The 64961-nt window shown below is 45.8% G+C and overlaps 1 protein-coding gene, 1 long non-coding RNA gene and 1 other non-coding gene across 5 annotated transcripts; all 3 read right to left on the reverse strand.

Annotated features, from left to right (window-relative positions):
• Nucleotides 1-2325: 2325 nt before the first annotated feature.
• SEC14L1 (SEC14 like lipid binding 1) lies at nucleotides 2326-36017 on the reverse strand. 2 transcript variants are annotated; one of them, XM_085522771.1, is made up of 17 exons: nucleotides 35952-36017; nucleotides 35183-35273; nucleotides 28461-28538; nucleotides 18036-18185; nucleotides 17814-17945; nucleotides 16271-16399; nucleotides 15807-16041; nucleotides 15074-15183; nucleotides 14122-14311; nucleotides 11456-11544; nucleotides 10764-10834; nucleotides 9937-10108; nucleotides 9508-9642; nucleotides 7294-7428; nucleotides 6605-6856; nucleotides 5425-5603; nucleotides 2326-4880 (listed from the first exon to the last, which is right to left on the reverse strand). In XM_085522771.1, exons 4-17 carry the CDS (start codon nucleotides 18144-18146, stop codon nucleotides 4775-4777), a joined length of 2046 nt encoding a protein of 681 aa, XP_085378897.1. In that variant the 5' UTR covers nucleotides 18147-18185; nucleotides 28461-28538; nucleotides 35183-35273; nucleotides 35952-36017; the 3' UTR covers nucleotides 2326-4774. The 2 variants fall into 2 exon arrangements, with proteins under 2 accessions (XP_085378897.1, XP_015735482.1); XM_015879996.3 differs by lacking the exon at nucleotides 28461-28538.
• A 4438-nt stretch (nucleotides 36018-40455) lies between these two features.
• LOC107322212 (uncharacterized) lies at nucleotides 40456-48642 on the reverse strand. 2 transcript variants are annotated; one of them, XR_014936767.1, is made up of 4 exons: nucleotides 47865-48642; nucleotides 46349-46397; nucleotides 45727-45757; nucleotides 40456-43136 (listed from the first exon to the last, which is right to left on the reverse strand). It is a non-coding gene; the product is annotated as an uncharacterized LOC107322212 (long non-coding RNA). The 2 variants fall into 2 exon arrangements; XR_014936766.1 differs by having other exon boundaries at nucleotides 45663-45757; nucleotides 47865-48638.
• Nucleotides 47575-47743, reverse strand: LOC116654222 (small Cajal body-specific RNA 16). The gene has a single exon (XR_004309281.2).
• Nucleotides 48643-64961: the final 16319 nt, after the last annotated feature.

Here is a 64961-nt window from a genome sequence, read left to right on the forward strand (position 1 = left end):
GTCGGTCAGCAGCAGCAGCAGCAGCAGCAGCAGAGTGTGAGGCCGCAGCGCTGGGACACCCCCCTGGGATGGTGACCCCCAGCAGCACTATTGCATTAAACAGGGTCACGGCCACCTGTGCCAGGTGCACTATTGCCTTTGTTTCCTGTGTGCATTGACCCGTGTGTGTGTGTGTAATGTGACTCATAGCCCTTCCAGCACTGTTTGAAGCCATTGTCTGTGGGCTGATGGATGGGGCTCAGTTCCTGCTTGTTGCAACACAGGGATGTGGGAAAGAGGAAGGTCTCAGCTCACAGCTCAGACTCTGCTCCCCGGTCCCTGTGTGTCTCTTTCTGTTGCCATGAACCTCCTTGGGAGCAACTGCAAGGGGGTAAACCAATGGGTTTTACCAAGTAAACCAAGGCAAGGCAACAATGTGCCAGAAACCAATGCAGCTGTGTGCTCCTGCACCTCCTTACAGGTGCCAGAAACCAATGCAGCTGTGTGCTCCTGCACCTCCTTACAGCCAAGAGTTGCCCCCCACGTCGCATCCCTTCTGTGCATGCACAGGGATTCCAAGGGCTGGGAAGGAAAACACGGAGCCCTGGGCAGAGAGCAGCCCCCAGCTGGGGGCAGAGCCCTGGAAAGGCCACAGTGTGGCTTCTGGAAGTCACTCCATGGCTCCCCATGGCTGCATGGCACACATCAGCCCACCTGCCCCTCAGACACCCCTGGCTTAGCGTGGGCAGTGGAGGAGACAGCCATCCCTATGGACTTTATATGTGAGGGGGCCCAAGAGCTGCCAAATCGTCCCCATCTGCCTCAAGCTGCGTTTGGCTACACGGCCATGGGGTCCTGTCCCATATCTGTGTCCATGTGAACCATCACCTGGCAGTGGTTCCGCCCACGTCCCCCATCACAGCCACCCCACACTGTCCCCCATTGCTCAGAGCCCCCACAAGGAGCAGCTCAGTCCAGCAGCCGCTCAGACCGAAGCATTCCTCCCAGTGTCCCTTCCCTCCTTGTCACTGTGCTGTGCCCACCGAGGGCTCAGGCAGCCCCATGAAGCAGAAACGACACGTTCTGGCAGCTGACATCTCCAGGAAGAGTTCAGCATGAAGACAAAAATCACCCTACGGTGAGTTCCTGTTCCCAAGCTGCTGCCCTACAAACCCAGACCACTGCTGGTGCCAAAGAGAAGAAAACAAAGGAGGGGAGGAGGTTTGTTCTGCATCTGTGTATGCAGTGCCAGCAGTGCGGGGTGACCTGGCACCCTGTATGAGCCCTATGGGCAGCAGCAGCATCCCAGGGGGAGGAAGGCTCCTGTTGGTCCCAGCATGTGAGATTCAATTCTGCTTCCCTGTGCAGCTCCTTGGAGGCTGAGCAGCACTCAGGGTCTTGGGAGAGAGGCAGGCAGAAAATGGGCTTATTTCTCTCCTTGGCAAAGCAGAGCATTAAATATCTTCAAAGAGACTTGCTGATTGCGGCTGCTGGGATGGGGGGCTCTGTGCTCAGAGAGGAGGATGGTGGTGGTACGGAGCAGCTTCCCAGCCTCACTGCCTTGTCCCATCACAGCTGGGGGACAGAGCAGCCCCACGGCTCCCAGCCGTCTTCTGCTGCTGCTTTTGGTTCTGGTGAAGGACAAACAGAGGCAGGCGGCCGCCCGGAGCTGGCTCACGGCATCAGAGCTATCATGCAATGTGTCCTATTTGATCTTCAGAAACAAAGAGCGGCGCGGCACGCAGCCAGATTGCTGCAGAGGGGATGGATGGTGCCTCAATGGGAACACACAGCTTTGTAAGAAGGCTGAGCTGGGGATCCCACATACTGCCCCACTGCAGGGCAAGGGCTGCCCCAGCTCTCACCCCACAGCCAGTGTGCATCCCAATGATTTCAGGTGGTTCATATTGGCTCTATGTTGGGGTGCTGCTCCCAAATCCCATCCCCAGGGGTTCCCGATGGCCTCACTGTGCCCAGCACACTGAAGGACGGCTCTGAGATCCCTTACCCCATTGCTGTTCCACAGCCATAACAGCCCCAATGCAGAAGGAGAAGCAAGGAGAAGCAGCTTCACTTCCAGGCTCAGTTAGGGGGGTACTCAGGCTTTTGGTGCCCCCTTGCGGCTGTATTAAGGCTGTGCTGCCATCTGTGTTTAGTGCAGGGTAAGGGATAGGGAGAAAGAAGTTTATCAGTCCAAGGGATGCTGCTGAGGCTGGAGCTTCCTTTCAGTCCCTACACAGTCCATAAAACCATAAAGAAGTCTTTTAGGGCTACCTAAAGCCTTTTAGGGCCATCCTTCCCCCCCCCCCCCCCCAGAATGAAATCAAAGAGCTCAGCACCCCCCACTTTTTTTTCCAAACAGTTCACATTTATTATTGATAACAATTAAAAAAATCAAAAGAAAGAATAAACCTTTTAAAGACTATCCGTGTTGTGTTACCAAGAATGAGGTATTATGTATACAAAACATGTACAGGATTTGATATGCATTTGATGGGGAATGGGTGGGTTAAGTGCAGGTGGATGGGGTTAAAAAGGGGCAAAAAAGCAACAGAACAGAAGGAAGAACAACATCAGCACACAGGAGAAGAGCAGGGGATGGGAAATTAATTAGTCAGGCTGTGATGACTGAGTTGTATTGCACAGCACTTTGATTAGAGGAGGACTGACTATGGTTTGTGTGGCATTTCAGCCCTTCCAGCTCTTCGTGCTGTTATGTGCTTTGAGCTCTAAAAGAAAGGTTAAGATTTACAGCAGGAAAACCCCCCCATAGGGTCACTTTTGAGCCAGCTCAAGTGAGAAACAGAAGGAGATTCGGGTGTGAAAAGTGACTGCAAGTCAAAAAGGGTCTGCAAAGCCAGATACACCTCTGGAGAGATGGGGAGTGTTGGATGATGCAGTTTCCTTACAGCTGTCAGCAAAACCACCATCTGAGAGGGGAGAAGGAAAGAAAGGAAGGAAGAAATAGGACCATCCTCACCCTTACAGCCTGGCAGACCCCAGGATGGGAGCAGTGACACCAGAGCAGCGTCCAACTCACACAGCAGCAACTCCAGCAGCCTAAGAGACAAGTCAAACCTCCATCCTCAACCTGTGAGCTCATAAACAGAATTGAGCACTTTGGTAGCTCTGATGGGTTTCACAGCCAGAACTGGTCTGCAGGAAAGATTCTCCTCGTTAAAGAGTCACCTTTCAGAAGTTCTGAGTTATATATATTAAAAAATAATAATAATAAAAGGATAAAAACATTTATACTCAGCTCAGAACCAGTTTCCCTCAGGCAGGGCATTCAGCATCCTCAGTGAATTCTTAAGTGAGTTCTGTTTCCAAGGTGCTCCTCTACCACACAGCCCTGACTCCCCAAGACTTAATAGAGCCAATCAGCCTCCTAGCAAGAACTTCAGCAGCACAGAAGCTCCTCTTTGCCTGGATGAAGTTTAGCTCTCAGACAGACAGACCACGCAGGGTCTAAGCAAGCAAACCACTGCTTTGCCCCATGCAGAAATCTCAGCTCCATTGCCAGCTATGGTCTGTAGCTGCCTGCTGACAGCCCTTTGCTCAGCACTTCTGTGCCTTTCACTGTGCTTGGGACAGGCAGCCCAATGAGGGAGTACCTGAACCAACCTGAAGTAAAAGAGTTCAGGTAGGATTGCTGGGATGCAGGTAGAACAGGGGCAAAATCCAAAAGAACCATTCATTGCTGGCAGCAGCAATAGTGAGGATGGTTGAGCAGGCACCGCTTGCAGCACCCACCACTGTAACACACAGCATGGAGGTCCCTGTGCTCCCCGCCTGCTTTAGAGCTTCTGCTGCTTGGAACTAAAGTGCTCTGCTTCTGACACACACAGGAAAGGATGGGAGGCAGGAGGGACTGAGAAGTGCACAGGAAGGTTGTAACCCATTACCTCCTCTTGGCTGATTTAAGAAGCAAACTCTGCATAAATTCCTCATTAACAGCAAAGCTGCAGTAAGATGAGTTCATGGGGAGCATAGGAAGGAAGCGGGGTGAGGATCCAGCACAGAAATGGAAACAAAACCTCAGGCCAAGTCTAGATCAGTGAGGGAGAGCCTGCTCTCTGCCTGCCTCTACAGTGCTTCAAGCACAAATCCAAGGCAAGAATGAACTGCTTTAACCCATCGACACCCAGAGCTCCGATTCCCCCCAAGAGAGCTCATACAAAAGTTACTATTAGTGTTCACCTGCCCACAGCTGTGGACATGCCTTGGGGGAGGGGGGAAGAAAAATGGACTCACAAAGTCAAGTATCCAGCAACTGCTTTTGTTTGTCTCGGACATCACTTAGTGGCAATGGGAGAACAGTTTGCAGCACTGGAAGCTCAAAGGGGGGATTTAAGATGGCAATAGATGTCCTGACAGGAGACTCGCAGTTGGTTTTTAATGCATTATGGAGCATTTTTGGTAGGGTTTTCCCCCCCCTTTTTTTTTTTTGCTCTTTAACATTTTATACAATTTAAAAAAATAATCTCAACTGATGCACTGATCATTTTTCCTTCCAAGAGAGCCCTTAAGTTGAGAGTTAGGATTCGTGCAAGCACGCTTAAAAATAGTTATGGCTGAGTTAGGAAAAAGGTTCAGGTTAAGAGACAGGAGGTGGGATCTTACAAGGACCAAAAAACACTACGTTTAAAATTCAAACAGCTTCTTTACTATCTACAAAAGGCTTTAGTGGGGGCAGGGTCGGTTGTTTTTTTGCACAATTGCCAGTTGTATTGCAGTCAGCTGCCACAGGTGAAGGTCTGGCCATGTCATCCTTTGCTTTTCCTCTGTTGTGGCACTACCTGGAAATCATGGAGCTGGAGTGGGACTGGCTGGAAGAGGTGGTGGCAGCACTGAGCTGAGAGAATCCGCTGTGGCTTGATTCAAGGCTGGTCATAGATCCTCTGCAATTAAAACCCAAGCAGTTGTACACTTCAGATTTAGTTTTCTGCAATGTATCTACATTGTATTTCTTTGCACCCTGAATAAAAGTAATTTTGGTGCAGGTGCTTAAAAGCTTTACTGCTTTACCATGTAAGATAATGGGGACAGCAGAAAACCTTGCAAAGAAGAAATGCTGGTTAAAAAGACTGAGTTTAAGCAGGTATCTCAATAGGCAGAGAGCTGAACCAACTCAGTTCTGTACTGAGCTGCATCTGTTTCAGCACAACCTGCCAAGCCCTGCAACTCAAAGTGCTTTCAAAGAAGAGCAAGGTAATAAATGATGATTAGAATGAGAAAACTGATTGGCCCCTTTTTAACATTATTTGCTCTTATCGCTAATATATATTTTTTTTCCAATGCCAACTAAGGGTTATTTAGCTTGCTTTATGACACTAATGATACTCCATTATGAAATACAAGCCCTCACAATTTCTTTCTACTTGATATTAGCACCAAAAGGGTTTGACACATCGGCTGCCCTTTATGATCCCTGGCCAGACATACCTGAAATCTTCAGATCCTATCACTTCAGTATAGTACATCACTTTGCATTTGTGAGATGAGACCTGCAGAGATGCTAGCACATCATCCACACGAGGCAGGTTGGTTGCAGCACAGGCAGGCATGCTATGAAATTTCCACTGGAGAATATAGAAGCCAGGCCACCTGGTCACATGCGATCCCTAGAAGCAGCCACAGCCAAAATTGAACTTGGTTAACACAAGGATCTGTACACCTGAAATTTATTTTCTGGGCTTAGAAAGACTGCCTACATGTCCATAGTTTTGTCCCCTCCCAATGCCAGTTATTTCAGCTGCTCAGCCAACCAGCAATGCTGGTCAGCTGGGCTCTGGACATAGCATAATGTTATAACAGAATATCAGAGGTGCCTTTTTTCACCCTCCCTCTCCCTCCCTATATAGGATTTATACACACTTGAAAGTACAAAGTCCTTGGTTAAAACAGTCTTTTCTCCCCCATTTATTCTCATTCAGTGGCTGTGCTTTGAGGCTGTGAGAAGAGCACAAAGGTTCTGCCTCACAGAATGAAGAAGCGTAATTCAAAAAGTCACTGTCCATAATTCCAAAGGTCTAACACTTTCAATTCGATCAAGGCTGTTCGACTCTCATGTCAAGCCATAAGGAGTAATGGTGGCAGAGGATGATTGTAAACATGCATCATGTAAAAGCACATTTTCATAAAGAAGTTTTGCAAATGCCATTAAAAGAAACAATGAAGCATTTGGGGAACCTTGGCCACAGGGACCTCCCTGAGGTGTCTGTTAGAGAAACAAACATAACTCAGTCTTCTTTTACTTCTCTCATTACTGAGGCAAGACACCAGGATATCCTTCAGCTCTTAATAATAGTGCTCTTAATTACAGCACAAAGCACACCTGGATACTTTCTGCACATGCATTATGTTCTAGGTAACTATCCTCTGCTCTTTGCTGATCAGCCTCAATCACTGTCAGACTGATGCAAGCTCCCTTTACATCAGATCCCATGTAAATTCCCCCTCCCATGAAGCATGCAGCTCAGAACAGAAGCTGAAATGTCGGCCAAAAGCAAGCAGACAATCCGGAGCTGAATCACCACTCAGTCAACAGTAATGTCTGTGAATTAGAACATGTAGTTTAGGAGCTACTTCAATCTGTTTCCACACAGTAATTCAATAGTCTTACCTGCACGCTTTCCCCTTCTTTGCAGATAAGAGGAGATTCCACCATGCTGTAATCACAGCCCAGCTGCCAGGCTTTGTCTATCAATTGGACGTTGTTGCCACCAGGAGATGTGATACTATGAGCTCCCAGAGAGTCTTTTTTAGGAGGTTGTGGAGCTCTCTTGGAATGAAAGATGTTAAAAACAATGTCGCCTTTACACACATCAAAATCCCATGTGATCACAGATGAGGCATCCACAATCTGAATGAGAACCTGGGATAGGAGAGGAGTCATATTAGAGAGTCGCAGTTTGCTTGGTAAAGGTAGAAACTCTTATCAGAAAAGAAGAGAGCTTTTTATTGCTGGGCTTAATTTAGACTTTCAGAAGGCATTTTAAATAGAAGTTTCCTCCTGCTGGTGTGCCCTTATTTTAACACATAACCTTCAGAATCTCTTGAGTGGCTTCTGAGAATATTATTTGTCTTCTATGCTCATTCCATTCAGAGCCACATCCTTTTAAGCAATAATATCCTCTAAATGGCAACAAGATGATATCAGAAATGGCCACAAACTTCAACTGCTAAGCATTATAGCATACCAGAACAACAAGGTGAATGCAGGGCAACTAAATCTCATTCTGAACCACTTTCAGTTCAGGAGACAAACCCTAAAGCAGAGTGTTGAGATGGAAGAATAGGCTGCAGCCATACCTCATGGGGAGCTCCTTTGAAGACACTTGCAGACTGGTAGATTGTTTCAGTCCAGAGCTTTATATCTTCATTTTCCAGCTCTTCTGCTGTCCGGTAGAGGGACTTGGGAACCAGCCCACCCTCTGGTACTTCACACTGAAAACATAAACAGTCATTAAGAGGTGTGCCCTCTATACAACCTCCTTGCTTTCAGTGTCTGCTAGTTTCAGAAACAACATTGCATTCAGTAAGTATTTTGAAGAACGAGATGAAAGAATTGTACGTACAGTGCATCGTATGTATGTACACTTTGCACAAGCCACTAAAATAAATATCCAGTTTGCAAAAGTTTGCAGAATCAGATGCCAGAGGAATCATACATGCCAGATTTGCTTCATACACAAGAGCTGCCTTTACAGAAAATGACTGAGCAAATGGCATTGTCATCACTTAGGCTGCCCTACGCTGAAAACATGCAGGAGCCTCTTAAAAATCATGGCTGCAGCAACTCAGAATTGAAAGAATTGGGCCTGCAGAGACCTGAGGGAATTGGTGTAGATGAATGCAAGGACTAAAGATGGAGGAGAGAGACAGTAAGTTTCCAAACAAGGTGGAAGGATATTGCAGTGAAGAAAGTAAGAGTTTTCAAGTTACAGCTGTCTTGACAGCTGAGTACTGGAAGTGATTACACAACATCCTGAAGCACAACTCTTTATTAAGAAGCCTCCAGCAACAAAGTTTGACAGCAGCCTGCTCAGGAACGGGTTCCATAGAAGTGTTTGGGGCAGCAGAAATATTGCATAACCGAATTACAGGAAAGAATTGAAAGAACCTTCGAGAAGCCATTTTTGTCCAAACATCCCAAAGAAAGAAGAAAAAGACCCTGTTATTGCCTGTGAGCAGCAGGAAGCATTGCAGCAATTTGCTTTCTGGTAACCTTCACTTCTGCTTACTCAAGCAGTAGATTTTACCCACTTCTCAAGCTATGAATTACACAGTACAAACTTTCCACTGCAGCTACTGCTGCTTTAAAAAGCAGCCCACATAAACAAATGGCCTACTCTAAAACATCTAGCAGTGCTCCATTGTAGTATGAGACCATTAGAAAAGAACTAGATGCATTCTCAAGAACAGTACAGAAATTAATCTAGAAAATGTCAGCAGGGGCTTAAAAAGCAAGCCTGGAATTATCATGTTTTAACACAGCTGAATACAAAAAGCTAACAATAAGCCAATCAAACAGGATCTAAATGTTATGTGTTGGAAGCTCCAGAAAATGCCTGAGTTGCAGTGACAAACATGGAGCAAAAAAATCTTCCAGCACTGTTGTATGTTCTGTTGATGGATTTAATTGACATCTACAGCCTGGGTAGGAAACAGCTGTTAAGGCACATGACAAGGGACTGAGAAATTGCAGTACACCCCAGAAAAAAACACTGTTTTCAGTTCCATGTGGTCAGCACAGATCCCACATATGAGACTCAGCTGTTTGTTAAACCCTGCTAGCAGCTGGGTCATGCTCCTTATGGTATCAGTCAGTTCATTCAGATGATGCAGGCTTTTCTGATTAGTTGGTGGTGACGGTGGCCAATGAGGCCTGGTAGTTAAAATGAAACATTTTCAATTGGGCTCATGCATGTCAGAATCTTTTTTGACCACTGACTTTCCTTGGACATTGAACCATATATCTTGTAGTGGTTTTAAGTGAGAAAAGGGATAAACAGCACCTAAATGGGCACAGAATTATTTTGACACATTTAATCACTGGTATAATTTGGCCTCTGATGGTGACAATAGAGCTTTTGCACTTCTGGCAGACTGGTGGGGATATTTCTGAGTCTCTAGAATATTTGAAATCTAAGGGTGATGGTAGACCATAAAATGGCATGGTCTAGCACACTGGCTATAGCTAACCTTTCATCTTGCTGCCACGAAGAGGAAATAAAAGATCTTACACTGCATCTTATGCCCTCACAAAGATGCAAACAACAGAACCACGCATGGCTCCAGGCACCTATATTGCACACAACAAATGCAAAGGTCAAGAACTGTGGTCACACAATGGCCACAGTCAGCCACCGTGTCTCCAAAGCTTGGAATTCAGTTCTCCTCTTCAAAGGCTTCCTTTTGAATTCTGACCAAAACCAACAGGCTTCTTTGTTTAGAGGAGCGAGGGGGGAAAAAAGAACGAAAACCCACAAGTAAGTCCCTGTATGTACTAGTTTAAATTCATACCATGCACTCTCCACCAAGAAAATCAGGAATAATTTCTTTATCGATGTAATCCAGCAATCCCCCAGGTCCCTGGTAGTCATTTCCAGCATAAATAAGGAATTTCTTTCTAGTGTTGTCATCAATGAATGGACTGACCTGTAAATGAAGAAAAATAGATCAGGATCCCAGGTTTGTCTTCAGAAAGTTCTGAAGAAATCAGTTTGACCACATCAAGTGTTACTACCTTTGTTACACAAAATTCACGTCACAAAAAAAAAGCTAAATTCACTGGCTATATCTTAGGTTTGACTTCTAAATCCATTCCAAGTATCCTATTAAAAGAGATGCATCCAAAGGAAGCATTTACTGCCTATAAAGCCCAATTAAGAGCTTTTACAAACTACAAATGAAGAGGAGCCTGCTGAGAAAGACCTTCAATTAAAAACATACCAGTGTCCAAAGAACAGGGAATACTCGAGGTGCTCTCAGGATAAGAAGACGACCCAAAGTCTCAGGGTAATTAGCTTCTACCACCTCGATGATTCTTAGCAATGCTTTGACACCAGGCCTCCATAAATGCCGCATGTTTAAGCCTTCTAGATCTACTAGGCAGGTCCAAGAGCTAAATTTTAAGAGACAGGAAGGAAAAATAAATTTCATATGGAAAAAAAAATAATCTACTTGCTGGTTCAGGTGGGAAGACAGATATCAGCCTGCACAGGGGCAAGTGAGATGCATTTATTTAGACCTATTTCATGTGTCTGATGCACATGTCCAGGACTCTGAAATGTAAGAACCTTATTGCATGTAAAAGTGTGATTACAATTCAGTTAGTTCTGCTATCAGATCTCAGGAAGAGAAGCTTTTCTTATAGGATTAAATGCATTCTTAAGACAAAATACTGAGCGTTAGCATATGCTTTATTTATTTCCCAAGCTCCTGTCTCACCGTGGGCATGGACTCAAGATGTACAGCTGGGCTGTACTAGCTTGCACCCATGAAACCATGTGCAATGTTAAAACGAAACAAGAAGCATTTGTTGTTTCATATGTAGTCCTCAAGCAAGTGTTGTGCTTCCATCAGGGTTGGAAGTCACTCAAGTATTGATTAGGGCAGGTCTCAGTTAACAGTATCTGTGCTTCTATCTGTATGTGAAACACAGACTGCCCTTTGCTTGGTCCATTTAATAAATGAAACAATGCACAATGTCATCCCACTTTCTTTACCCCCCACAGTGATGTGGGGGGTAAATAATAATAATAATTGATGTCTTTTACCTTATTGGTCTGCCAAACACTTTCGTATTCTCTTCACATCGCCTCAGGCCTTCTTCATTTATGGAAAGAACCTGCACAAGAAAACAGTCTGTCTTGAGAAGACAGTCTAACACTCAGTAGGTAGGATGAAGAAATGTTCATAACCAAAGTCTAATTAGAACTACAAGCTCAAAACAGCACCAAGTTATCTAGAGGCTGGCCCCTTTATCTAGAGGTTACTATGGCCATGACTGTCACTATTACTGAAAACCTGGAATTCTGCAATCTTTCTGCCTGGAAGCAGAAAATAACGGTACGAGCGCTGCCTTTAGAGAGCATTAAAAGAAAGTATTCTTCCTTTAAAAATAAGTTAATCTAATCCTCGTGATACAGCCTTGAAAAAGTCTGAGCGTGTTATTTTCTCTTCTGCACAAATGCAGAGACTTGAGCTCGAAGCAGCACATAAACTGCAGAAGAACCTACAAGAGTGCTAACCAATAACTACAGGAGCTGCCAAGAACTACGCCTTCCCACCATCGGTTTGCAGTTGGAAAGAATGCAGAAGGACCAGGAGCTTTCAGATGTATTCAAACTGAAAACAGACGGACAGAGTACATCAAAATATCCAGTGTGATGAATGTTCTGGCAGAAAAGGAAGTTTCTAAATGAAAATATCACATTGTTAGCAACTTGCTGGCTCCAAAAATACTTACGTATCGAAGCAAGGCCTCTTCCCCCAGAGCTCTCACTAAGCCTTTGGTATCCATCTGTCCCAGCCTCAGCACATACAGCGGGCGGCCATCTGAATAACAAGGACAATTACATCATCATAACATAACCTTTATTTTTACAGTAATAAATACAATAGAGTAAAGCAGTTTTATGCTAAAAATCCAAATGCAAATGAGCCATATTCAGCTCTAACTTCGTTGTACAAGTGGAAGGAGGAGTACCCGGAGCAGATGGCAACATGAGCTTAACCTTGCCCAGTCACATCACAAGTTCACCAGTAAATGAACTGCTTACAGCAACCACTGCGGACAGATGCTACACTAAGTACTAAGAGCTAAAGAAACAAAATGTCAGCCTCCAGTTTTGCTTTCTGCATGACATTGTAGGGAATGGGCACACAGCCTCCCTTATGCAGTTTGAGCCTGGGGAACACAGAGTCTGATCCAAAGACGACCTTCAGATGACTCTCTGCATTCAAGAGGTTGCCTTCTCACAGTCCTCTTGCCACACCATGCTGCTGTCCTGGGATACAGAGGCTTAACAGCTGCATTATCTGAATTTAAGAATTAAAGGTTATATTGCTGGTTCTTTCTAACAGGTTCTAGTTGTCTGAACTAGTTTCCATCCTCCTCCCAAAGATCTGATGCATTTGTTAAGCTTTGCTCCACCTATTTTAGCACACAATAATCACCCAATTACAGAACTAAACATGCTATTTAAAAAAAGGAAAAAAATAAAAAGCAATAAAAGGCAGTTTTCTCCATAAAAATCTCCCTCAAGTTCTGATGTCTGTTTCCATCACTCAGCAACTGCAGACAGAGATAACCAACCATCATTAAGCCCTTCGGGAGTCAAGGAAAGAAGCTGTCAGGGTATGCAATATCAAAAACAAATTGCAGAGCCAAACCAAGTTGCTTATTTAGCAAGGACAATGCCCCGGGAAAGTTCTCAGGGTCATCTGATATTTAATCAGATGGTCTGAAAAACAATATTGTTTTAACACCAGCACACACTTATCTTGTTTGTTTTTTGAAACACTACACAAAAAAGCAGTTAAGCTTCCTAGTAGGTTCCCCTCCCTCACAGATGCACACGCATGCAAAACTAAGTAGTTTACTGACCCTCCTCCACCCAAATGACACATGAGGTCTCAACTGACAGCGCTGTGTATTTAATTCAAGCTTAATCATTTAAACAAACATTTGACTGCAGCACTCCTGACACTCTAAAAGCCACGCATGTAAAGAAACACCGTGCAACCTGAAAGCCAAGATGTTAACTTTTACACTGATGGCTTCATTGAGACAGCACTGTTGCTTCTGCTATAGCACTAAGAACTATGCAGAGTTCTGCTAGCTTAAGTTTGGCACATCTTGCTTATTAAGGGAGGCAAGGTGCAGAACTGGAAAATAGAACTTAAAAAGCTGCCCATTACATTTTTAAATTGTAGAGAATTAGGGCTGATTTTTCAAGTCTGTTTCCATTATTGACAGCCCTGCTGCATTTGAGGGTATGGCCCAGAAGAGATCAAAGACACTGAGGGGAAAAGGAAAGGCACATGAAGTTCACCATGCTGAAGAGCTGCTTAGAAGAGCATTAAAGACTCTGGTGTGTTTTGCACCTTCCTGCTCACTGGCAGGAGCCTGTTATGTGACTGGAGAGCAATGACAAGGAGTGACAGAGAACTGTGAATCCATTCCCCCTTTTTTTCCTACAGTCTTACGATCACATTCTCAATTTCCATTTTCTAAGTCTGTCCAACGCAGAGCAGCAGGGCAGAGCCATTCAGGCTCATTCTCTTTATAGCAATAAAGCTTCTGCTGTGTCCTCCTGGCCAGGACTGCAGACAGCTTCCTGTTATCTTCTTTGTAACAGGAAGAATTGGCAGAAACAACGGTGCCTAGTGGGGAAAGGACTACAGCAGAAGGACAGAGATAGCTCACAGTAAGAGACCATTTCCTTATCAACAGAGCCCAGCATGCCTCAAGCAATGAGTTCCAAAACACTTCATTACTGTGCACGCACTGGCAACAAAACCAGTGCACAATAAAGCCAGCTGAGGGACAAGGGAGCATATCGCATATAGTCTTCCATGTTTTAAAGATCTGGCCATGCCACACCATACAAATACAAATTCAACCAGAGTTTCCTCCCAACTTAAATAAATCCGCTCTATTCGGTGTTTCTGCAACATTCCACTTCTCTTCATTAAACTGACTGTAATTCCAAATAAGCATTTACGGCATGAGCAGACCTATCCAACATCAGAAATAAGTTGATTAGGAAAACACACTTCTTTACAAACATCTCTTAATCACCACAACAGAATACTCAGCATTTGCATAACACTGTTCTAAGCAACTCAGAGCAGTAGAGAAGTGCAATTAGTTGTTGTTTTTAAAGGTAATGGCATAGCAGAGCTCTTCACAGAGTTAAACACGTTGGTGTTAGTCAGAAAGATTACAACCTAGCAGGCTGCTCCCACTACCTTAGAAGCTGGCAACATGAATTTAAATACGTCCAGTATAAAGTAATGGAGAAGACCTATCCAGCTTTCTAGTTGCCTCTAGCTAACAGAGGAACCATTACAACCTTTCATGTAGAACATAAAAAGGCTGGCCTATATCCACAACATAGATCATCATACCTTTGTCATGATGATGCCAGCCTCCTGCATAGTAATCCTGGAGTACTTGAGGAGGATTCCAGGTATCTAAAATATAGTCTACCTGATGCTGCTTACGCCACGTTAGAGACTGGCAAAGGATCTCTCTCGCTTTATCAATGTTGAAATCCCGGGCACGGAGGAATCTTAAAATGTGCTCATCCTTTGGGATCTGTTAGAAAGGACAACAAACAAAAAAACAAAACCAAACACGATAGCTTTGTATTCAAGGTTTGAAACTAGCAGAACAAAAGGGTGAACAAGAGGAGCTAAAAAAGGTGTAAGCCTGGCACCAGGGCAAGAGGATGGTACAGAACACTCTAAGTCTCTTTCAAAACTAAACCTAAGTCCCGTCAGGTACTGCAGTTACTATCATTTGAAGGATATAAACCTGAAGTCTTACAGTGATTTACATCTGTGTGACCATAATAAGTTAGTCCAATTTAAATGAACGTAGTGACAAAACACAGACTGCTCTTCATTGTTAAGTAACAGGAAGGCCTGGAAACTGAGATAGATAAGAAAGTCAGAAGCAACTGGAAAACCCTCAGGTTTTCTCTCAGTGCTTTAATGGGCCACATTGATTCCCTTGTGCACACAGATTTATGAGCACAATGTTGGCCAAAGCTAACACATGTAAAAAATAAAGTTATTCTAGAACCAGGAAGGCTTGTAAAACTGATGTTATTTCCATGCTGGATTATTCATGTTCTGGGAGGCATTCACACTCATCAGTTAAGCACCTCAGCAGGAAAGTCAGATGGACAGTCACAATATTCTATCGCTGGTGTAAAGACTTAATTTGGGTATTTTGTTTTGATTACAGAGGGCCACTTATCAAAACTAGTTAAGATCACAAGACATGGTATGTTTGACCAGGTCTGCCTTGCATCTCACATATCAAGAGAGCCACAAGTAATAAACAGGAACTTACTTTGCCTTTGTGTGTCTCTTGGAGCCACTGTCTCAGCCGAATGAGGCAGCTTTCCTGCATGGGTGTCAAGTCGCCCAGATAACGCTTGATGTAGTCTGCATCCAGCTTGTCTAAAAGGAGATGTATGTGTGATTAAAGTGGTCCTGAACTGACCTAACCAAAACAGCAAATGATCTTATATACTGATATGTGAGACAGGAGTGGCGGCACTGTGTTCTCTGCAGAGTTGAATGAAATTTCTCTGAATCAATGAAAAGATGAGCAAACAAACAGGCAGTTAAACTGAGAAGATTCATTCTTCTGCAACTAAGAAAGAAGTGAAAATGGGCATTTACAAAAGCTTTTTTTCCACAGTATATTCAGACTTGTCAATTCACAGCAATCACAGGGCTTGATCCTTCTGGAAATATTAGAGAAGCTCTGACCTAAGCCTTTCCCAAATGCCCTTACTGACAGCAGAAGGAAGATAAAACAGAATACTGTGACCTGGGAACTTCCCTCCTCATTATTGCTGCAGTTAAACCCATCCCAGAATTTCTGGGCAAGATGCAGGCTACTGATTTGCAACCCAATGCACAAAGAGAAAAGCTTCTCCACTCTTCTGATCTTCATTCACTAAAAAGACAAGCTGATAACAGCTCTTCAAGCTGCTGTTTTCAGTTACCCAGGAGTAGTGCCGCCAAGAGCCTCTACAGTACAAAGAATCGCACTAAAACAAGTCAAACCACCATACCATCAGGTGTTCCTGCTGTAAGCTCTGAGGGGCTGCTTGAGGTGTTGAGGATCTCCTTATTGTTCAAGCCCTCCTTTGTGGCAGAATCTGGCACATTAATAGCAGGTGAAACTGGTCGTCTTGTGTGGGATGTGCTGCTCTCCAATTTACATGCAACAGGAGGAGTCCAACGAGGAACAAAGGTTATTCCTTCTTCCTCCAGCTGCTTCAGGTAGTACTCTATTATTTCCTTTCCCTTTAAAAAGGAGACTTTACTTCAGCTATCAAAAATACCTTCAGACACAAAAAGGATTGGTCTGGAAACCCTTTATGTGGCCAGACCTTCCAAATACAGACCTACACACACACTGCCCTAGTCTACACACGGCCCAGCTTGCTGACCACAGCAGCCTGTTACTTAGCAGCAGTTACATTATCTTTCCATAACTTAGAGCCAGGCACCAAATTTGTGGCTGCAAGCTCACCTTTTTAATATTGCTGGTGTACTGCTTCATGGCAATCTTTTCCACTGTGCTTTCAAAACCAAAAAAAGATTTTATATCCAAACTTGCTGACTGTTCAAAACAGGTCCAGTCTTCATTGTCAGGATGAACCTGTTAAAAGGAGGTCATACGATCTAGTTATATATTTGGTATTCTTTTTCCTCACAGTGTTTCAAATCAGGTTCATATAGTCAAAAATACATGAGAGGAATGTGCAGCCTGTTGCTTCATGTGCAAAATACTGATAGGAAGGGATAACATTAAAGAACAATTGGCTGAGAAGCCCTCCTGTAACCCCACTGATGGAACAGAACGTGTTCCTAACGAGAAAGGGAAGGGTGGAGAAATCCTAGTACATGAGCCAAGATACAAGAGACCAGCAGGGTTAAATAACTAACAATATCTCACAGTAGATATGAGTTGAGACTGTAGAGTGGAACAAAGTAAAATACTCCACAGTGAACTTTCTGTTCCTGCAGGTTAGTCTGACAGACCAGGCCAGTTAGCTTAAGGACAGCAGCAAGCACAGTGTAAGCATTCCTCAGCACTGCAGTCTAGACATATTTGCAACAGACACAAGTGCAACAGATTGTTCCTTTCTTGACCTACAAATTACCAAGATGGAGAAATATTTTTACTTTGTTCTCCTATGAGGATAGAAATGTAAACTTCTCACTTGGCTGAACAAACCATTGGGGAGGCTTTTGCTACTATCTTGCCTTTTAAGTTTAGAGCATCTTCCACAGGAAAAAAAGTGCAGATAAAGGAGTATTTTTTAACAGAAATAATGGAGAACTAATAACAAAAATAGGGTAATAGTAATAATAATAAAATAGGGTAATAGTGGCAAGTGGTTTTAAGTTCCAGTGACCTTCCAACCACGTTTTCTGTAGAAAACTGAAGAGAAAAAAACCCAAAACTATAGAGCAAATAAGAAGGTTACATTTGCTGGCTTGCTTTTGACCTTTAAAATCTATCTGTAAGTGCTGTATCAGCCTACGAGTACTTCCTAAGCTACTAAGAAAAAACATGACCAGAACATGCAGCAAGCATGCCACCACACTCCTTTGTAGGAGAAAACACCTGCACTGAAGACCAAAGCCAGCCACCACAGAAGGAGTTAGATTAAAACACTGCTGGTGATGAACATTTGAGCTGAACAGAAGGCAAATAAAGCTATGTAGAAGTTTCATTTAGCAGTTCTGTCAGGGTATCAACAGCCTTGACAAGGCTCACACTGCTATTCCAGACCACAGATCTGCCTAAACAGAGCTGTCAAACACAGCAGATTATGTTGTGTTGCGCTCTCTGAGAAGATGCTCAAGCAAGAGGGTGCCAAACTTGTTTCAGTTCTTCAAGCAAGCGTGTTACATTTAACACTAACAACAATTATCACTCATGGTGCTATGTTGGTTATTTCTTCTTGTAAGGCAAAAGCCAAGAACAACCTAACTTCTGTTTGAGCTTTGAAAGCTAAACACTGACTTAATTCCATCTGTAGCACCACCAAGAGCCTGTTACTCACTGTGTAAGAGCAGTGCTCATTAATAATGACTCTGTTAGAGAAGGTTTCATTGTAGGCTTCTATATGCAAAGTCCTTTCCCGTCTGTTCAGAGAATTCTTCTGGACAAAGTAGACGTAATCCACACCTGCAATCTGAGGAAGACGCCACAGATGCTCTTAACATACAATATTCATGTGAAATTACACCATAAAAGTAAGAACAGGCACTTCAAATCTAATCACCTTTTTCAACAGTCGTGGTGCATCTATATCCAGCTTACAGCGCCGCTCAATGACATGGATGGCTTCATCCTCACTCTTATATTCACTCACGGTGTCGCTGGCTACAAACATAGGAATCAGTGGGCATGTAGGAAACCTCCTCTCATAAGCCTACAACAGAAAAAGAAGAAAAGCTGTCATCACAGTTAAGTCTTGAAGTTAGGGTAGGGTTCCTTCACTGACATCACCAGCATGTGGAAGCAGAAGACCACTGATATCTTTCACAGAAGGGATCCTTCCTAGAGTTCGAGTTATAGTTGAAAGATCAGAGTTCATCCCAAGCAAACAATTTAAGATGTTCTTAACACAGCCTTACTTGAGTAAAACAACACACAAAACATGGCTTTTCCCCACCCTTTCTCCCAAAAGGAAGCTGCCTGTTACAAATAACGACAACCCACTTGTCAGCAGTAACAGGAAAATAAGACTCTCTAGCTCTGAAATACCACAAGACACAAACAATTACATGTTGGATTAAAAAACCCCACATGCTAATTATCGGTGTTTCACCAAGCTGTCTACAGGGTTTTCCATGCAGCTCCCAAAGGTCTCATAAAAACAATTCAGAGCCCATTTCTTAAGCTAATGGAGCTCTCAAGTTCCCCATGCATGGAGTATTCACGATCACAGAATCACTGACTGGTTTGAGTTGGAAGGGATCTCAATGATCACAAAGCTCCAACATACAACATAACAGTTATCTTCTCCTTTTCATAGTCACTAGTATCCCTCTGCTTCCTTCTCATGAAGGGCAGTGATGTAATCAATGTTTTAACCTCCTTTCCAAACTATGAATTCTTTCCTTTTCGCTATTAGACTCAAAATCTGGCTTTGGTAAATTGGTAGGACGTTCAAGGTGCCTCAACGCAGAAACCTGAGAGCAAAACGTGAAACAAAAGCCTTTAAAAAGAGCTAAAATATGCACTTTGTCCTTTTAAATCTTCTTAACTGCTCTTAATATAGCCGGGCAGTGGCAGGGGAACAGCATCAGCAGGGAGAGGGTGTGGAAGAAAACAAGCAGCAGCTGCAGAAAGCATGCAAGCACTGCACTGGGAGAGAAAAGGTCTCTTAATTCTCCTATTATAAGAATAAAAATACTTAGTTTGCTAGCAGAGTTCACTTGTAGCAGCGTTGCTGTGGTGGCAGCAGTGCAATGCACTGAAGCAATGTCTGCTTTTCTCCCCTTCGTAAGTGTATTTTCAAATGTTTTCACAGCAAGGCTGCCCTGAGTTCATAAAGCTCCTCTGCAATGTACTCCAAGCACAATCAGAGAGTGAATACACACACACACACACACACACACACACTCCTTTCTTCCAGCCTCTCCTTTGTGCACAGCTGGTTTTGCTTAAGCCAGGAAGAGAAATAACTCCTGAGCTCAGACGTGCATGATAGAGGTAGCAGAGGGTTAGTGCTGCAACACAGCAGCTACATCACATAGCAAAAGCCTTTGACAGTCCTAAGGGAGGACTGGTCCTATTAAAACAGTACAAGGGTTTGCTTATTTGTGCGATGAAGGTCTCATTCTAACAAAGCTTATGTTTTTGTAGGTGTACAGGAATGCCTCGGCCTCTCACTGAATAACAAAGCCCCAGCACTTAGAATTCATCTCTACTGCAACAGTACAACTTGTTTTTTGAGGACTTTGTAGCAATAATTAGCCACTTCTTCCTCAGCTTATGAAATATTTAGCACTCCTCTCTAGTTTGGAAAGGGTTTTGTTCGTTGCTACTTCAAAAGACTATGAAACATCCCCACTGAGGAGCCCCTGTAAGCTTCTGCTGCCTCACTGACTGCACGTATTGATGCATTTCTCAGCTCAGTTCTCATTTGCCCCTGTGAACACTTGCAAATTGCAGCATTACCAGCTGGAAGGGTTTACTGAACTACAAGCAAACAAAAGCCCAAGAATTAGTTGTTCTGAAAGGACTGAGCTGAACGCGTTCAGTTTGGAAGAGAACAGAATAATTAACGTCAGAACTTGGCACGGTGCTTACAGCAACAAAGTACTTGAAGGTTGCAAAGAGAATAACAGCAACCCCAGAGTCTCTCTTCACTGAACAACATGCACACAGGACTGAGAAGTACTGCAGTAGAACTGACTTGTTCTGCATTATAGAGGTGTTTTGAAAGAGAAATTGTCTCAAGTCTGGCTTTGTGGGCAGGAAATAACTAAATTGTGTTATCCAATACTTCTTTGGGTGTATGTTATAAGATGCCACGTGTGTTTTCCCTCTATGATAGGCCTCTCTTCACAAATAAAATCATTAGGTGCTACACACCTTCCTCTCAGCATTGCAGCTGCACTGTACAGATACAATCACAAAAGCCAATTATTTCCTAAAAGGCAAAGCAGCTGAGGCAATATTGCTGCACTCTGCGTGCAACAGCCAAATGCTGCTTCTCTGGGTCTTAATGCATGCAGGGAGGATGTTGTAAGGATGTTACTTAGTTGAAGCCTTCAACTCCTGCTCAGAGATGAAATAACAGGATTTTACTTTTATCACTTAGCTGTGCTTAAAGACTTGAAAGCAATCCAGAAGTGACACTATTTTAAACCCACTGCAGCTATTTCTCGCACCCAAGCAAATTGCACTTGCTCCTGCTAGCCTTACGTTTCAGGATTGCAATGTTAGTAATAGCAGGATCCTCCCAGAATACCGACTTTAGACCAGTTCAGGATGATCCCAGCCCAATTTTCAGCAAGACTGAAGACAGTGCTTTGACTTATTGCTTCTCAAACCAGACCCGGGGCTAACAACGAGGTCTTGACCATCTGAGAGCAGGAATGTGCTCAGTCCTCTGGAAAACATCAGTTATTTATATACAAGTTACTCAGCTTCTCTGGCCAGATTAATATTCCCTGTTGAATTTATTAGCTTCCCATACCCTGGGTCTCCTGTCTTAAAGGATACAGGGTCGTTCAGTTTGTTCATTCAGTAGATCAAAGCAACCTTTTGCTATCCTGTTGTTCTTATAGTACCTGAATCCTCCAAATAAAAATCTGAATCTGGTTAATTATAAGTTGGAATTTTAGTCATCACTCAGAAAATTAAGCATGCTGATTGTTTTCTTCATAGCTAATTACACAGAACAGACAAAGATGCTGCGTTTCTCTTTGGTCGCTGTTCAAAATGGCAAGAGAAGCAGCCTTTTAAAAGTAGCACAGCATTCCCTAAAGGCATCCCAAGAGAGGCTGTTCATCCTGCCAACTGAATCCGCCCCACAAACGTTACTCCTGCAATAAATACCTGACCATGTTTGGGTGCTAATCTGCAGATGCATACCAACATTCTGCACACTCCTCTACCCCCTGCAAGCATGTGGAATGCAAGTTGTTTATAAACATATAAGAAGGTTCAATGGAGCACCAGCCTGACAGCCTGCATTCCAGCAGCTCCATCATTCCTCATATCATCAGGTCCCCCTTCCTCCCCTGCAGATCAATAGGAAAAACACTGGCTCATTGGAGGCCAACCAAAAGGCTTCAAATTCTTGGCATCTGCATTTGAAATGAAACAACTTTGAATTAACTCTCACAAATCAGCAAATACTTTCTCATCCATAAAACACTGCTGTTCATACCTCTCTGCACCACAAACACGAGTTTAAAAATCATTATCCTTCTGCAAACATGATGCATGAAATACATTGCTGCTGAGATACGCACGCTACTTCATGCATCAGTTATCAGCTGGAGCAGAGAGGAAGAAGGTGCATGGGGAAAAAAGGATATATATACCTCAAGAAAGTCCAGAAATGGCTTCTAGTTAAGTTAGTATTCCAGCTACCAGAACTGGAGCGCAGTATGGGAAGCAAAATCTTTAATGCAGTAGTCAGCTCTTCAGAAAAGAGCCCTGCTGTGAAGCAAGATCGGTAAAGACAGAGCTCCAAAACTCCCCTTGCTGCAAGTCAAAGCCCGAATAGCACACAAGCAACACTGCTAAACTTTGTGCAGTGAGCTTTTCTCATCAGCATGGCACTCCACTTGTTCAAAAGTAAGTTTAAGTGTTTCTTCCTTTCCTCGCTGCATTTTTTAGTTTATGAAATGTTCTCATTTACCAAAAGTGATTTACTTCTTTCTGAGAAACAAAGGCAGCTTGGCAGTGACTCAGTACTCGGAACTCACTTTCTTTGGAAAAGACCAGGAAGGCATTAATTACACAAGACTACAAATGAGGTTTCTACAGGACTCCAGACAACACACTGGGCATGAAAGAGGCAGATTCAGACCAAAGAATGAATTAGGGGATAGCATTTAAACAGAAGTTATCCATGCACACACTTCTTTAGTCCTTGACAAATAGGAGGTAGTTAAACCAACCTTATTTTCCGCTTGTTTGGCCCAGTCTCTGCCACCAACATGACTAGTCAGATTTTTAATGTACTCACAGCTGTATCAGATGGTGGGATGCATTTTGGTGCATTGCTTCAAACAAGAACTGGCTGGGATGTATAGGTAGTTGAGAAGCCCCTCACCCTGATCTGCAGGCACAGGGCATTGCCCAGTAACTCCATGACCCCATCACACCTTACCAACATGGCAGCTGCATCTCATCCTTTCTTACTTCATCCCTCTTCCATCCTCCCCCCAGCCCTGTTCGTTTTACCCTGTTACTGAAGAATAGGAACACTGCAATCACAAGCTGTTCCCTTGTATGAGATGAAATTTGGCCTTAAGTATTAATGATAGCTATTAAGTATATCCAAGATAACTCTTCTATAAGAAAAAAAAAATCAATAAGACAAGTTGATATTGATAAAACAACCATTCTGCATCATTTTCAGAGGCTAAAACGTTCTTGTTTATTGCACACAAGTACAGAGAGTTATTGACCTGGGGCTTCCTGATTAAATGCTCATTAGTGTATGTAGAGAGGAAGCAAGCAGTAATTGCACTGCTCCCACGCCATGTACCAAAGCAAAGCATCCCCTCCGTAATGCAGATGGCCCAACTGCCTTCTATTACACAGATGCACACCCCAGTATTGAAGTTCTGCGATGGAGTCAGTCTAAAATGTTCATAAAGGGTGCTGTTATGCTTATAGCATTACAAACCATAACCGTGCTCCCAACACCCACAGGCATGGAGCAACCTGCGCTCCTCACAGCCTGTATGGCCCTACCTACACTGAACATCACTGTAGGACTCATATCTCACTAACGACACCGGGGATTCACTTATTAGAGTAGGAAGTGCTAAGATGCCCTCTTATTCGCAGTACTCTTGTCTCTAGAGAAGTGTTGAAAACAGCCAAGCCAATAAACTGGAGCTTTGTTAGCTCACATCCCCTTCAGAGGAATAGGAATTCCTGAGCCATCCTCCAGGAAACGGAGAGCTGAGGGAATTGATGCCCTCTATAAGCAAAGCTGGATGAGAAAACATTTCTTTTCCTGGCACACACCAAACCATTAAATTCTCACTGCTGACAGCTCCCTCTTGTCACTTGAGAGCTGGGTATGTTAGAAAAGTTTTTATTATGTGTACCAAAGAGTATAATCCCTAACACGCCTTGTCTTCTTCTGATGCTCTGATAGTTGTTTAAAGGAGTCCTTTTGATTTAATCAGGTTCAATTGAAAAGGATCTGAGACCCTACATCGCTATGAATCACCCACTTAAACCTGTGCAAACATCCACATTGAAATAGGAAGGGAGGAGAGGGTAGATTTATTCCAGTACATTTAAATTCACACCTTAGTCTAACTACATAAAGCCTGAAGTTTTCACATTTAACTGCTTCAGAAGCCTGTAGTACTTTAAATAACAACCCAGCTATGTTTCTTGCAGGTCTCAAATATATCCTACTCCTAGGCAACATGAACACAGCCACTGAAAAGCTATTAAAGCAATCTTGTTGATGTCACCAAAGAATAAACACTGTGTATTTGTTCTACTCAATAGATTTAAGAGGCCTGTCACATGAAATGCTGGCAATGAAATATCCTGCTTCAATTCAAAAGACAGTGAGAAAGCTTTGGATTTTCACATCCATTCCAGAAATTCCTGAAATAGCAAACTGAGAGTATCTGAAAACAAAGAAGACATGGGCCACAAACATGACAAAGTCACCCAGCACACAGACTTAACTCAGATTTAGCAGCTACTGTGCAATACCACGGGGTCTGCTCCAAAGTAACACCTTCTGTTTTATTACGGTGCTCACGGCATCAGAGGTGATGGTGATGCAGAGGCTCAGCCTTCCCACCAACATCCCATTACACTTCATTGCTGCTGTCTAGAGGCAATTACCCGCTCGATTTTCAACCACCATCATCCCAAGCAGCACTTACCTAAAACACACATGGGATGCACGCAGTGAAAGTAAGAGCAGCCTTCCCAAACAGAGGCACTGTGGCTTTTGCACAAGGAACAAAGCTCTATTACACACACCAGGAAGTACCAACACCTAACACACCTCTGTAGACACAATCCAGGCTACTTCACACCTACTTAAAGCCTCAGACATCTTCTACAGGGTTTCAAGTAGAACAACAGTTTATACAGTGCCATCAGCTATCAGGAAACACAGCTGAGATGGTATTAGAAATGAAATGGCAACCATTGCAATAGCTTGCAATTAGAGCTGCTGACACAACACGTCCCACACCACCTGGATTTCTGACAACAGGACCTTGCACGTGTTAACAACCCCTACAAAGCGCTCCCAAGTGAATGCAACAGCTCTAACCAGCATTTCCATGGTTACAGCGTTGATCACTACTGGCTTTAAATACGTTCCAAATATAGATCAAATGCACAGCTTGGCATTTGAAACAGCCCTAATAACTACCCTGCAGGCCAGCACTTGTGAGCCAGCCCTGAGTCTAAGGCATAACACACTCAAATAGCACGCTGTGGTCGCTCCTGAAAAGTTAGCAAGCAGACGGCTTATTTTATCACCCTGATCGTTTGTAAAAGCAGCCACCAAAGCTGGGCAGACCAGTGAGGAATCAACACTGTAGTACTCATTTCTCTACCACGTAAGCCAGAAATCTAAAGGTTTTAAAGGACTGCTTATTAAAAGGATGCTCCATTTAGAACAGTGCCCACAGCTGTGGATATCTGTAAAGCTCCGTGCTTATTATTTGCTCATACATACTCATAAAGCTTCCCCTGTGTCAGAATGTGCAGTGATGTGCAGGCTACAGAGGCGCTGAACCAGTTTCAGAGCCCAACTTTACCTTAATATTTTAATATTTCATTCATATTCTTTAGACCTTCCAAATAAAGCAAGAGAATCCAACCAGGTGATGAAGCAATCTTCTGGATTAGTGGAATTTTCCTGGTAACTCACTGAGTTACACAACCCTGGTAACCAACTTACCCAGCAGAGCGAGGAGCTCTGCCTGGCAGCACTGGAAGAGATGGGCAGACACAGAAAACCTCTGTTCTAAAGAAGTCACAACCCTCACTCAGGCTCTTTTAGGACAGCACAGTGCTCCAGCCCCTTGGTACATGCCTGGATACCACTTGATCCCCTCCTGCATGGATACTATTCATTAGTTGGTCGTTTCCATTACAGAAAATGAATCACTGTGAGTTTTACCAGCCAAATTATAGTGGTACGATTGCTCCATACTGATGAAACTGAAAGGGAACTGGCTCGTAACTTACCTAAGAACTAATCTGCCACATGCAAACACTGTCTCCTTCCAGATAAAAAATAAACCTGTCCATGATTTAATTCACCACCTTTATTCCAGCTCTAAGAACTCAAGATTTACCAAGAGAACATTACAAAAATCACACACAGTTTGGACAGAAAGAATCTGACCTTGACACAAGGACTAACGTTCCATCCTTTATCTGCATGCATCTCCAACCACCACAGGCACGTCTCAGCAGGGCTCTAATTGGAAGAGTGGTTTCCTTATAACAGATACGAGCCACTTGTGGTTTGCTCGAATACATTTGCACACCTGAAATTGTGTAATGCACGTTCTTACCTGTGAGAACCTGAATGTTCACCTTCAGAATAAATAGGGTAACACATGAAGAGAAAGTTGATGGCCACAGTGAGAATAGTTGGGCAAGTTTTGTCCTCTAGGAAGAAAGATGACTAAGGACAGAAAAGCCCAAAAGGCTGAATAGAAATAAAGCCATTCTCATCTTCCTTTGGAGTAAGCGAGAAGAGCCTGTTCACTCAGGTTAGGCTGGCTGGTGACTGGGAGACCAACAGTAAAATGCTGCTTGGAAAGGGGGAAAATAAAAACCAAAGACAAAAAAAAAACACCTGACATTGTTCTGGTCTGAGTTAAGGTGGAACGTCAAGGACAGATTATACGGTGACAGTGATATATGTCACTATTACACATCGACCTCTGCTGCTCTAGTGGGGGTAATAGCAGCGTGAGATTGACTTGCAATTCCACTTTAACGTGTTTATGTTAAATGCATGTGCAAAACCATTCTACAGAGAAAATGAGTGTTTGCTCTGTGCGCGTTCCAGGCAAGACAGATGGAAATCAGTTCTGGCTCAGAAGCCACGTAGCTCTGAGCACAGCGCTCGGTTTGACAGAATGTGCCTTGCAATTAGCATCAGCTTCACTAGCTGCTGGGAGAGGAAACTTGGCTTCTGACCCCAATTGCACAGGACACGACTGCTCTGGTTCAAGGTTAGAGTGCTCTGACAAAGAGGTTGACTTCCAGAAAAGCATCACAGGAAAGCTGGCCATAAGCCAGTGAAAGCTGAAATGCTCTGAGAGCAGAGACTGCTGCCATTACTGGGGAATGTCAGCTATTCTCAAGCACTTCCTATTTCTCTGCAGCACTGGCAATATATAAACCTTTCCACAGCACAGAAACATAGCTTTGAGATTAAGATACACACATAGAAGGACTGCAAGCCATTAAAACCTTGCCTTGCTATTGCTCGTAAATAACCATTGTATGTCTTACAGCAGCTGAACAGCGACAACTCCATTCGTTCAGCATTGCCAACAGGCATCCCCTAACATACAGGATACAGCCACACTGATATGCTGATTTCAGTATTTAATTTCCCCATTCTTCCCATTAACAGAATTTGTCCGGATCCTCCACAGTCAGTTTTACTTTAGAATCCCACTGCAATTCTGATGTGTCCACTGAGGATCTATTTCTGGAACTGCCACACATCCTTACTGAATGCTTGCTGCACACTTCAGGCTTACTTTCCTATGTGCCAGAATTGCTATTCAGACTAAAAGTACAGACAAAAATCTAGTTTAATGGTGGGAGAAGGAAGGATGGCTGCAGCGTTGCTACAGGCACAGAACTTAAAACTGAAGTATGAACAGAAGGGCTAGAGACTCGTCCTACCACAGAGATGCAAGTCTCCTGATCTCCATGCAGATCAGCCCCCATCCCTTGCCACCCTGTGCAGAGGTTCAGCCAAACAGGTTTGGCTTCATTGTCAGACTGCACCCACCAGGTTTCCATTAAGCCCAGAGGCAGTTGGCCTCCAAGCAACACTGACTGTGCTCTACCAGAGGTGTAAGCAGCACAGTAAGGAAACCTTTGGCAGGAGGGTAGAATTCAAGGTGAGCAGCGTAGATCAGCTGTCTGGGTTTGGATTTTGGACCAAAATATCAGCTCCTAGGTCAAACAAGGCAGCTGTACTCTATTAAGCAAACCAATAAAGCTATTAATGACCTCAATTACACTGTGGCCATTCACTAATGTCATCAAAACACAGTCTGTTAGGATCTGGGACCTGCAAAAAAAATTTACCTCAAGCTAGAAAGTTAAATGCAACACTGCAAACACGTATCCTAACCTTACATACCTGATTTCCCAGGAAAAGGCTCAGAAATGTCTGAAGATGGAAGATAACAGTACAGAACAGCAATGTCTCATATGGAATCATGGGCTGGGACTCATCGCCATAATAAGAACTTGAGGTCTGAGGGTGGTAACACACAGCTATCTAACAAGCAAGCAGCATGATGAATGTGAGCACGGAGCAGGTGGTGTGAAGCCGAGCCAGGCTCCAGATAAAGGATATCTCTCTTGACAGAATGTGTCATGAAGCACAGCCACCTGCTGGAGGGTGCCATGATAGAGAGCTCGCTTTGTTCCAGAAAAGAATTGAGCGAGCACAGGAAGCCAAACACATACAGTGCTATTACAACACAACAGGCGCTTTCTGGACCAGAAGGGCTGTCAAGACACAGCTGTAGATTGAAAATGTATCAGAGACAGCATTACCACATGTTTCTCTCATCCCTATCTTCTTCTCTAGAGGGATGCTGCCAGATAAACACCGCACTAACTAGGTAGGGCTTATACTACTCATCTGAACACCACTGTTTGGTGCCATCCCTGCCAATAACCAGCTAACACCAGTGCTAGGTGCATCCCTGGCAATGGGGTGGTGCAGCCTCCTCACCCCACATCTACTCACCAATAAAATGAGAGAGATGCCACCAGCTTCAAAAGGCGAAGGCAATTAAAGAATAATCGGGATTCATTTGATTCGCTTCTAAAAAGGAAAAGAATTAAAATGATAGATAATAATCACTCTGTTCCTCAGCCTCCTTTAGAGCGAGGAAAGGCAGACTGAAGGTGGAATCAGCTTAGTTGAAAGAGAACAAAAGTTCAAGTGAAATTGCATTAAGCCCTGCTCATTACAGCATCCGTAGCTGCACCACGCAGACCATGAAACACTTCAATAAGTCATTTCATAAAGCCGCGAGTTCAGTAATGAAGAATTTATCCACAGGCCAACGAATTGCACAGCAAAGAGAAGAGTTTTGCAAATGAAGAAGCAGAATTGACACGCTGTATGGAACGGCCAGCAAAACATCCTTTGAAAGGGTTCTGCTGACTGATGTTCCTGAACTGGAACAATGTTTATAGCACTTGTATTTATAAACAAAAAAAAGCACAATGTGCTCAAGGAAGGAAGGAAACGAAACGTTCCCCCTTCTGTTGTGGCATAAACAAGTTTAAATGGGACCCATCACTATCCTCGCTGTAGAAGTATGTCTTTACAAAGTGGGATCCACTGGTACCAATGCAATACGAAGGGTTACAGCAGCAATAGGCAAGGCAGGAGGTTCCTATCCTGAGAGGTCAAGATGGTAAGGGAATTCTGCAATATAATCTCCAAACTGCTACACAGAATCATCTGCACCAAAAGCCCCCATGCTCAAGTGGTGAGACTACACGTAATATCAGGATGAAAACACTGTTTCAATTACAGAGATATAATTTAGGGCTTAACTTTACAAGTCCGATCATGACAAAGTCCTGATGTATTAATTTTAAAGAACCCAAATGGATACAGCTTTTGCTGACCCCTGGGAGTGAAAGCCCATGAACCACACGCTGATAACCTCTATGGACTGGGCTGAAATCCTTATTGTTGAGCAAAAGGGATGCAGAGAGAAGCAAAAAGCTTAGCACCTGATCTCAGATTTTAAAGGCTTGTGCTTGCTTATAGCCTTACGGGAACACTGCCCCACACTGCAGTGAATCCCAAGTGGTGTCTGACCATCCTTGCAATGCAGGGTTTGGATCTATGTTGCCACCATATCCTCCACATGTTTCTAGGCATGACTCACCTCAAGTACACTGATGACAACAGCAACAAGCAGCATGCAGACAGATTATGAGAAAGCAGAATGATTAAATGACTTGTAATAAGTCCTGCTTAACGTTCTACCTGAGTTGCTAACATTACCTGTCTTAACTACATCATAAAAATCAGATGAAAAGAGTCAGTAATTCAGCTTAACAGCCTAATTCTTCATTTAAAATATACACACAGTAATTTCAGACTGAGTGGGGAAAAAAAAAAATAATGAAGATGAGCTCACTTGGGAGAAAATAGATCATTTAAGACTAACCTGTAATTAATTTTAACTTGAGCTAATTAACAGATTTCCTTGTAAATTCCCAGTAGATTCATTCTATATTCAGAACACAAGAGTTTTAAGATCACGTTGCCCTCCTCCTTCCAGAAACATACTGAATTTCAGGTGAGTGCAAAGCAAAAACATCAATCCTGGTTATGAAAAAATCACAACGTACCCCTATATTCTGTGTTCCAAGACCTGGACTGATCTAATGTGATTTGTTGGAAGTCCTGAGGGACTGCTTTCAGTCCCCGAGGCTCTCCCATATCATCATTCATTGTGTATTCGTTTCTCCTGAGTATCTGAGCTCAGATCTGTCTGCAGCTCCTTCAGCTCACAGCAGGAAGAGGAAATGCAGATTATTTAAGCTGGAGGTGCACATAACTGGCCACACCGTATGGAAATACCTCATCCCACGTCTGCAGTTGATGTCTGTGATCTCTAAATTAACCTGTCTGCTCACTGGATGTGATTTCAGAATCTACAAATACACCATACCTTCGATCCATGAGGTTTTAAATCTTGTACACGTGCTTCTTAAGGTCAGCTGCACATTATATTACAAACATATAGATCCTAACTATGATTCAATGGGCGTCCAGCACCCTGCAGAACATACTAACCTCGTCCTTTCTCCCATGCATTCAACTTACTTTCAACTCTAAGTGCTTCTTGGTTGATTATTAGACCATAAAGCAGCACTTCACACCAATTCAGACACAGAACGCCTGCACAGAACTGAGTGCTTTCAGAATGAAGCAACAAGACCGGGACTGACAGGGATTGTTCTTCCATTGACACCTTTCAGAGTTTGACAGTAGCGGTGTTTTTAGCTTTTAAAGCATAAAAGAACTGCCAAGAAAACCTGACTAAAAGCACTGGGTGGAGAAAAGTGCAGCTGTCAGCTACAGCCGGGTCATGTGCTTTGCCCACAGAGAACAGGAAGCTGCAAGCCATGGAAATATCGAGGCATGCCATGAAATAATATGTAAATTGCACAGTAAGCGAGCTGCTAAGTCAATATTTTTCCCCTAGTGCTTTACTTAACTCCTATGTTTGTTAACTACAGCTCATTCCAAACAAGTGGCCAAAACCTCATTTGTTCATGCTAACACAAGAGGCCATCAGCAATGACAGCAAACGGCAGTTGAGCTGCACACACCGATTCCAAAATAAGTACATCCATACAAGGTGCTGTTCTGCTCTCTCACTGATGCAATTCCAACAACAAATAAGGCTGAATTTTCAACAAAGCCAGGAAGCAAAATGGATGAGGGCCTGGGAGTCAGACAAAGGAAGGGAAAAGAGCCAAGCCTAGTCCTAGAATTAAAGAAATCACTTGACAGTGGTAGGCTCCAGACTGCATTCCTAACTTCCTTGTTTGGTTCCAACACCAGGTATTTTAACAGAGTGGAAACATCATTTTAGGTGTTCAAAAGAGACCAAACCACCTTTGAAATCACCTTTTGGAGAAGAGAAGGCACCAGGGTGACTGCATTGTAGTCTTCCAGTAAGTGAAGGGAACATATAAACAGGAGGGGGAATGGCTGATTACAAGGGTGGACAGTGATAAGACAAGGGGGAATGGTTTTAAACCGAGACAGGGGAGGTTTAGGTTGGATATCAGGAGGAAGTTTTTCACCCAGAGGGTGGTGACGCACTGGAACAGGTTGCCCAAGGAGGCTCTGGATGCCCCATCCCTGCAGGCAACCAAGGCCAGGCTGGATGTGGCTCTGGGCAGCCTGGGCTGCTGGTTGGTGACCCTGCACACAGCAGGGGGTTGGAACTGAATGAACATTGTGGTCCTTTTCAACCCAGGCCATTCTATGATTCTAAAGTCTGTCTGCTGCCACAGGCAGATCTGAAAACCTCAGATGTCACAATTCAACAAGCTCTTACAATGAACATTAATGTCACTAAACATAATAGTTAATAGTTTAATGCACACTTGCTGTGTTCAGTGGTGGTACTAGTCACACTTGTATCTGAAACTAAATAATCTGGGGCTGCAAATAAGACGTTTTCTAAGTGGGCTGTAAGAGCAGGATGCTCTCCATGGAGCTTCCAGAAAAGCCTTCAGCACTCCAGACATTCAGTGTGGGTTGTTGTGTTGTGTTGACTTTTCTGATGTTATTTTCTCAATAATCTGCAAAAATCCCACAATAGCAGACGATTAGTTATTTTTATTTACTGTGGAAATTAAACTCAAGGAGAATTATTTAATGCCTGTCAGACCAGAACAAAGCTGTGAACCTCCAAGGTTAATTTCAGCCTTGTAAGTGTTAAGAAGTCTTCAAGACTCAACCTCTTAACTGCCTTTTGACACGAACTTAATGGCTGAAAGCACCACGTTATTAAATGCAAACTCCTTGAAGACAACACTACATTTTTAGCTTTGGTAACTTGACAAGAGCATTTTAAATTGTCATTTTCCCCACATTTCAGCTGCTTTCAGCACTACGTAAACTTAAACAGGAAAAAATAAGCTTAGACTCTATTCATCCTGATAAACATCTGCACAAGTGTTTATATAGGGAATATATATATGTATATACGCACCACACAATGTTCAAGGTGTTGATTATGACCTATACCATAGAGCTGCCAAAAATCATCACGTCATAATGCAGAACCACCTGGTAAAGTCTTGTTGCCAACACCAGGCATGTCAGACTGTAACATGGTGACTTCTGGCTGATGATTCTAGAAGCTTCCCAAGCCCAGGAGATGCTTCATTAAAAGATTTGCATCTTCTTCTTACTGCTTTCAAAGCAATTTAGATATTATCCCAAAGCACACAGCTCATCAGTAAAAATATACCGTCTTCACGGAAGTGGCTTATGTTAAATTTTACATAGCTTGCCTTTAATGTTAAGGAAAGACAAGAAGCACAAAGCAACGCATCTCCCCACTCAATCCCTACAACTGCTCTTCCCCATTTCTAGACTCGAGAGATAAGGGGCTGTGCCTTGAAGAACACTGCCAGAGATGCATTAGGTTCAATAGCTGATTTTTGGAGGAGGAGCAGAAGAAAAATGTTTCCAAAAGCAATTAAGAAAGAAAAAGGATTCCCACATTTTAAAGTTTTTTTTTATCGTAATCATCTGCTAAACACTTGTCAGTCTTAGTCTGGGTCCAAGTGGAATTAAATCCAGTTTTTGATCTTAATATAGCTGGGCTCATCATTCAGAGAGCAATGTGAACAGAGTGCTAATTGTACTTCAGCCTCCCCATAAGAACCTCTTTGAAATCCAGGATGGGAAAAGTAGGCAAGTAGGAAGTTCACTGATCCTGAACCGAAGGGAAACCGTACCAAAAAGCATCAAACTATCAGATACTGTTCATATCCTTGGAATGATTTGGCTCACAGAGACACTCTCTTGCATCCTTAAGGAGATACATTAACAGTTTGGATAGACTACCACATACATAGATAAATGACATAGATATATATATCGCTATATCCTGACTTTCATCACTAATCCTGACTTTCAGTCTCAGCAAGTACCAATCCAGCTGACTTTCTTCTTTATAAAACATTCCTCTCCTCTTTGTTGACTATTCTAATCTTTCAATGATTGTTTTTTTCCCCCCCTATAGCTGCATATGCAGCATAGACTCTTTCCCCTTACAGGAGAAGAATCTCACGTAAGAAAAGACTAAATATTTGCTAAAAAATTATCCTGGCAGTTTTTGTTATCCCCCAGATACGGAACAGCTTGAGAACTCAGTATTAATAGTCTGAAGTGTTTCCAATTACATCCAATTAAGCGCTGTGAACAGTCCTGAGGTCAGCTCAGTCCTTCGGCTGCAAATATCCTTGAAGATCTCTTAAAAGAAGAAACTGTGCCTCAGCAGCAAGGTAAAAGCTCAGCAAAAGCCAGAGAATTGTGTCTAAGACACTCAACTCTGTTTAGCGTTCTTAGAACTAAAGCCACTACACTTCACTGAAGGATAAAGAGCTGCATACACGGCCGGATTTAAATGCTAGAAAGCCGCTTAGCTCAGACATCATAATGGGGTAAGGTATTAAAAGACCTTCAATGTATCACAGACCCTTATGAAAATAACCACCCTCTGCCTTGAACCGGTTGCAGGTGGATGGTGGAGGCAGGTTCAGGAACATGATAGAAATTGAAGCATTTCACCTGGTGTGATTTAATCCGCTCTTCTGCCCTGTGACTGCGAAGGATCACTTCTATAAGGAACTCTGCACTTCAGCCCATGTGATCTATCTAAATATTTACACAACAAGCACCAGTAAAACTCTCCCCCAGAGCCATTAAACGCAGCATTTTCAGCAAGTGAAGCAATTAATAGTTATTTTAGATTATTTACATTTTAACTGCTCTTATCTGGTAGAAGCTGACCTGACTGCTCCCTTCCTAACTCACGAGAACCACACAGTTGTGGTTTTGGCTGAATATACTTCAAGATGTCAAAAAGTGACTTCCTCTTTGTTTTCTAAAAGGAAAAGGCAGAGAATGAGAACCCATGTGGGATTTTACCTTTTTTTGTTTGGTTACAGTTTTAATGCTAGCAAACAAACCAGCAGCCATGCAGCCAAGAAGCTTTTTGGTTATCTCTCTGGCCTCCCTATCTTTTTTACCCCTCCCCACAAGGTACTGCCTCTGCTCCCAGCACTTCTTCCTCTTCTGTTCACACTTAACCCTGCTTTCATGGCTTCTGTTTCTCTATTTTATGAGCAAAGATGCCACCACAATAAGCATTTCATCCAATGTACATGATGCTTTCTCCCAGCCTAGAATAGATCACTCCCAATGATCAGAGAACGGATTGGGTTGGAAGGGACCTCAAGGCTCATCAAGCTCCAACCTCCCTGCCACACACAGGGCCACCAACTTCCACATTTAATACCAGAATTGGCTGCTCAGGGCTCCATCCAACCTGGCCATAAACACCTCCAAGGATGGGGCATCCACAACCTCTCTGGGCAGCTGTTCCAGCACCTCACCACCCTCACTGTGAAGAGCTTAAATAACATGGAAGCACACTTGAAAGCAACTTGTGCTGCGAGTTTGAAACAAAACAGTCTGTGAGCTGTATCGAAACTTGAAGGGAAGAGGATGTGTTATATAAAAACACTCCGAGGAAAAAGTAAACTGTCAATGCACACATCTCCCATATTTGGTATATCAGCTCAGACTGGTGTGTTGCACAGCGCCTATCAAATGGTGCCCAGCTCGTACTGAGCAACACAAGGAGCTGCCCAAGGAAGAGAATTGAACCACAAATTCATACTTACGGCCATAATCAACTCAAAGGGGTGTTTATACACCCGTATGGGTGACTGATACTTCTGCACCATGGCTGCGGTTACGAAGATCAGCTCCAACCTGAAAAAGAAACAATTTCAAACCATTTGTCAGATGCAAGAAGGCAGCTTTAGTTTCCTCCTCATACAGCAATTCCAACTGTAATAGCACAGCTTGCAGCTCCACCAAGACTCCTCAGTGAGTCCCTGAAGAGCTATGGATATTTTTTTATCAGAAACAAGCTGTCATCCTTAAAAAAGGCACTAGATTAACACTTTCTGTCTGGTTTTAATAATGAACTCTCAGCATACGCTGTGACTGGGCAGCTAAGTGATGAGATCTGTGCTGCTGCTGGGGCAGCGCTGGCACTTCAGGACTGCCGAGCTTCCAGCATGGAGCTGTTTGGGATTGGTGTTACAAGGAACGGGATCAGCTCAAAGATTAATATCCCAAACGTGAAAACCTTTTGCTTTCAGAACAAAAGCATTGAGATCACAGCAGATAGAAGCAATACCGGAATAAACAGCGTCCAAACGAGCAGAATCGGTGCTTTTCAGACAAAAAATAACTTCGGAAATAACTGTAGATCCTTTAAGGTTCATTTCCTCCCCACACATTCCAGTACAACAGCCAACAACAGCCAATATCAGCTCAGCCCAGACCCAACCTCACCCCACCAACCAAGACCCCCCCACCAACAACCAGAGGGGCTGAATAGGAGCAGGTTGAGCGTGAGGCCGAGCTCAAATACCCGCTTACCGTCACACCGCCCGGCCGATCTCGGCTCTCCTCATGTCGGTTCGGGGCAGCGCCGGTTCCGGCTCTGGAGGAGGAGGAGGAGGAGGAGCTCAGCGCCGCCCGTTGTTACTGGTGACGGGGCGGGGGGCGGAGAACTCGGCTTCGTTGTTGCGCATGGGCGCTGTGCGGCCTATGGTTGGGGGGGGTGTTTAACCTGGTGTTGTGGGCTCAGTGTATCCCAAACCTGTCCTTACAAGATGTTGTTTAACGTGTTGAGCAATTATTTCTCCAAATCAGTTTCCTATGGTGGTATTTGGCTAGTTGTGCTCCTGTAAGCGAGGTGAACTAGTCAATCTAGTACCTTTGTAATTATATATGTAGCTGATTGATATTGTATCTGATTGATATTGCCTGCCATGAAAGCCTGATAGAATCGTACCAGCATAGCAGGGTGAGGAATGGATGCCCACTCAGATTCCTCTGTGCTCGTAACACTTCCCCATTTCAAGTCTAATCTGATTAGCTGCCACTATGGCATTTAACCTGATAGCAACATGGCCTGAAAAGCTTTGTGATGGCTTTGAAATGTATTGATAAAGTGAAGGCATTATCAGTGTGTGATTTAATGTCCAAATCAGTCGTGTCTTGGCTGTTTGTGAAGCTTCCATCTTCTCCTATGGAAGCTCCAGCAGGGCATCACCAGAAGGTATATAAATGAATAAAGTGGGTGAATAGCTCAAGGAATGCAGTGAGGGCTGCTGAGATTTGAGGGACAAAGGCTGCAAGTGCAGACTGATATCCTCAGAAAATAAGGAATGAGGAGTGCTAAGCTGGGCCTGATGGAGGTCATGCAAGGCCAGTCACTGCCCAGCATGTGAACTGCTTTTTTCTGGCCTTCTTTCCTTCCTTCCTATTATGAATTCTGGTCATTCTGGTTACACAACTCAAAGCCCGGACATTTTTTTCCTGTTTTGGGGCAATATTCCCATGGAAATGAGAGCTATCAGCAGCCAATCCTTTATTATTGGTAATAAAGAATCTGCTCTCTTCTGCCTGCATCCCAAGGAGCTCTGGTAGAGGTGAAGCTGGCATTGCTTCTTTCTATCCAGCTGGTCTCATCTTTTGTACTGAGCAGATTGTTAGGAGCTGTCAACAAGCCAGGAATGCCTTCATTCAAGTTCTTGCTGCTAAGCACTATGCGCATTAAATGTTCCAGGAGGGGTAAGATTTTGAGTTCAGATATAATGAAGTTCTTGCAAAGTAATTCCCTAATAAATCAGTTTCGTCTGACTCAGTGGAATTTCATGCACCCCTGGCTAAATTGAAATAAATGCCTGCTGCTTCCTAAACATCTTAAACCACGGAAAAGCTTCTAAACGGTCATGTTTGCCCATAAAACAAGCGAGATAACTGGCAGGCAGTTAGAAGGGCAGAGCTGTGCCCCGCAGACATAAGATTCTGCTTTACACACACTTCTTATTAAGCACATTACGTGTACTTAGCTGGGTGTCACAATTCTTTCTTCCCTTTGTAGGCTATCAGCTGCTCCGGATCCCTTCAGCCCTTCACTCTTAGAAGCAAAGCAGCTGTGACATCCAAGCTGGGTCCTCCAGTTATATCTGGATGTGCTCGTCTGTGTAACAGCTGATGTATGTTTGAAAGCTCCCTGTGCACCACATGCTGTGCAAACACTGCACAGGAGGAGAATAACGGTGGTGTATCTCTGGAGATCTTCACTCCCTTTGTAATGTTAGGGATTATATTATCCATCCCAACATACAGATGTAAGCATTGAGGCTCAGAAAATACCCCACGAAAAGTCATGCAGTGAGTCAGTGTCAAAGCAGAACAGAGCTCTGTGCTCCATAGTGATGCCTTTACTCCCACATGCTGCTGCCTTTTAGCCCTGTGGTAGTTTTCCAGCCTTTATAAAATCAGGAACAGGGTAAGAAGTCTGTTCAGGAGGAGGATGTTAATGTACAAAACCTTAAAGATGCTAAACTTGTGCAGCGATGTCCACTCAGGGTTGAGCTGGCTTGAGTGAGCAGCAGTGCAGTGCAGTATAAATGAGGATGTAGCTTTACACTGTTACTCCATTTACCTGAGCTTCCCTATGTGTCACAGTGCAGAAGAGCCTTAAATGAACTTGTACCCTGCAGCCCTTTATGTATTGATGTCACAAACAGGCAGAAACGTGGTTTGTTGGTTGGGTTTTTTCTTCCTTGCTTCTGAAGAGACCGATAGAAAATTGAATTCTAGGCTGGGAGCTGCCAGAAACATTGGCTGCCAGCAGCTGACATCAGAGCATGTCTGCCAATGACATTAAAAGCTACGTAGATGAGCATTAGCAAATAGGACTAAGTTGTGATTCACCAGATATATGAATCAGGGTGAGCATGTGAAAGCATCCCAGCCCTTATTAACATCCTCTTTCTCGAAGCCCATAAGCATTTGGTGCTTCCTGTGTGGTTCTGCTGCCTGTAAGCACTGTTAGAGCAGGGCTGGGGGCTGCTGGTACAGGGATAATTAAAGCATGAGTGTGTACCAAGCAAAGCATCAGCCCCAATGCTTATCTCAGTGCTTGTGCTGGATGTTAGTAACATCAGGAGGCTGACAGCTCTTAGGGAGTGTGGTGAGGGGGAGGCAGCCTTTGGGACCCCCAACATGATTTTATCCCCCAGACATGAAGAGGTGGCACCACAGGGCCACGCTGCCAAAGGGAACGTACTCCCCTTTTTGTCAGCATAAAAACACTTGGATGATAATTTATTTACTATTGGCAAAGATGCTGTCGTGCTCGCGGTACAGGAAGCTGGAACTGCAAGCAAAGAAGGGTTTAGTGGGCTTTTGGGAACGCTCAGCTTTCATAAGTGCCTCTGGAAATGCCACTTGAGCCCATCTGCCACTGCCCTGAAGCCTGTTGGGCCCCCTGGTAGCAGTCATCTCCTTAAGTGACTTGCAGGGCCACCTGGATCTGATCCATTCATTAATGACACTTCATACTCAGAAAATACCAATCTTGACTAAGAGGCACAGCAAATGCAAAGCTGAGCAAATTTCCTACACAGATAAAAACAAAGACTGTGTAATATCCCTCCTTCAGATGAGTCTGACAGTGTAAATACTCACCCCTACTTCAACAAGCACTGAATCAAGTCATCGGGTTGTTCACTAGCTACACACTGTCTTTATTTGCCTGTAAAATGCTCTGATTATTATGTTGTTTTTTTTAATAACGCCAAAGGAGTAATAAGAAACAATTACTTGTTATTAAAAGCACTCTGCAAACCCAGCTCCTTTCAAAGCATGCACTGCACCAGAGCACGGTCTGCTCCCTGTGTATGAACACTGAACCCTTTCATGGGGTCAGGGTCAGCACAAACCTGCTTTGTGGATGCTGCACTGCTGGTATGAAAGTGTTTCAATCTGTACAGTGTATTCCCATGGCTGAGGAAAACAACGTGTGTCATTATGAAGCACTTCCACTCCGAAACACCTACCTGGATGGCTATTCCAGGGTTTGGGTTGTTTTAAACCATGCTACTGAGTGTAACAGCTAAAGCAGCCCAGCCTGTGCGTGGATTGATCCTCTCCTGGCAGCTTTCATCCAAACACTCTGAGAAAACACTGAAAACTCTTGAGAAACATAAGCTTCACAACGCTGCTCACAGCCCATAGAAATGCAGCTTATCTTCTCTGATCAGCAGAATTCTTTGCATGAATTCCGGCCCCGTATCCAAGGCAATCTCATTATTTGTTATCCACGCTCAATCTGCTTGCTAATTTCTTTTTCCTTGTTGTGGGGGAGGAACCTTCCTGTGCTTCACAGTGTGCCTGTGCTTGGGAGAAAGAGAGTGAGATGCATAAAACGTCACCCTCCTGCAGCAGAGAGAGCCTGAATGGGGAGTGGGATTTGGAGCCGTGCCTTCCCATTGCACTGTGCCATTGGCCCCATTGAATTCCATCTGAGGGGGCAGCACACTGCTCTGCTTGCTTCATTACAGCTGTAGCTGTCAGCATGGGGCACAGGAGCCCCAGCAAGGAGAGAAGAGGTGGAACTGCAGTGAGATAAGGAGGTTTTTCTGGGGCAGCTTCCCAACAACAGCCTCAAAATAACCTGGTTTAATGAAGGGCATGGTCTCCAGCACACAAAGCCTGTTTGCAATCATGGTTTCAAGCTGGTAGCTGCAGACTGATGTGTGACCACTGAGTATTTCAAATTAACTAATGAACAGCTGCCCTTTTCTTTGCTTCTGGTCACAACCAGCCTATGTCTGAATCGAACAAAAGGATCCATATGTCACAGTGCAGCTCCCTGGACAGAGCCTGGCAACAAAACCCCCCGATCCCAGTGCTGCAAAACATGGACTGGTGAATCCACTTTGTCCCTCAATCAGTAAGGAAGGACATTTCAGGCAGCCCTATAGGACCACAGCCACATCCAGCATGGGCACATCCAGCAATACAGAGACACAGGTGGTTCCCAAACCCATCATTACATGGAAGGAAGACACATCACCACAGCTTTGCTCAAACATCAGAGATTTTAAACCTAGGCAAATGAATTGCCAAGACAAAACTACCCAGCCCACTGTGGCTGCTGCAGTGTGCCATGGGAACAACGCTGTGCATACGATCAGGCTCAGCAGGGCACAAGCAGCCTAAGGGTCCCTTTTACATTTGGCTTGGAAAGGCTAAAAATAACAGCCCAAACCACACTCCTTTTTCTTTTTGCTTTGCCATCTCTTCCCCCTGTTCCCCTTCACTGGCACTTTTATATGCAAAGCAGCATTTAGAGCAGGACCTGGTAATTAGACTCCAGCCCAGCAGCTGCAGGAGGAACAGCTGGAGGTGTAATTTTGGTGGGTTACTCATTGACTCCACCAGAAGAAAAAGGAGCCCAAAGTACTCAGAGCAGCCCACAGCCACATAATATGGTCCTACTGACAAAAATAAGAGAGAAAATAGAAGAGAGAGCCCTATATCCTAAAGCCGATTAGTTATAGCGATTTCTCCAAACCTAAATATAGATTAAAAAAAAATCCTCCCTCATCTTTTGCTCTGTTGGCAGAGATCAGAAAGAACAGGGAGGAGATAGAGAAAAATTGCATCTTTCGCTTAACCCCCTCATCAGCTGCAAAGGACAACTGCTGCTGTGGTGATGCTCCCAGTATTGAAAGCCACTTTCCTGTGCCACAGCCCTTCCACTGGGCCTTGGCAGGGGCAGCAGGGCTGCACTAACAGGGTCTGTGCCCAGTGATGCTGGCCCCAGCCTTAGGTTTCTCTTCTGAAAAATCAATCACTGCTGTGGCAAAGCAATCAATCACTCTTGCTGGTGCCTGGGGTAGGCAAAGAGGACAGCCAGGTCCTGAGCACCTCCCACAGCAGCACAGAGGTGGGAGAGGCAGCAGGACCCACTGGGAGCTGGGCATGTGGGCTGCAACAAGCTGTGTGCCCCCACTTGGGGACATGAGCTTCCACCTGCAGCTCTGGCAGCACCAGGTGTCCCCAGGCACTTTTCCCTATCAGTTCTCACTGTGTGCCATCTGTGCTGCCATTGCACCTCCCTGCAAAGCACCAAGTCGTGGTTGCACAAGGATAAACAGTTCTTCGGGGCTGCAGAAGGAGAGGAGGATTCTCTGAAGGGTGTCAGAGCTGCAGGCGCCCTCCCTGCAGCATCCCTGGGCAGCCCATACACCCCACAGAAGTGCCTGCCTGCTATGGGATGGGAAGCAATGCGCAGCCGAAGGATGCACAGCTAACGATGCAAAGTGATTAATAAACAGATGACGCGTTTGCAACAGGAAGGAAGAAATGAGAGGAAAGGAAGAAGAAGACGAGTAGCCACATTTAGAATGGCAGCATGCAGCAGTGAGCTCTCTACAAATCTGCTGAAGAAGGAGCTTGCACAGCACATGGTTTGCTCAGATCAATGGAGCTGCAGAGCAGCTTGCTGCTGGCAGGCACACAAATCCACTTTCTAATGAAATTTACAGCAAGTGGAATTTAGGTCACTACTCGGAAGCATTCCGTTTATTCCAGGCAGCTTTTGAAATATTTAAGAAATAGCTGTCAGATTAAGGCTGATCACCCCTGGCTGGATGGTCCAGAATTTGAAGCCAGTGCAGATTTCTTAGCTCTAGACAGAGAGACCTTAGAGAACAGTTTTTAAAGCTCTCAGTTGCCCCCAGAACATCATGACCGAACTCAGCCCAGCTCATGATGCTTGTGCTGCACCAGCTCCTGCCCAGGGCCCAGTGCAGCAGCACAGACAGATGTTAGCAGAGGCAAACCTCAGCTAATGACTGAAAGGGTTTGGCCCAGGGCAGCTCTTGCTAACACTATTCCCAGATGTGTACCTTAAGGGAAAGGCCAAAGCTCCTCCATGGGGATGGAGAGGGAGGAAAGGAGCAAAGCAGGCTTGCCCCAAGGAGCAGCCTTAGCTCTCCATGCACTTCCTGTAGCTCCAAGCAAAAAGTACAGATGTTTCCTTTCCTAGGATGCAAAGTCCATCTGCTTGTATAACGCACTGTTGGGATTAACCTGCTCCTGCCCCGGCTGAGGTGGAAGCAGAACCACTTGAGCACGCTGGAAGAAGGAAGGAACTGTAATTCTAGAGCATTGGAAGCAGGATCAAGGCTAAGGAACACTGAGTGTTCTGACATACCAACCCTGCTGCGTCCAAATAGCATCCTTCAGCCCAGGTGCAGCCTGGATTTTTGATTTAAGAGGACAGCACTCATCCCAGCAACATGAAGAACCTCCTAAGGCCCTGCCTGGAGGATGATTGGGTGTGGAACATCAGGGAAGGGAACTGCCTCTTGTTTAGTTCAAGCTGGGTCTCCAGTTCTGAAGACATCTCCAACACCAGCAGCTGTGAAGCCTTAGGGCTGCTTCAGCCAACAGAACCCACTGGGCTCACCGTCAGCTTTAGAAAAAGCCAACTGTCCATATCAGCTCTCCAGGATTTTCCTCCTTCTCCACTTCACAGATCCCAGTTATCTCCCAGTAGGACCAGAACATGGTAGCCCTGCTCCAGCAGATCACACTGTCTTGACCCAATGCAAACCTGATCAGGCCCTGTAGGAAGATGGCAGAGCTGTTGTGGCACTGTTGGTTATTGGTGTCTGCCAGCACAGCAGAAGGGTACAGCTGCTGTTACAGACAGATCTCTCCAGTAGATAGGGCATTTTTTCCTTCTTCCTTCTGTTAAAGAAGAAAAAAGTTACTGTAGAGAAATTACATCCTGGTCCAAGAGTCCTGACCTGGAGCTTTACTTCTCCCCAGAGCAGCTTGCTATCAGGATGGGCTGAGAAGCCAAGCACTTCCCCATGGATGCTGCCACGTGGCTGAGCACACACGGTACCCTGCATTCAGAGCCACCAAGATGTCATGGGAAAACCTGGTTCTGTGGTCAGAAATACAAGAGGAGATTGCAATGAGTCTCTGTGTTTGGGTTCATTTTGCAGGAGAGCTGATGATTGAGCCTGATTTCCCATGCAAGAAACACAATGCACAATGGGTAGAGCTTTTTCAAGCCAAGGGATGAGGAGAGCATGACTTCACTGCTCAAGCACGGAGGGACTGAGCAGTGCTGGAGGAGGCAGCCCCAGCAACACCGCAGCTCCCATCCCTGCACTGGCTGGAGGAGCTGCATTAGGGCACAGGGAGAAAACAAATGGATGTGTTGGCATTGCTCTGGGACCTAACAGCACAGAAGAGCAGAGCGGAACCAGGCAGAGCTGCCAGGGCTGGGGGACCTGGAGGGATGCTGCACCACTCACATGTGCAAGGGCTTAGGGCTGCTGCAGAGTACAGAGCTGTTTCCAAGCAAGGAGCCCATCCAAACATAACTCATTGCTTCATAGACCTACACTGAGCTCGTGGAGGAACATCCTGAAGTCTGCACAAACCAGTGCATGGCTCAACCCCAGGACAGGGCTCTGCCAACACTGCATCATGTTCAGGTGGTGGGGCTGTGCCTACACTGAGTTACACAGGTGGCCAGATCACTTTGATCACAGCTTCCTTCATGACTGGGGAAAAAAAATAAACAGGGTGTGCTTGGGAAGCTGGGATGGGACACTGCTTTGGGGCTGGTGGTGGGACCAGAGGGCTGTGCTTGGATCAGTGGCAGAGGTGCATCCAAAGGGGTGCCCAGCCCAACATAACCTCCTCCAGGAGGAAAGGTTGGCAAGATTCTGAAGTGAATGTCTTGGCTTGAAAAAAACATCCTGACTGCAGAGCCAACATGGCAGGGATTCAATGCAATGCCCTCACTCATCTGCAGGACTGCAGCACGCTCAGAGTCCCTGTGCCCCACCTGCAGTGTGAGCCCCCCATGCACAAAGAAGCTCACAACAGTCACACAGTGACTAACAGGTGCACTCATCCTCCCAGGGCATGTGGGCCTTCAGACAGCAGGGCTACAGCATTCACTGTCCCTGACACCCATATGCCACTTTTACACTGCAGTTTGAGAGTCACTTCAGCTGATGAGCAACTAAGACCCTTAAGCATGATTTGCAGTTTCCAGAGCCCCAAATACACCAGTGACCCACTTCTCCCAACTCCATTGTGCTTTCCTCAAATTAAGGATGTTTGCAAGCTCTAATCCACTCTCCACGTTGGAGATCTCAGCCCCTGCAAGCTGCACAAAGAGGCTTTTAGCAGAGCAGCACTTCAGTGCAATCCATCAGCTTCAGCCCCACTGCTTTTACAGCAAGAACCTGGGTGAGCTGGAGGCCACTCTCAGCTGTCTGTGCACACGACTGTGACAAAGCAGATCCCAGAAGCTGGGAAAAAACCGCTGTGACCAACTTCTTGCTGACCTACTCTGAATTAAAACCTCCAGAGAGAGCATTCCTATTTTTGCAGAAGCAAAAGGAGTTGAGGAGCAGCACGTCCACTGTGAGATGAGCTCTGTATAAGCACCAATAATAATAATAATGATAATAATAATAAGCACAGCCTGTGTCAGCTCAGCAGCTTGGTTCCAAAGCACACCAACCTCAGGCTTTATCTGCATTGGCTGTACTGCAAATTCAGTGAAAATTCTCCCTACAAAAAGAAATCCCAAACCCAGGTTCTTTGCAGTGCAAATGAAAACTATTTCCTGCTTGCTTAGCAAGGGTAGATATCAGTGTTCAGATGAAAGGAAAGGGAACTTGGAAGCAGTACCAAACAGAGCAGGGCTGCCTCCCCCCGGATACACACACACATTGCTCAAGAGCATGACAGGATGCATGATGGCAAGGGCTGAGCATCACATGGGCTTCACAGCGACTGCAGCTGATGGGTTACATAAAGCAGACGTAACTTGGGCTGCTGCCAACACAGAGAGCAGTTTTTCAACTGGAACATAATCCTGCCACACAGTCTTACTGCCTGCACATGTGATTAAACTAAGACTCCCAGTTTCAATGAAACACAACCATTCTTGCAGACATTCACACCCTCTAGCGGAGATTAGAGCTTGGCACACTGCAAACGTGCTCTCACATTCTTCAGGATTGCAACTGTCAGGAATGAATCACTCCTAAAGATCTTGAAAGCACCACAACCCTCCAGCATGGCTGGACACAACACAGGTGTCAGCATAAGGGAAAGCTTTATGTGCTTCCTTGCCTAAATGCATTATTCACAATAGCAGGGATTGAATAAGAGAGAAAGATCATCTGCTTGAAGAATTGGAATTTATTCACATTTACCATCGACTTTAGCAAAAAATACCTTCTATAGCCCGAAGAGACCACACAGGTATAAATAAATAGAGAGGCAGGGGCAGCGCTCTCACCATAACGCAGACAGATCTTCAGTTCAGCCACCTGAAAAGAAACGAGCAGGACATTCAAGCAGAACAAGCATATTGCAGGGAAGGCTGCACACAGCTGTCAGAGCTGCTCAGCGTGCAAGCCAGGGCACCAGAGCAAACAAGTGTGCCAAGAGTAGCCTGCAACCCAGGGCCCTCTTGCAAATGGTTTTGCTGCACATTCATTGAAACAAGGAAGCATTTTGTCGTTTAGAAATTGGTGGACAGGAAAATCCTCACTCAGACAAATAACATTTTCCAGGTGCAACAAAGATCAGGTTATTTGCAGTCACTCTACCCAGGGTTCCACATGCTTTGTTCTGAAGCCCAGGTGATGGAAAACACCAATTTGTTACACAGGGAAGAGTGGCATTAGTGAAGGGAAAGGGAAATGGAAATGCTTGTTCCAGTAATAAGCTGAACAAAGGGTGTCAGTCTGCAGCAACACAAAAGTGAAATGCTTTCTAACTGCAGCCTGACACCATCAGACAGTTCTTCCCAGGTGAATTTAGCATTAGAACACAAAGCAGAGAGGGAGGACTGGTTGCAAATTCTAAGCACGTAGCTTTGCATCTGGTGGGCAGAGAGCACAGCTTAGCTCAGTTACCTTGGCAGGGGTGCAGATCCAGCAGCCACTCCGTGGTCAGCAGGAACACCTACGTAAAGAGCAGCAAGCATTAAGCACAGTTAATGCACAGTACTTAGTGATGTGTATACTGGAAGGCCGCTGTTTCCAAGCCTCAGACAAAAGCCCAGGCAGCAGCTCAGGAGCCAACCTTCCACCCATGAGAAACTCTACCTTCATTTAGCCACCAACTATTTGAATCCAAGCACAACTGTCACGGTTGACTGAAGTCAGAAGGCAGCAAAATTCACCTTACAGTCCACAAAGGACCAGAAGGGTGATGCTAAAGTGCATCACTGCTATAGTTTTACATAAGGTACAGTACATGCTGTGTTAGGTGAGGGCTGCAAGAAAAAGAGTTGACAGAGGTGAGAAAAAGCAATAAGCATTCAGCCCATCAGCTGAATGCAGTACTGGGGAGCACCATGCTTTATCTACAAGTACCTTGCAAGCTCAAGAGAGCTGCAGGCAGCCTGGCACACTTTGAAGCAAGGTTATTCTGAACATGTGTCTGTCTGACACTGGTGAAACAAACACTTTGCCAAAGGTGCGTGTCATTTAAGAAGGCAGTTACTTTATCATCTCACAAATCTATACAGGCTTTGGTTTCAATCCTGCTGTGGAGGAGGATCAGAGGACCTAATGCCTGCCCCCACCTCAAAGTAGGACCTTCCCCTGGGCATGGCCAATGAAGACAGCCCCATGCATTCAAACATGTGCTGAACTTGGCCCTCCCTGCTGCTGGCAGGTAATAGTAATGAGAGCTTCACTTCAGCTCCGCTCACGATCCCAGGCAAGCTTTCTGTAAAAGCTCAAAAGGCTCCAGCTCATACACAGCAAGCTGCCTCAGAGAAACCCCTCAGGACTGCTTTACTGCCACAGGAAAGCAAATTAAAATAGAGATTGCCTAAGCAGTGTGCGGTGTTTTTTGAACAGAGCCCATTACCCACTCAGGGTTTTAACAAGAAAGCCAGCTAAAGCTGGAGACCAGTGCCCCACATAGACCTGTCTTCTGTGCACCAGAATCAAGAGGAAACAAATTATCATCAATGTACCTAAGTTCAACCTTCCACATCTAAAAACTGCCCATAAAGGAAGGGCAGCATCAGTTTAATTGTACAAGACAGCTTTTAAAAGATACAGTACACATTCTAGTAATTAATCCTGGAGCTGTAAAGAGTACTTTCCTTTGGCTGAGGACAGCAACTTGTTGTGTGCAGTATCATACATGACCATCAGAATGCTGCGTGGATGCTCACACCTGTTACTGCATAGGAGGTACCCAGCAGGGGGTCCTCTGGGGGTTGATCTGGGCCACGGGTGAGGCCAGCAGGCACTAGGCTGAGACACAGCCACCAGCAGCCGTCCCCAGGCCCTCACAGCATAGCACCCATACCATACCATACCATACCACCAGTGGGTATGGAGGGTTCCTATGTGGCTGCTGCCCACCCAGAGAGAGTGCATGAGTCCCTGGCCTGGCCTTGGTCCTACTCACCTGATGAATGCTGGCTTCCTAAGAAGACCTAATGATCTTCAGCCATGAGTCGGGGCTGTATTTCTTCTGGAAGCAACCCCCAACCACAGACCCCATGATACACGATGCTCAAGGAACATTCCTTGTCCATTTGCACCCCATACCCTACCCTCCCAGTCCATACTCCCTCCAGCCCCACTACTCATGGCCCCCTGCTGCCCACCGTGCTCCTTTCCAGCCTGTAAAATGACATATAATTACCCTGTAAAACAAAACCTCAGCCCTACTCAAGCCTTCATCTCCCCGCTTCATACCCTGCCCCTCAGCACCACTATAACCCCCCAACCCCTGCACCCCTAGACCCCAATATTACACCAGGCCCCATTCCCTGCCCTCAGTCCCCAACATGACCCTCTGTAGCTCCCCTACCTTGACTCTCAGACCCCAATTCGACCCCTCTGGTTCTACTCCACCCGTATGACCATCTCAAACCCCTGTATCTTCACTTCCACCCTCCACTCCACCTTCCACTCTCCGCCCCCCCCATACCCTAATCCCATAACCCAATATGACTCCTCCGCCTTCTACTTCCCCCCATACCCCAACCCTACACCCCTATATGATCCCTTCTCCCCCCAACCTCAGTACCCTCAGCCCCAGAATGGCCATCCCAGCTCCCATATTCCGCCCCCCAGCTCCGTCTATGACCACCCCAATCCCGGACCCCAACCACGCTGCCCCCACTCTGGCCCGCCACCGGAAACAGGAAGTCGGGAAAACCACAGAGACGAAGCGAAAACCAGAGCGCCCGCACGGAGCCACTTCCGGCCTCCAATAACGCTCTTAAAGGGCCAGCTCCTCGTTTGGGCCCGAGTAACGCAATGCGGGAAAGCCATGTAGGGGGAGAGTAGGGAGAGCCAGCCTCCCCCATGGGGTGAAGGAGGGGAGCACCTACATGTGGGATACACAAAGCTTGGGATGTTATCATCACTGTAACATCTTTGATTTCAGTCTTGTGCTCCTGAAAAGTCATTAAATTTCCTTGTGCAGAGAGCTCAGAGGCTGGAATTGCACATATATTTATATGGAGTAAATCGATATTTAGATCTAATTTCGTTCTTATGGCTTTGTGAGGCCCTGTTTATGGTGAGTTGTGCTTCGCTTTCAGTGGCTCTGACAGCTCCAATCAGGGTTGAATGAGAGCAGCCTTCCAGCTCTGCTCCAGGTTCCTCAATCATGCTATTTACTCACAAGCAGCCTCATTGCATGGATGGGCTTTTCCAGCCAGGTGTTTTCATAGGATCATAGAACCATGGAATCATAGGATTGCTTAAATCAGAAGGGACCCTAAAGGCCATCTGGTGCCAGCAGGGACACCCACAGCTCCATCAGTGCTCACAGCCCGTCCCCTGACCTTGGCTGGCTGCAGGGATGGGACACCACCTCCCTTATAAGCAACCTGTGCCACTGCCCCTCTTTAAGTCTGAAACCATTTCCCCTTGTCCTGTCACAGCAGACCCTGCTGAAGGGTCCTTCTGTTTGTTTCTTATTGCTACCCTTTAGATAAAGGCCGCTATCCCTCAATATAACACCATAGGGCTGCAGCCTGCTCAAAATGTTATGCATCTCATTGTACACCTGAACCAATGTTATCTGGCCCTGAAAACAAATATCCTTTTTTTTTCCTCTCCTTTTTCCCCTTTGGTAAAAGAAAACGTTACCTCTCTGAGATTTACACACTAGATCAAGCATAAAGCTGAATTATCTCCCCCTCCTTTTCTTCCAGGGAGCAGATAATAGGTAGATCTATCCATCCATCTGCTCTGTTACACGTCTCCCAGCTTGGCAGCATTTCTCTTGCTATTAAACCATGTTCATCCCCCTTGACATTCAAAGGGCCGTTATATGATTACTGTCACAGTCTTGTACGTGGATCCTTAAAGCAATTCTCTCTTCCTCTTCCTTCTGATGATGGATTTGCTCGTTTATGCCGTAGTAATTTGTTTTTCACATGCTGTACTCCAGCAAAATGCTTTCACTGTCAAACACGGTTTTCTGTACAGACCTTCCCTGCAGTGCCGTGTTGTAACAGAACGGCTTCAGGCAAATTGGAGCTGCCTTGTCTTTCAACAGTGTTAGCAAAGAGAAATAGCAGGAACTTGGGTCAAGTCCTCCTAGTTTTCAGCACAGCAAATGGGGATGGGACACAGCACTGTGACTCCTTCGGATGGGGGTTGTCTCTCATCCCAGTGCGAGATGTACCATGGGACATGTGGCTGTCAGCTCCATGATGAGGAGCATGGGGTGCCTGCAAACAGGGACATGATGCTTTCTGACCTCTTTGGGAACAGATTTCCAGCATTTGGAAACTACCGTCTGTTTGGGGGTTTGAAGCATCGTGGTAGCTCACAGCATCAGGACACTCAACACGAAGGCCCCTTGGGGAGCTGACACTGACCCCAAAGCACAGTGTGTCCCACATATATACTGGTCAACCAGCCCAAATGCAAGAACACAGCTCCATAGCAGGCTTCAAACGTTACAAATGTTGGGGATAACACCCATCTCCATCTAATTCTGCCAGTGCAAATGGTTATTTGCAGGAAACCACTTGATTCACGGGTTCATCCTTTACTGTGGCAGATAACATCGGTTAAATGCCTGCTTATTTCTGCTTGGCGAGAACAATATAAGCCACTTAACTACACATCCAAGATAGACCGACCCGTAAGTGCTTATGAGCTCTTTGATTTACTTCGGCGTCTTTATCTTTGCTGAGTATCTCACAATGTCATTTATTATTTAGCAGTAAATTAAAGCAGAGGAGCTGTGATTTTCAACAACAGAAATTAATATCCCAGTACTCCTTTGTACCATATATATCTATAATTTACAGCCCTGAAATCAGCCAGATAGTGCTGGAAGACGATCCGTTCCCCTTCTCCCTTGTTACCTCCTGATTACTGCTGCACAGGGGGAAATAAAAGATGGGCTGGTGGGAGAGAGGCTTGAATCAGTGAAGGATAGTTTTAAATTAAGAGTCCGGTGTTTGTGGCTCTCGTGAGATCCCCTTTTCCTCATGCTCCACGCTGGTGCACACATCACTTACAGATAATATATGGAACAGGCTGTGCTTTCGCCCCGAGACCTCTGAATTTTCATCTTGCTGATTTTATGCTCGGGGATAATCATTACTAAATAATAATACTGATGATAATTCTTCTAGCCTCAGGCATCAAACACACTGCAGGATGCTTTGCCCACCCGTGGGTGTTAGAGCTGCCTTGAGGATGCTGGCAGCTGGGGTGGATCTGTCCCCCCCATGGCCATGTCTTGCTGTAAAGATACACTCAGGGCCCATTGGTGGTTCCAGGGATGTGGATGGGACACTCTGGGTTAAATCCCCCTTGAGCTGACAGCCTCTCCCATTGGCCTTGCTGTAATGTGGTGCAGTATCACAGCCAGGAAGCCTTATGGGCTGTGTTGGGCTCGGGCTGACACCAAGAAGCTGATAATTTACAACAATCTGCTGTAATACAACAGTGAGACATGCCCTGCTCGGATGTAGCTGCTCAAGCTGCAGGGATAAATCAGCTCCAGCAGGGAGCAAAGATGAGAAGCAGAAAAATGATCCCAAAGTCACTGCTTTTCCCTACAGGGGCCGGGCATGGGGTTGGTGCTGTGCCACTGCAACATCACCTGGTGCAGCCATCACCTGTGGGGACATCGCACTGACATCCCTGGCATCACACTGAGAGGATCAGGAGGAAGAAAGGCGCTGAGGGATTTGGCCTCTGACAAATAACCCTTTTCCCCTTCTCTTCTCAGAAATGTGCTGAGATTTTCAAGAAGAAAACGTTGAGGTATTGTTTGTTTCTGGGAAGAGAAGAGAGCGGATGAAAAGCAAACATACAGCAATAGCTGGGGGGTCCCGGAGGCTTCTCACAGCAGTTCAAAGGAAAAGGGAACAACAGAAGGGAAGCATCGGATCAAGCTATATCGAAGCTTTGAAGATTATATCAGTTATGGATGAATTAAAGCATGCGATAATTAGCACTGAAAGCTACAACGGCACCTGAAGAGATGGGGAATATCGCGTTCTTCATGCTCAGCCTTTCCAGCAGTGTTTGTGCCAGGCTGGGTTATGGCAGTAGTATCCATGACTTGTGGGGCAAAGTAAGGTTTATTACATGGCACTGCTCGGGCACTGGAAGGAATGGGACAGCAGCAAATCCCATAACGGGCCATGAGATGGATCTGGAGGTAGAGATGAGCTGGGAAAAGGGAATTGCCCCATTAGACCTTGGGAGGCACCGAGGTTCTCTCCCCTGCTGCTATCAGCTGAAGATGACTTTTAGTCATAAGGAGAAAAGAGAACTAGGAATAAAAACAGCCTCTGTGGAAAGCATGAGCCCCAGATCTATACCACAGCAGTGTTACCCCATGGAAACAGCATTTGTCTTCAAGCTTTGGTCACCTTGGGCATTAGGATGCCAGGCTCTGACACATGAGCAATGGGAACATGCCTGCCAGTTGCTGCTGGCTCCGACTTCCTTGGCAAACTCTTCCCTCTTCTGTGAGTGCAGAAATCCTTTAGCACTTGGCTTCAGATCCACTCCAGAGTTAATCTGCTTGAAAATCAGCCCTGTAGATCAGGGGTTCATCATCTGCTGTGCGGTTGATGGTGGAGGGGCTGTGGTCTTTCAGGGATGGCCCACCCCTAAAATGGGGACATGGGGACATGGGGCAGGATCTCCTGGGCTGCCTGGGCAGGTATCAGCTCCTTGCAAAGCTTCACCTTTCTATAATCCCAACACAGTCGGAAGCATTGAGAGCCTCCAGGGTCCAAGGGTTGATCTCAGGTCCAGAAGGTGCTGGAGAAGGGAGCAAAGGAGCACACACACACACATCACCCTGGGCAATGAGCATTCAGTGGGAAGAAAAAAACCAGCAAGATTCCTTTTAAATAGCATCTTACAGCATAAGCAATATTCAGTGCTGTGGAGGTTGAGTCAGGTTTTGTGTCACTGCAAAAGTTCAGAAATGTGTTATGACTGAGAAAGAAAAAGCCAAACAAAAAGAGGCAGAATCAGGGTTCAGCAGTGACAAAGTGAACAACGTTTGGCCATTCTGATGGAGAAACCCGGGCAGAACCACAGCCCTTCCTGTGCAGATGTGATGCTGGAGGAGCAAGGAAAGAAAAGGAGAGGAAGCGATACCCTGCACAAACCAAAGGCGTGACTCTATGTTTCCAAATCGTAGGGGAAAGAAAGAAAGCCAAATAGCAATTCGTCGTCCCCTGAGCCTGGAGCTCCGCAGCCACTAGGTGTCAGTGGAGGCTGCTGCTGCCTTGGATTGGTAACCCCCCCCCCCCAGTCCCTCCTTCGCCCCCTCACCCACTCCCCCCCCAAAGCTCCCGAGGGTCCCGTCGTAGCCCTGGCTTGAATTGACTCCCCGGCTTCTCCCACCAAAACCCATCAAGACCAACCGTCATAACTCCTGTAACTACCATTTCTTGGTTAATAATAATAACAATAGTGGCACTTTACATCAGATTACCAATCAAATGCTGCTATCTGTAGGGCTGGAGGTTCACATGAGATGTACTGATTAGAGGAAGGTTAAAACCCCATTCTCCTGCCAAACAGCCTCAACGAATTTGGATCCCCCTGTGTCTTCCCAGTTCCCACCACCCCAAACACCGAGCCACGCTGTGCTCCATTCATTCCTCAGGCACAACCAGTGCCATTCCCAGCCCCATTTATTACCCTAATGAACAGTGTCCTGAGTGTAGAAGAGCTCTGCAGTGAAAACACCCATCAATCGACCCCGAGGTTCCCACTGATTAAAAGACATTTTATTTCATCAGCTGGGAAGAGGCAGCCTGCACCCAGCAGGGCAGGGATGGGATGGGATAACCCACAGAGCTGCTGTAAATAATGGATGGGGTTTGTGGTGTGTTAAACCATACAGAGCTGCAGGGGCTCTGAGAGGCTCCAGGGAGACACGTGTGGGTGAGTGCTGGCTGTCCCACATGGGGTGACCCTATTACTGGGAAGGAGAAATGGGACCTGCCCTCCCACCCCCACCCCCCAAACCCACAGGGCTCAGGAAAGCTGGGGGCTGAGTCAGAGTTAATTTCATGCAGGAAAACAGCTATTAAGCTTTCTGAGGCCTTCTGAAGAGAATTAGAGGGGAATTAAGTTGCTCGCTTCAGCTTACTCAGTACAAATAAACCCTCAGCTGTTGGATTAACGATGCTGGAGCAGGAATGGTGCCTGCTGGAATTTTTCCTTTTTTGTGGTGTTTTTTTTTTACCATTTTGATTCTCGTCATTCAGGGGAGCACAGTGTCAAACCAGCCTGGTCTCAGCTCCAGGAAACGGCTGCCTTTGTGGCTGCGATGCTGCTGCTTTACTCCTGACAGAAATAAAGGAAGAAGCAGAAAGCAGAACAAAACCTCCAGTCTCAGCTCCCCATTCACACCGGCTCTTCTATCTCCATGAGAGCCCATGCAGATTTCATTTCATTTGGAGAAAAATCTATTTTTTCAAATGATATTGGACAATGAAATGTACCTGGCAAATAAAGAAGTTCTCCCCCCGTATCCATGCAGCTCACACGGCACAGTTGGACTCATGCTGCACCTGACAAAGGAGATGAGCTGGAGCGGAGAATAAACTGCCCAATCACAGCAAAATAGTCTTGGAAATAAAGATTAGCTTGGCTTAATGAACACATCCTCTGCCCTTGGCAGTGGAGCTCTACCTGAGAGACCTCAGGCACTGCTTCAGCCTCTCCCCTCCATACCACCCTGCTAAAGGCTCAGTGCAAAGCAAAGGCGCCTGGCACAGGCTGTGCTGGATGCATGGAGCTGTGCTGCTGAGCACCCCACGGGGCATCGGGGGCTGCACTGTGACTCTCCATGACCATAAGTGGACATCGGGCACTGGGAGAGTGAAGAACAACACTTAAAATGAAGCAGGAAGAGAAGGATGTGCCAAGCCCTGCCAGCAGGGAGGTCATGCATGTGGCATCTTTTATGCTCTGATAATGATCTGTGCGGCCAGCGCTCCCACCTGACCCCATGTCCTGATGGCAGAGAGAACCGCTTACTCTATTAGTGCTGGGCCACTTCAGCCAGCAGCCAATTTTCCTCTTCTGCAGCCTGGAGATGAAGGAGGGCTGAGCAGCTTCAATCCCAGCATGTGCAGAAGGAGAGGGCTGCAGAGCTGGGGCAGGGGTGGCAGAGCGAGCAGTGAACACCCTGACACTGGGATAGACCCAGTTTCAGCTGGGGAATGCAGTGGCCATCCCCAGGGTTTGACAGAGGGATTCCTCCTCCCTGCACCTACAGGCAGCAGAGGGTCCTCAGGGCTTCACTCTCACCACATCTCTCTGCATCTCTTATTTCAGTAGTTTCCTTGCCTGCAAAACACTCTCCCTACTCCACACCATCACCATGGGCTGTGGACGTGGGTGCCTCTCCAGCTGATGCTATTGAGCCTGACAGTGTCTTTTTAATTAAAAACCCTCTTTCAGGGTGCTGTGCTGCCTGATGTGTGGCACCCACACCTCTAATGGGGTGGATTTCATTTCCTTTTCTGAGCTGCTTGCCTTTAGGCAGCACTAAGGACCTCTATGTGCTCCCTTCCCCATTCTGATTGCTCCCTTGAAGGATTCTCAGCTCTATCCCAGCTTCATTTAAGGGTGGCAGGAAACCAGAAGTGTTTTGTGTGATCCCTCTGGGCCACACACTGCAGGGTGAACAGATGGAGCAGGGCTGGATGGGGGGCCTGCAATCCCCCATATAAGGTCCCAGTGGGTCCTGCTAGCCCCAGCCCCACATGGATTCCCTCATCCCTGGGCTTTGTGTGCAAAGCAAGCAGACCATGAGCTCACTGTGCCTGCAGATGTGTTTCCACCACTGCTCAGGCTGCAGAGCATGCACAGCCTCCCAGCTCTTCGGCAAACACTTTGCTCCTGCATTGCCCTGCAGCATCTCCTGAGGGACAGAGTAAACACTACCGGGATGGAGGAATTTGTGTCTGAGAGCCCTGCAGGCTGCTGCAGGTTATCTGGGAGAGAGGTGATCAAACACGAACGGGGCAGAAAGGCAGTGGCTGATAAGTCTGGGGACCCCAGGGGTTCTCCCCCCACTTAGCACATGTGGGAGGCTCTGCCCCCCGAGCTCCTCTGCAGCAAATGCAAGGAGGCAGCGATGGAGCTGCCTGACAAGTGAGATCTTTGGCCCTGGCCTAAAAACGTCACTTGTGTTCTCTTTCCTTCCCTGTGACAAACATGCAGGGGGTGCTGCTCATAAAACCGGGGGCAGGAACTTGGCACAAACTCCAAATGCAGGGAAAGCAACTTCCCAACAAAAGCACAACCCTTGATCAGCCCATTTATGTGTTTTGATTGTAGCATTTACATTGTGTTTAACATAAGGAAGAAATTGCCTCATTGTAAGCAGCTGCCAGGTGGCCAGGGCCAGCAGCAGGCACCCAGCCCAGCCCCAAGCCCATCCGCAGGCAGAGAGCAGTAACAGCACCGACCTGAGCCCTGGTGATGAGCCACAGCTTGCTAATGAAATAATTGAACATGATCGCTTGCCCTACTCGGATCACGGCCAATATCCATCACAGAAGCATCATCTGCCAAGAGATTTATTTGTTCACATGGGGAAGAGGAGCCAGTGCCCAGCTCGGCTCTGCTGGGAGTGGGGAGACCATGAAGAGCAGCCTGGCCACACCACACATTGGGGGCAGCCCTAGGACAGGAGGGACTGAATGTGATCACCGTCTCTTTTCAGCTCTCCCATGCAGCACCCATCACTCCACATGTCACCAAAACCATCAGTTTGGGATAATTAACACAGTTTCCCCCTTTGATACCACGTAAAGAGTGGACTTTGCTGGATCTGGCCAAGCCCCACAGCAAATAGAAACATGAGCTCTCACACAGGGAAACAGTGAGAAGGAGAGAAAAATGCCCTTTCTATAACCTCACTAATGAAAGACACAAGGATAACAAATGCAGCCGCTCCTTGCTGCCCTCCCTGCTCCAGCAGCCAGCCATTTCTCCAAAGCATTGGGTGAGTTTTCTCTCCTTCTCAGCACATTGCTGCTTCCAGCACTGTGCAAAGTGTCTGGCTCTGATGGCAGCAGCTCTTTGCAGCCAGGATCCTCACAAAGGAGGCTGTTGTTTTCTTTTTTTCTCTTCCTTTTTAACTTGCGAGCACACAGGGCAGGCAGACTGAGGCTCATCGCTCAGCTAAATGCTGAACTGCTGCACTCACTGTTTGGAGGCATTTAGAAAGTTTCTTCGTGCCTTTAAGTGGCATCGTCTGGACTGAGCACCAGATGTTTATATTGCATGTTATCCATTTCTGGATATTACCCAGTTAATCGGCGAGCCAGGATCTGGAGGCGCAACCCATCATCCCTAAAGTGCAGCAAGAAGCAAAAAGATTTTGCCTTGGGGGAAGCAAATCCTGCTTGCAACAAACAGAAGTTCTGTCTGCACAGGATCTATTGGGATCCCATTGCCCTCTCAGGAGCATCAACACATCTCCTGACCCTTCCAGCCCAGCCTCCATGCATGGAGGGAGGCTCCCACCCAAAATCCTTTTTCTTTCTTATTTTCTATCTTTCGTATTCCCCGCACAGCCCGTATGTCTGGCAATATGCTAACGCTGCCACCAAATTGAAGTTGGAAGATGAGAGCAATCAAATCAGTTTCCACAGGATACATTTAACTGGACAGATTTTGCTCTAAACCTAAGTACCCTTCTGGGGATTCATTACTAAAATCCATCCGCTTCCCATTTGTTTTTAACAGGAGGGAAAGATGAGCTCTGAATAATTAAAGGCAGCTCCTCTCTGTGCGCTGCTGGTGGCCAAAGTGAGGGCTGAGCCCAGCGCTGCTCAGTGACCCTACAGGACCCGAGCTCTTTAGGAACGCTGCCAAACTCAACCAGCTCCTCTTGGCATAATGCTCAAGAGATGCACATCAAAATGAGCACCTGGTGAAAACAGCTCTAAAACCAAGAAATCACCCCAAAATGAAATCACCCCCATCGGAAATCACTCCCTAAAGGAATCACCCCCAAAAGAAACCGGCCCATTGCGGAGCTCTCCCAGGTCCTGACCCGCAGTTGCCTCCCGTGGGCTGAGCTGCCCAAACGCATCGATGCCGATGGTTTGTCAGTGGGGAAAGTGATAACAACTTCCTCCTGTTAATTAAGTAACCCCACTCCCCACAACACAGCCGGGCTTTTGAAGTAATTTATGATCGCTTATTCATTTTGTCCCAGCACAATCTCTATGGAAATGTAAAATTCAGCCACTGTATGATTTTCTCTTCGCATTGACTGGAAGAAGAGAGAACGAATAGATACTGTTAAATTAATTATCAGCATTGATTTCTTGTCTTTTTTATATTTTTATCCCGAGACAGAACCTTCGGTAACTTTGAAGAATCTCAAGCACTCAGGCTTGGAAAATTGATCTGGTGGTTTGTATGAAGCAGTGCTTCCCAGCTCCCCTTCCTCACAACACACTCTAAATGTTAATTTGCATGCTTAAAGGGAGCGGCACGGTTTGGCATTGTATCCCCCTCCTCTCCCCTCTCCCACACGGAGCTACCAGTTCCCTTCTTAACTGATTTTCATATTTAGATTCAGTTCCAGGCAAAGTAATTTGGGGACTGAATCAGAGACTGAATTAATAGCTGACAACAAACGAAACTTTGATGGGGCTCCATTAGGCCATCGGAGCACCCAACTTGCGCTCTTGCTCCAAAGGTTTAATTTTCTTGATCTACTGTAAATCATCACATTAAAAAATAAAAAGCTGCTAAATAGACTCCTCACTTCTTTTGCAACAGATCTGAAAGTTGTCAGATAAGGGGAAGTAATTGCTTGCAAACATTCATTTAGAACTTGTATAGTCTCTTGTCATCATGGCCAGTGGCACCAGGGGAAGCTCCAGGTGCAGGAGTGGGCACAAAAAGTGATGCTTCATGCACCCAGGCTGGCCCAAAGCTACCAGCACAGCTATTACATGACCAAGTGTTGGATAGCTTCTAGCATCCCAGATCTCTCATTAGCAGCAATTAATCAGTGGTCACAAGGACTTTGGGCAACCTGCCTGTGTTCCAGCTGATGGGACTTGCCAAACACAGCAGTTTCCTGCACCCAGGGAGCTTCAGTCCCACTGCAGCCCTCATTTTGCTTATTGCACGTTTAGCACCTAAACTTGCACAGAACTCAGGACTTGCAGAATAACATTTCCTCCTTAAGTTTTGCTGTGGCACCGCTCCAACGCTGGCTGGAGAAGGCGCCTCTTTCCTCACTCCTACTAAACACAGTTAATTCTTTTATAAATTAACTTGCACAATGTTACAGTACATTACCTCACCTTGAATATTCTTATTCTGAACTTTGCATGGCTGATAAATGGAACGATGCTTGGATTATCTCCGGGGGATATTTTACCCATAACACAACTTATTAAAATACAGCTGACTGCAGAAGAAACAGCACTTTTTCAGCAGGGTCTGGGCTATCCAGCAAAACACAGATAATGAAGAATGGTTTGTGGCAAAACTGATAATTCAGCAGCTAGAATAAAGCCCAGTCCCATGGCTTAGTTCAGTCATTGGGAGGTACCAGGCAAGGTTTGGGGTGGGGGTAGCACTGTGTCACCTCAAGGGATGGCAGTGGGCAACCTGAGTGACTCCCAAAGCCAGCAAAGAAACTCTGATTTTGGCCACCACAGCAAGGCCAGGGCCCAGCATAAACTGAAGGACCATTTCAGTAGCCAACAAGGCAGATAAAGGCTTCAACCAGAGCCTAACAGCAAACCTGAATCCTGATGGTCCATACAGATACATCTCACACTGTCAGAGCTGCAGGTTAGTGCCATCATGTACCTCTTACTGCCAGGGACAGACAGTGGTGGCTCTGACAGCATCACTGGGCATGGAACAGCTCCCAAGCATCCAACTCTACTTCCCCAGGAGGTGGGAACCCACTCGTGTTCCACTATTTATAGCACCTGAGCACTGGGCCATTAATCCTTTCCTGCCTGCTGGTCCATATCTACCTACCCATGCAGGGAACACGTTAGGACTGTCACCCAGGTGTTGGTCCTATTCCATTTCTTTCCTTTTCATATCTCCTATCACTACTGGGGGCATTTCTGTCTGCTGCCAGTGGCAATGGATTCCCAAGTAAGTAGTAAGGAAAAAGGAATTAGAGTCATTTGACCCTGTTTTACAAAAGGATCAAGGATCCATGGCGATGCAGCAGGCAGGGGAGGGGGGTCCAGCATGCCATGGGATGGGGCAGCTCTTCATCATTGCATACAGCAGCTATCATCAGCTGGAAAACTGATGTGCTGGGAGCTTTGGAGGTACCCAGCTCTGGTGACACCCAGGTGACAGTCTGGGATGCTGCAGTGGGTACAGAGCTCTGGTTGGTGATGTGCTCTGCCTTAGTTTCCCTGCACACGTGCCATATCTAACCTAATTTTCCAGCAGCATTGGCAGTTCCATGTCAGACATCCACAGCACAGCGAGGTTGTCTGCAGAGAGGTGTAAATCCAAGTCAAACACTTCTTCTTTCCCTCCCCTGGGAAGATCAGACACTAATTAGGGCTGACAGCAAACCCATACCTAGCGGGAGGGCAGGGGCAGAGCTCTGCAGCAGCTCCCAGCCCTGTGCACATCTCATGGATGATCTTCCCCTCCGTCCAACAAATCTCCTTTGCCTCCAACACTGAACCCACTGCTGGGGCAGGGGAAGGTGGCACAGCAGCCCCAGGCCCCTCTGCTGTCGAAAGCTCCATCTTAATTATGAACGATGAACACTTGAAAATCTGACCCGAGGTGGCTGTTGTTGAGTCATCCTCTGTTTAATTGCTTGCAAATATTACACAGTCTCACAGTGTGGGCTGTAAATTACCAGCAAATAAAGTGAGGAAACTGCTTTACGACTAATAGATTGCTTCTTGGGAAAGTTTGGGATTAAAGACATGGTTCTGTGGGGATGGCAGTGCCTTCCCTGGGGTCAGACTATAGGGACACAGGAGACAAGAGCAGAGGATGCTTGGAGGATGCTGAACTCCTCTGCTCTATTCCTGCACCTCCACGGGTGGAGGCATCCAGTTCGATTGCTGCAACAGCATCTGTACCACTTGCTGAGAGCCTCAGAAGTGCCAAGTGCTATTTATCAATATTTTCCAATACCCCCTAAGGTGAGTCTTTCTGAAGATTTCAGCATGAGGGTTCGTTAAGTGACTTCAAGTGAAAAGGAAGGAAAAAAAAAAAAAAGAGAATCTGCTATTCAGTACTGCAGATTTCCCTGGAGGCTCCTGTTATTATCATCTCCCCAGAGATGAGTGATTTGTGTGATGCTCCTGCCTTGGTACACACTGTGTACAGGGCTGCTCCTGGGGTGAGCATGGCCCACCTGCCCTAAGGAGCCCTGAGCTTGGGGTAAAACACAGACATAGGGATGTCCCATGGTGGTGGCAGCTCAGTACCTCAGCCAGATCCCAAATCCCATTAAAATGAGAAATATTTCCAGCCATGACCAACACCAAGCATTAAGTCGGATGTAATCTATAGACAACAAAGAGGAAAGACCATTTCACTTTGTTTCTGTATTCTTTTCTGTAGTGCTCAAAGAAAACCCTCCTCCAAAACTCCAGGATGAAGGATTATTAATTGATGAAGGAGCCTCTTTCCGTGGAAGCACTCACTCTACTACTCAGAAATGCAGCCTACAATTAGCAAGGCTTTTTCCTTTGGGTGCACACAACCTGAAAATGCTCAGAAGACTCCGGCTGCCCATCCCTGTGTCCCTATTGCCTCTCATTGCATACAGCCAGGAAGGCAATTCCCTACCTGGAAGAGAGCAAAAGGAGTGGGGAGGAAGGAAGCTATAAAGCAGAGGAAGCACTCAATGTTCAAAGCCTCAGCACAGAGGTTGGAAAGGAATAAAAGCATATTGTTGGCTCCCAGAGCTGCTGTTCTGGCAAAGGTGAGCAAAAACAATAAAAATTCCACTGATCTTAGCTTTTCCTTGAATAACATTAGGGGTTTGCTAAGGAAGAGCCCTCAATGGTGTGGAAATGATAATGGGGAGCATTTCTGTGCCTGCAGGCAGGCAGGAAGCTGCCATTGCCCCTGGCACAGGCTGCAGGAGGTGCCCTTGGAGCAGTGCCATAAGGAACCACATCCTTCCCCCATCCAGCTCCCCTCCAGTGCAGCTAATTCTGAAATTTCTCTTTCTGGCTGCACTGCAGAGAGTAATGAATGTGGCTGATTTGCCATCAGATAAATGGCATGCCATTAGCTGCCTGTTTAGAGACCATATTTCCTCTTTGTGATGAGAGCTCAATATCTTTCCAATGAGTTATTACTTGGAGATCTTCTAGACCTGGACTTTAAGTACCAAGCAATTACTGAGCTGTAATTCCAGGGCTGCTAGCCTCCCTGTTAGATGCAGCCTCTCGAGCCTCACCAGGTTGACTGAAGGAAGGATTTTAGGCTTAGGGCTGCAGCAGCTCCTTCCCAGGTTGTCCTGTGCTCATCGTCCCCTGGTCTCTGTTGGTCTCAGAACTTAGTCACACTCCTTGCAGCTTCAAGGCATTGCCCCTTTTTGCAGAGCAGGGAGAAAATCCTCTTTTCTTTGGGAAAAGCCCTTTGCCTTGGGACAGAGGTCAAGAGCCACGTTTGCAGCATTAATACAGATCTTTATCCTCCAAGCACTCCATTGGGGCTGCAGGTCAGTGTGGCAACGTGAGCGGGTTTTTTTCCCCAGTTATTACTGGAGTATTTAGAGCATCCTGACATTTCCAAGGTCTCAGAGGAGCGGTGGGTGACACTGGAGGCCACATTTGGAGCTGCTTGAACAAAAGGTTCCTGAATTATGCTCAATTCCCTCTTTTAAAAGCAGCATTACAAAAGCACAAGGTGCTTGTTCAACACGAATGCAGCCACTGCTGCCTTTCCTGGAAAGCTGCTCTGAGACCTGGGAGCAATTAAACCCTGCCCAAGCCCTGAGCACAGATTGCCCAAAGCCAGAGTCTGCCCCACAGGGCTCAAAGGCTTCCGAGCCTCATCCATGAGAAAGGGTTCAAGGGAAACACTGCGGATATGAGAAATTACTGCTGTAAAATCTAAGGAAAAACACCTAAATTTTGCATAGGGTTCTGGAACTCCCAGCGTCTCCAAATGCAGGGATGAGAGGCCAAGAGGAGACGGCTCACCTGGAGGTATTGGGATGGACCTGGAGGTATTGGGATGGACCTGGAGGTATCTCCCTGTTAATGATCACCTGCAGCTCCTCTGCTCACAAACCTGTGCAGTCACTGCGGGAGATTTACTCTCCAAAAGCCTATTTCTTCTTTATTAAAGAAAACAGCAACAACAAGTGGAAAATTCAGGGCTAAAACTGTTGATGCAGAGTTCAGCTTGCCTGGGGCATCTCCTGCATTTTTAAAGGCTTCAGCCTGAAGGAATGAAAAACAAGACAATCCAGTGCCCTGCGGAGCTGCCTCTGCCTGCTCTGCTCCAGCTCCGGGCATCTCATCTTCCTCTGAGCCTCAGAGCATCCACGTTGGGTCCCCAGCAGCCAGTATGGTGGGATGGGATCAGTGCAATAGGATGCAATGCAATAGAGGCCAGCTACACACAGGTGCTTCCCAGCTCTGAATAAATAACACATACTCACTAACAACAGACATAAGGAACATCATCTTGATGAGCAACAAAGCACATAACCATACATCAGATGTACCTATTTGTCCTAATAAGTGATAGAAACAAAGTACAGTTATCCATCCTAGTGGTCTTGCAACTGTCCACTGGATGTCCTGTGCACTAAGACCGAACACAAATAGAAGAGTAGGAGATAGGAGGCATTTCCACCCCCCAGGGGCGGAGTGATGGATGAATAGATGAGTATAAGGATGGACTGATGGATGAATGGATGGAGGGGTAGACAGATGGGTGGATAAATATAAGGATGGATGGATGGCCAACAGTGGCACTTCCAACACTGAGGCTCCATTTCCTAGGAGTCATAGAATAGCAGGATGGCCTGGAAGAGATATTTCAGCTTCCCAAAGTGCTGACGTTGAAATGTATCCAGGAGACCAGGCTAATACTGGAAGTATTTTAAATAGATCAAATAATCAGCGCTTTGCAAAGCCAGATTCCTACATCTGAGGCCTGGGGCAGGTAAGTTCAAGTGTGTTTCCATAGTGTATTAATGAAGCCCACAGCCTCCGCTTGAGCTCATCAAAAGCTCGCTTGTTTTTGAACCATAATTGTCCGCAGAGAAATGACAAAACAAACAGCAATTACACCAGAAAAGGGATTTTAAAAAATAAATAAACGATACCAGTGGGACCAGAGCTCATAGAAGCACGCTGGTGATGCACACACATCACACTGCTGCCAATTGCCAGAGGACTGAAAGCACAAAGCACGTGTTGTTGGTGCTTTTGGCCCCCAAACTCAAAGGAGCTGCAGCCCCTGGAAAACCCAAATAAAACCCAAATAAAACCCTGCTCTGCTCCAGCATCGCTGCCTTTTAGGAATGAAAGTGGATGTGCCTAGGCTCTCCAGAAAGGCTGAGAGCTTCCCCACCGGCAGCTTGTTTTCATTAGCACGGAGCTAATAATTCCCCTTTGTTATTAGGGTAGCACCGTCCCTCTTTACGTGCAGCCTGCAGAATTCATTTCCACGAGATAACACGACCCACACCAGACTCAGCGTGCAGAAAAGCACTGATAGCAACACGGGGCCATTTATTTGGTGCTGTATTGTTAAAGTGAAAACAGCAGCCAGGCAGCGGTGGCCAATTACTGTCAGATAGGACCTGCAAATAGGAAAAAATTACCCTTGCTAGGAAGGAGAGAGACAAGTTATGGACTGGAATCGGTGCAAATAATAACAGCTTCTGTGTTGGGAGAGATTATGGGCTGCCTTCCTGCCAGCTGTAGGTATTGCATTGTAATGTTGGGTTACTGCTTGTGTGGCTGGAAGGGGAAACCCAGTGGGCAAAGCAAAGAGCCAGGATCCTCCTTACAGGAGGTTTGGGTGC

This window comes from Coturnix japonica, chromosome 23 (assembly GCF_054131305.1).
Source record: "Coturnix japonica strain WE chromosome 23, WE-NBRP24, whole genome shotgun sequence".
NCBI classification, from domain to species: Eukaryota; Metazoa; Chordata; class Aves; order Galliformes; family Phasianidae; genus Coturnix; species Coturnix japonica.

What these genes read in the sequence shown, in the direction of transcription:
- SEC14L1 (XM_015879996.3), bottom strand. Translation starts at nt 35,245, where the DNA reads ATGGTGCAGAAGTATCAGTCACCCATACGGGTGTATAAACACCCCTTT. An exon ending in ATGAGCACTGCTCTTACACA is followed by an intron (nt 16,400 to 17,813) that starts GTGAGTAACAGG and finishes TCCTTTTAACAG; the next exon opens with GTTCATCCTGACAATGAAGA. An exon ending in AAGAGACACACAAAGGCAAA is followed by an intron (nt 14,312 to 15,073) that starts GTAAGTTCCTGT and finishes CCTTTCTAACAG; the next exon opens with ATCCCAAAGGATGAGCACAT.